Here is a 60,948-nt window from a genome sequence, read left to right as displayed (position 1 = left end):
CCAAGTCCTGTTGATTTTACTTCCGAAATGTATCTGCTTCCTTCCTCCCATTACCACCATGCTGGTACCCATAATCATTCCTCCCTTTGACAACGCAACAGTCTTCACCTGGTATGTTCCCTTCCCCTCTTCCTTCCTCACATCCATTCCCTACACAGAGCCAGAGTGATCTCTCAAAAACCTGAATCTGATCTTAGCATCCATTTATTATGACCATCCAGGGTCATAATATCTCCCTCCTTTGGGGCAAAATCTAAACTCTCTCTAGTCCACCAAACCCTACCAAGCTCGCTTCCTGATTAGCCTTTGGGGCTGTCCCCTTGCTCCCTATGCTACAGCTCCCTCCTCTCAGTCTTTCTTTTGGGTGTGTCACAATGCTTCAGGCAGGGGGTGTTGCCGAGGTGGTTCTAGGTGCAGCACTTCACTCCCCATCATCTCCTGGTCAACTTACTCCTGTCTTCTTCAGGGAAGCTGAAGTTGAGAGAGGTCAGCTCTGGTCCTGTTTTAGATTAGTAGAGTAGGAGGAGTTCAAGGGAGTTTGGTCCTAAATGTTAGATAATTAGGCAAAGAGAATTTTTGTTTCTGCTGGCTTTCTGTGCTTTCCCTCAGACACCCTCAACAATGATCATGAAATGGCATTTAGAATGGTTATTTGCTCATCTCTGTTGGTATTATTTTTATTATTTTCCTATTCCTACTCTAAAAAATCACCACAAATGTAGTGGCTTAAAACAACACAAATTTCTTATGTTATAGCTCTGGAGACTGGAAATCTGAGCTGGATTTCACTGGCCCCAAATCAAGGTGTCATCAGAGCCATGGTCCGTCTGGAGGCTTTCAGGAAGAATCTGTTTTCTTGCCTTTTCCAGCTGCTAAAGGTCACCCGCATTTCTGGGCTTGTGGCCCCTTCTTCCATCTGCATAGCTAGTGGATATGTCTGCTTCCACTTCTGGTTGACTATCACAATTCTGACTCTGGTCTTCCTGCCTTCCTCTTATAAAGACCCTGGAAATAACACTGGGATCGTCTAGATAAACCAGACTAATCTCTATCTCAAGAACCTTAACTGAATCACATTTGCAAAGTCCTTTTTGCTGTGTAAGATAACATTTTATAAATTAAAATCCAGAGATTAGGATGTGGACATCTTTGGAGGTGGGGGTGTTCCTCAGTCTATCACATTTGTCTTCTCTTCACATTTTAAGCTCCACTGAAGATAATAACCATGTCTGTCGTGTCCTCTACTGGACTTTGCCTACCTGGAGTCTTGCACATTTCAGGTACAAAATAATTCATTTATTGTGTGAAGTAAGAGCATTGAAGCTACTTCATGCAAATGGCTTAGATTTTATAATACTTACTTGTCAGTTTCATTTCCAAATTTAAGACAAGAACATCTTTTATTGTTCTGTAGCCACCAAGGAAAGGGGGCCAATTGTATCTGGACCACCTAATCTCAAGTCAAAATTGTTCTAAAAAACCATCAAGGGCGGGGGGTGGGGGTGAATGGGTGACGGGCACTGAGGGGGGCACTTGACGGGATGAGCACTGGGTGTTATTCTGTATGTTGGTAAATTGAACACCAATAAAAAAATAAATTTATTATTAAAAAAATAAAAAATAATAAAAAATAAAAAACCATCACAACCTTGAATCCATTACTCACTATATTTGTTCATAGATTTTTCCTGCATTAAATTCTCTTTGCCTAATTATCTAACATTTAGGACCAAACTCCCTTGAACTCCTCCTACTTTAAAAGTGTTCTCACCTGCCTCATGAATGCTACAATTCACGTGAATCAGCATGCATCGTCCAGGCCAACAGGCTTCTAAAAGATTTATGCTTCTGTAGTATTTCTCCAAGCTAGATTCCTTTAAACTCTGTTCCCAGCCTCTATACACCATTTCATTGGCAATGTCACAAGTGGAAAATTTGATATCAGTATTCTGAGAGCCAAACGATAGCATAAAAAATTTAGAATAATTACAGCTCAGTTATACTAATATTGTTTTAGCTTTCATCATTAATTTTGTTTTTTTTGTTTTGTTTTAGAGAGAGAAAGGGAGGGTAGAAGGAGAGAGCAAGAATCTCAAGCAGGCTCCACGCACAGCATGGAACCAGATGTGGTGCTCAATCCTGAGGGAGTGGAGGACTCAACCCTGACAGGGGGCTCGATTCCACAACCCTGAGATCATGAACTGAGCTGAAATCAAGAGTTGGTTGCTTAACCGACTGAGCCACCCAAGAACTCCTAGCCTCTCACTTTGAGAATCTTCCAGGTCAGGAGGTTGAAAGAAAAGATGGAAGAAGAGTATGCGAAATATGTGTGTATATGTTTAAAGTGGGGACAAACTATAAATGCACATTAAGCCCATTTCAAAATAGAAACCTTCTTAGGTAAGGTGAAATAAGTGAATTCTTCTAATCAACTAAAATAAATAAAAAGTTAAAACCAATTCCTTGATATCATATGGTCAAGAAAGGAAAAAACTGGTTATCTGAATTTTTAAGTTTTACCATCTTTTTAATCCTATGTAGATACAATCTGAATGTGAAAACATTACCCATCTGAAAAATAAGCTAATTCACCATAGAGATTTAGGACACTGCAAACTTAATTCTGCTCATGAACATCTTCTTGTCTTACCTGGTGTGTTTTGAAATCTTGCCATGGCTTGCTTTGCAGGGACCTTTTGAAGGTTCCCTCCCCCACACATGAATACATTGGAGCGATCTAATCTAGTTAAGCCCATTGTCTCCACCTAGCCTTGCCTGGATTTACAGCACGATGCCCGGACATATGAGGCTGTGGAGCATTATTCATTTCTCACAGAGAGGCCAAGTGAGTGGGGATTAGCCTCAACAATGAACACTGCTATTTGCTATTTAGCCAGGAGCAAGGTTCTCATCCAACACAATGCTTGTGCACGTTCAGCTCATTGCTTGTCTGTGCAGATCCCCACATGCAGAGAGGACTTTTACAACCCAAAGTGACAACCATGTGTCCTGCGGCTCTGTTCCCACCAGGGAGAGGAAGGCCACTGCTCAGCTCTCTGCATTTTGTCTCCACCATTGCTGAGAGCAATGTAATGATCTGGGCAAAGGACTTGCATTTGCTTGGTCTTAATATAGACAACTTATGCTGGTTATTAAAGAATGTTCATTAATAAAGAAGCATTTGACTTAGCCTCATGTGGACACAAAGGTATCCATGGATTATGACCAGAACTTCACTGTATAAATACTAGAAAATTCCTTCAAGCAAAGAGAAATCAAGCTGAAGAGAAATATGGCCAAGAGTCATATACAACTAATCTTCTATTTGGGAATATTCAGGCTCATGTTTCTGGACTTCAGTAGGAAGTTTGAATAATAGACTTAAATTTACAAAGGGAAGGAGGATTTCCAATTAGGAGTGCTACAAATATGACAGCATTTCAGATTTTAGGTCTTGTAAAGCCATCCTCTTCTCTTTAGTCCTTGTGTAGTTTAGGTTCCCTCTAGGGCTGGGGAACTCCTTTTGATTCACAGGAAGCCAGTGTTTGCTACAAATATAGAAAACTTTGACTAAAAATTTATTTTGAGTCAAAATATTTCTTATAGCAACAGATGCTGACAGAAAGTAACAGGCACTTTGAATTTAGTTCTTTATTCACCAACAGGTAAATGATGATCACTCCTGTATGAGGAAACCTCCATGTGGGAAGTTCACTTCCCTAGCAACCTCACTCAGGACTAAGGCAAAAAGTAGACCTTCTATTCAATACCTGTATTACTCTCCTAGTACTGCTGTGACAAATTACCACAAACTTAGTGGTTTAAAACAACACAAACGTATCACTTTCCAGTTCTGAAGCTCAGAAGCCCAAAATGGCCTTCACTGGACTAAAATAAAGGTTTCAATAGAATTCTGTTCCTTTTGGAGACTCTATGGGGAAATATGGTCTCTTACTTTTTTCAAATTCTAGAGGTTGCCTTCCAGCCTTGGCTCATGGCCACTTCCAGCAATTTCATCACTGTGACTCCTGTTTCCATCATCATTTTTCCTTCTCTGACTCTCCTGCCTTCTGCTTTCTCTGCTTTCTCTTATAAGGACCCTGGTGATTACACTGGGCCCACCCAGATAATCCAGGATCATCACTACATCTCAAGACACTTACCTTCATATTTGCAAAGTCCCCTTTTTGCCACATAAGGTAATATATGCACAGTTGCTGTAATTAAGACTTGGACATCTCTGGAGGCTGTTACTATGCCTAATATAATACCCTTTTCCATTTTACAACTAGAAGTTTTTGGCCATTTTTATATTTGACTCTTCTTTCTTAACTCATCTCAATAAACCACCTGGCCTTTCTTTTTTTTTTTTTTTTTCCACCTGGCCTTTCTTTTACCCTAAAGTACTATCTGTAACTTCCTACTTCTTTTTAATATTGAGAGCTTCTTGGAAAAGGAGATACTATATTTTACTTTATTGTATTCTTCACAGATCTTAGCACAGTGCCTTGTATAAAATATATGCTCAGAAATGTTTGTGATTTTAAAAAAAGGAAAAGAAAATTGCTGTAGAGAAGTAGACTTTGAAGTTCAATGTGGAGGAGGGACTGGTGAGAGTGAAAACATAATTTCATTCAAATATGGCAGAGGGCCGTGGATTCTAGGGTTATTCAATGTGGGAAAGGACAGTCTTTTCAACAAGTATGGTGGAACAACTGGATATCCACAGGAAAAAATAATCCTTGAACTTTTGCCTCATGTTATACCCAAAAATTAACTTTAAGACTACATAGGAGAAAATCTTAGCCTTGGGATAGGCAAAATTTCATGTTAGACAATACAAAAAAAAAAAAAAAGAACTAATGATGAAAGAAAAAAGTCAGCAACATGGACTTTTTCAAAATTAAAAATTGTTCATCCAAAGACCTCATTGAGTAGTGGGATAGATTAGATGGATTTCTGTTTCTAGTCATGTTTAAATAACGGGAACCAGATTTACCTTCCTTCCTAAAACAACAGAAAAACTAGATAAAATATATGGTGCAATGGTTTTCAAGACTTTGGACATGAGGCAATGAAAGACACTGAGCCCTGAGAGATAGGAAATAAATGCAGTGAGCCCTACACTTGCCCTAGTTTGCTGCATGGAGAGAGTTTCTGGCTGAGGTGCAGAGAGTGGGATCCCTAGCAGAGTAGTGTTCTCCTGGAGTTGGGGAGAGAAGGGAGTCTGTGGTTAGTTTGCAGAGTGCTGCTGGAGTCTTCAGCTGAGTACTGATCGGCACATGTTTGTAAAGACACTATGTTCAGGGAAACAACTATGAAAATATTAGAGAGACTGTACGAAGACCTCACACAAAGCCAGGAATAATTCCTGTTCCCACCAGGCAGAGTAGAAAATCTCAATATTCATGAGGTGTTGGGTAGAGTCCTAAGAAGGTTAAGCTTTGATATTGAGACAAAGGTAACCCTTGAATAAAGGCTGCTCTATTTCCACATAACATAAGCCTAAAAGTAGATTCTGAAAGGGTTGACATGTTTTAAGTAATGCAACTGCATCCCAGAAACTCAAGAATATTTATAAGAATACAAAAATACCTGCACCCAAAAGGTAAAATTTACAATGTCTGACATCCATTCAGAAGTGAACAGAATTAACATTTTTCAATTAGCATTTGGAAGCAGGAAAGTGTGACCCATAATGAGGACAGAATCAATCAATGAAAATTGATCTAAGAATTATAGAGATGTTAGAATTAGTAGAGAAGACATTAAAAGAGTTTTTATGACAGTATTCCATAAGTTCAAGAGACTAGAGGAAAGATTGCACATGAAGACTAGAGACATATAGGATATAAAAAAAGGTCCAAACTGAGTTTCTAAAGATGAAAGCTACAATGTTTGATATAAAAAATACAGCAGATTAAACATTAGAATAAGAAAGATTAGTGAGCTTGAAGACAATAGCAATGGCAGCTATCTAAAATGATAATTGCAAAGAATTTTAAAAATATATTGAAAACTAAAATGAGCAGAACATCAGTAAGACAACTTTAAATACCAAACATATATGTAATTGGAGTCCCCAGAGCAAGGGAGGGATTATTTCTAGTTCTGATCTATCTTGAATAAAGCTGCTATGAATATTCATATATTGTGTGGACATTTGCTTTCTGTTCTTTAGGGTACATTCTCAGAAGAGAAATTACTGGGTCCCAGGGATCATATCTTCAACTTTTTGAAGAAAGCGTCAAACAAATTTTCAAATTTTACAGTCCAGCAATTGTTCCAGCAAGGTATTAAAATTCCAGCTTCTTCACATCTTCACCAATGTTTTGTGTTATCACTTCTTAATTTTAGCCATCCTAGTGGCTGTGTAGTGGTATCTCACTGCTGTTTTAATTTGTATTTCCCCGATGACTCATATTGTTATTCATCTTTTCATAGGCTTCTTGGCCATACATATATATTTCTTTATGAAATAGCTATTGAAATATTTTGCTTACTGTTTTATTGGGTTGATTTCCCTACATATTATCATGTCAGTAGAGATTACTTTGCATTTTCTATAATTTTGTATGAATGACATCATATAGTATTTCCTTTTTTTTTCTGGATTCTTTCACAAGTATAGTTATTTTCAGATGTAGCCACGCAGTTTGTGTACCACTTTTTCTCTTTTTATTGCTAAGTAATAGTCCATTGAATAAATATAGCACAATTTAGGAATTAATCCACATGATGATGAGCCTTTGAGTAGTTTCCAGGTATTGGCTATGAAGAATAAAGCTTCTATAAATATTTGTATAACAGTCTTTGCATATGCATATGGTTTCATTTCTTTTTTATCTGAAATCAAGAACTTTAGCATCCAGCTTAAGATGTAGATAAAGAAGAGCAAAAGAAATGTATAATAAGCAAATGGAAAGAAATAATAAAGATAAGGGCAAAATTCAAGGAAATAGAAAAAGAGTGGATAAAAATTAATGAAGACAAAATCCGTTTTTTGAGAAGATAATAGATAAACTTGTAGCAGACTGATCAAGGAAAGGAGATACCAAAAGAATATATGTATGTATGTATGAAATTATATATCAGATAAAAGACTGTATCCAGAATATATAAAGAACTCTCAAAACTTGATGACAATAATAATTTAAAAAAAAACAGACAAGTAAAACACAGCTAAAAAATTTGAATAGTCTCTTCACCAAAGAAAATATTTGGATGGCGAATAAGAACATGAAAAGATGCTGAACATCATTACTCATGAGAAAGGTGCAGATCAAAACCATAGCGAGATCTAATTACATGCCTATTAGATAATCTGAAGTGAAAAAGATTTCGGGTGTTGGCAAGAATGTGGAGGAACAGGCACTCTCGTGTGCTGTTGGCAGAAAAGTTAAATGGTACAACCACTTTGGAAAACAGTTTGACACTTTCTCAAAAAGCTAAGCATACATCTACTAAATGACCCAACCTCCATCTTAATAAAAAATATTTACCATACACAACTCAAAATCTACAGATTTTAATAACCCAACCAGCGGAGGGAGCTTCAAGTGTGTGGTTTGGTTTCCTTCACAAGAAAGTGTTATTCAGATGTCTAATGCAGATAAAATGTTGTCATCACTGTCTGCATCTATGTGAGCTTTCCTGGTGCTGACTAGACAGCCATGTGCGGCCTCTAAGGGTGGAATATCATTTCATGTATTTCTTCAGTCATAACATTTTTAAAAAATATTTTATTTATTTATTTAGATCACAAGTGAGGGGAAGGGCATAGGGAGAGGGAGAGAGAGAATCCCAAGCAGGCTCCACATCCAATGCAAAACTTGACCTGGGGCTTGATCTCACAACCCTGAGATCATGCCCTGAGCCGAAATCAAGAGACAGACAGTCAACCAACTGAGGCAGCCAGACACTCCAAATCACAATATTTTTCAAAGAGCATCCTTCATTCATTCAACATTTATTAAATACCTAGCCTTATAAGTACCTTTTTTACCTGCTTGCTTGTATAAAGACCTTAGATGAAACTATAAATAAAATAATTCTTATTAACTTGATCACTTTTAAACTCTTGTAGTGTATCATTATTTTGCATATTTATGAAGTATGTATTCTTGATCATCTAAAATCTCTTAATAGCTCATCTGCATTGGGAGTATCTTTCCCCCTTGGCGTGGCTCAGTTATGACCACTAGTTCGAGTTTCCAAATAAAAAAAAATTTTAATTAAATGCATTTTCACTTCGGAGACTTCAAGACAAAATTTCAGCCATCAGGCATCTGATACTTCAAACCTGGAAACAAATTTAGTGCTTCTTTCTTTTGTGTAGTCTCCTGTCTGGACATGCGCAGCAGCTGAGTGTACAGATCAGCAGGTGTGATATGAGAAACACATTGGGTTAAGCCTCTATCATGAGATCAGGGAAAATCAGTTTTCTCTCCAGTAAAAACAGAGCAACTTGTTTTCAAATCTCGCAGCTTCCAGCAAGTCCTGGTGTTTACATTTGGTTCCTGAAGCAGTTCAGCCTCACACTCTCCTGCAGTTGTGACAGTCTGGCTCCACCTCAGCAGCACAAAGACCAAAGGAAAAAGGGACTCGGTAGCTGCTTTTCTTGCACTGGGGAGATAGACATGATTTTCCAATAAGGGGAGATATCTGATCTCTGTACCCCCTTTGTTTCCTCTCTCAAAGTTTTACAGCCTTTTTAATCTGTAAGTAAATTTAAAAAAAAGTTGTACATACATTTTCAAAATGTGCTGCATAATACAACTTCATCCATTTAGGAAGCTGACAGCTGCCCTCTGAGGTATAGCCTGACAGCCTAAAACCCAGGAATCAATCATTTGGATATAGTGGTGCCATGCTACTGCTCCCGGTGTGTATCGCAGCACCCAGGAACCACTTATTTGAGATATGCCATCGTAACTCTGATAGATTAAAGCACCACATCCAAGAAACAATTGTGTATGTGGGGAGAAATGCTCTCATAGATCTGCCGGGTTACAGCCCAGAATCCAGCAGGCAACCGGGCAAGTCTGTGCTGAATCAGAGCTTCCAGAAACCCGGGAAGCAGCAGGATGACAGTTCTGTTCTTCAACAGCCCATTATGAACTAATTAGCATACATGAATTGCAGATTTGAAGCATTAAAGTGATGTACAAATCATTAATTTTTTGTCAAATCCATGTCATCCTTGTGTATGCCTTCCTATTTTAATGTTGCATGACAGTGAAAAGAGGTACAATCCTCTGTATATAAAGAGGAGAGATTTGGTGTAGCTGATATAATGAGATCTATTTAAACACTATGTATTTTTCAGCCTTGAATATATCTGCTTGGAAAAATGCTACACTTGTCCTATTAGGGTTAATTGTGAAAGGATGTTAATGTATTCAAAACCCCAGGGGTAGTTCTACATGTTGTCTGAATGAAACAGGGGATGTAAGACCAACTTCACATTTGAGCTTTCTTTTTTAAAGTCCTCTTTTTGATGAATAAAAAGAGCCATAAAATCTTTCTCACTGATTGTGGAAGGTGTAACTAGAAGGAAAGCTGAGCTTTTTGGTGTGTGAGAGCTCCAATGCAGTAGATCTGTTCTTGTTAACCCAGTTCTGAGCTTAATTTATAAAGATGTATCATGTAACGCAATGGAAAATGGAAAACAACAGCAAAGCCGGTTTTCATACTAGAAAAGGCTTCTACACATTAATTTGTGGTTTTCTGTATTGTTTCTGTGTATTTAATTACTAACGGTATTTGTGCTTAAACAAATGCTTGGTGGTGTTTCATTTGAATTTCTTTTTTCTTATTACAGTGGAGTCACAATGCTTAATTTGTTAGTACCTGCAATAGTTGCCATAGTAACAGACTCTAATGTTATATATAAATATGTATGTCGTATATCTATATGTGTGTGTATTATAAATATGTACTATAGATGATTATGACTTTATTCCAAGAGCACATCTCAGAAGACTTGGCTCTCAAGAAAAACTAATTAAATATGTAGATAGACTTTGTGAACCTAAAGTCTATGGTCCCAACCTTGGGTCTCCAACTTCACTTGGGGAAGAAAGGAAGTTCTGGGGAAGGGAAAGGTTTGCCTGCTATCTTCTCGTAGGTTTTCCTCTGCCCGACAGCAGAGTCATCCGTGCGTGCCTAGGGTCCTACTCTTTTTCTTCTCCCCACTTCCTTTTCCAGCCATGTCTTTTAATCACACAAAATATGCATAAATGAAAACCAAGACCAAATTCTAGGGGCAGCTATTTTTCTGAAGAACCTTATAACAAGAAGATGATGGATCCGTTGAGAACAGAGGAGAGGGTAAGATAATTTTTTCCATCTGTATTAGTGAGAAAGAGGAATTCACAATAAAGATAACCATACACACATGTACCACTTGAATTAGGCATTTCACACACCTCTCCGTAAATATTTAAAGTAGATAGAAGAGTCTTCCTTGTAAAGATAAAAAAAAAAGCTGAAGTTCAGAGAGAGTGAGTAAAATTGCCATGGAGATTAGATTTGCCAAAGCCTCTGTTCTTTGTACAATATCACTTTATTACTCTAAGCCCTTCTTTAGTGCAAAGAAAGGAGCACCTGATCCCCCATGCAGTCAAAGCTGGGGCAAAGACAATGATATGCTTTAGCTGGAGATGACTTTGGTAGTAAAGTAAAAGTAAATGAAACTGAAGGCGAGAATAACATGGTCATCTCTGTCAGTGGGTATTATTTTCAGCTTTATGTAACAACAACAATAATATAAGAGCAGCTTAACTAGTTTATTTTTCATAAATCATCACAAATCCAGAAATAGGCAAGTTTAGGTTGGTATGGAGGCTCTAGAATGTTATCAGGGATCAGCCTCTAAGCAGTTGTTATCTCTCCACTGTGCCATCCTTAGTGTGAGACTATAATCTTCATGCTGATAAGATAGCTGCTGTCCTATTTGACATCATAACTGGATTCCAGGCCAGAAGAAGAATGAATAAAGGGCAAATAATGAGTGAGCTGAGCTTGTCACACTTCCTCCCTCTCTCCTTCCCCCTCTCTCCTTGTAGGGAAAAATCACAATTTCAACATTGGACGCCATATGCTGTGCTTTGACTCATGTAGTTTTCTTGGTATTAACCAGCAAAGCGTCAAGTGACCTCTGGGAACTATGCAAAAATATTGAGTGCTTCAGAGATATGCAGGTCATCCTTGTGCAAGAGACATGCTAATTTCTGTATCATTTCAAATTTAGTATAATTACTGCCAAAGTAAGCACAAGCTTGTATTTTTTCAACAATAAACATAACTTTTCAGGAAACCTTCGCCAAAAGACTGCTATTCTTACATTAGCCAGCCTTGTGCCATATGACCACCCCATAAAGGCAGGGAAGTCTGTAGAAGTGAGCCATTTTAACTGAGTCTGATGTTACCCTTAGTAAAATGGGGGTTCCATGAGTAATGAATGGAGAATCGTTATTGGATAGGCAATTGGCAATGGTCATCTTCTGTGATAGATATTTCCCTGTGACTTCATCAAAAATACACATTGATGTAGAAAAAGAGGCCCTTTGTGTCTGGGAAAAACATTAAGTGCATAGTGTGGTACACAGCTAAGACCAGCTTGGACCTTACTCATTGTCTTGCTATTTCTTAAATCTTCTGTTTCCGTTCTCAGGGATCCTCCTCTGTTTACTCCTTCTTAGCTGCCTTCTTGGTATTTAACCATTGGCTAGTTCTTTCGGTGCCTATCCTAGTATGATGGTGACAGTGCTCACAGTTTGAGTGAAGGAATTTGCAGAAGCTGTGTAGTAGAGCAGTCAAGAGCTAAGGATTCACACAGAACTGAGTTAAGCTCAAGCTTCACTTCTTATAATCTGTGTGACTCTAAGCAAGCCCCTTAACTTCTCCAGGGCTTGGTTTCCTCATCTGATAAGTGAGGCTTTCTGCTCAGTGGGGTAATTGTTTCTCCTTTTCCTTCACCCTCTGCTCATGCTCTCTCTCTCTCTCTCTCTCACTTGCTCTCTCTCTCTCCCTCAAGTAAATAAATCTTAAAATAAATAAAATCTTTTTTTTTTTTTTTAAAGAGTTGGATGCTTAACTGACTGAGCCACCCAAGCATTCCCTACCCTGCCCTGTGTTCTATTCTTATGGGCAAATAGCAAAAGTTGGCAAATAGCAAATACCATGGCCTGTGGTAGAAAGTCTATGGGAAGTATTGATCAAGACTCCAGGGAACTGAAGACCCTGGAGGGAATTGGAGAAATCTTAACTGCTTCTGGGACTTAGGGCAAGGACTAGGCAACTGTCAGATCAAACCATAGAGTCCTGAAGGGAGGGACTGCTAACCCAGAGAGCCCTATGCATGCACTGAATCCCACTGAATCCCTCTGAGTTTATAGCCTGGAGATCTAGGAGTTTATTACCTCCTAATTGCCTATGGTCACCTGGGTGACATTACAAATATCTGGCACAGGGCTAAAGAGAAATCAATGCTGAGTGAAGGGCAATATTGCAAAAGTTATTTTGTGAATAATGAGAACCATCAAAAATTAGAGATGAATGAGGAGTAACTATCTTCCACACATAAAGATGTATATTAAACATTTATTAGGAAATAGGCACAAAACAGCTTATATAACATAACATAGAAGTTTGTAAACTGATTTAGTAGCTATCAGGCCAGCAGTGGACTGAGGGTTGAGTCAATGGCTAGGCACAGGACAAGTTAGGAAACAATATCCCTAATACAGTACAGGGCACAGAGTTTCTAGATTCTTACTCTGTTTATACAGCCAAGGAAAAGTCTCTAGGATATTTTATACAATCCATGTCTCTTTAATATCTCCATTTCCACCACTCTCACCCATTTGTAACAATAATGCTAATTGACACACATTAATTTTACCAATGAAAAGGCATTACTAACAGAAATTATACTAATTAAGGATATTCAGGCGGTGTTTTTAGAAGATTAAGATAGCTGAATTTTGGCTAGAAAGCACCTCTGGAGGCTGGTTGGACTAGTTGATTAGAAGACTAGTTGATGACTCCTAGGGTGTGGATTTGTAATTAGGGCAAATGACCACCATTATGCTGTAGCTGAATCTAACTGACATACACATATACTTCCTATTATGGTATATGTGGGGAGTTTAAATTGCACCCTATTTATTAGCCCATGTAATTAATAAAAGGCAAAATTAGAACTACATTGTTTCTTCTGACACCCAAATTAGAAAGTTTTGCCAGTATAATATCCCAGCTTAGCAATAATCCTACAACTAGTCCAAACTCGTTGCCTTAAGAAATAACCTTCTCTAAATCAGCCTATTAATATCAAAAGGTAGGTTTCCCACTTAAAGTGAAAATAACAAATTTAGTTGCTGACATTAATTTTGGAGCATCATATGAATGGATATGGCAGGATTAAAGAACAGAGCATCAAATTATGAAAGTTTGGTTGTATAAGAGTCACATGCAAAATAATACATAATTGGTTATTAGAAAATTAAGAGAAAACATGATAAATGTTGGATGAGAAGTTCAAAGCAAACCTTGTTTGCTATCATCTCTCCTATACTTTGACCCTGCAATGTTTGTGTTTTGCAAGATCTCTTCCAAGTTTATAACCATTTATATGCATCCTTTTGATAATTTCTTTTGTTATTAGTAAGCACCCACTCCACCCACTCCACATTCCTATATTTTTATATAGGAAAATTGTTTATGGAAAAACAATGAAAGAGTTCCCACATGTGATCACTGGTTGATTGTGCTGTTGTTTACACTTTCAAAGATGCTAAGACAGATTCTCCTGTGGAAATTCATTGGTTGTCTGAAGAAATAGAGGGTCTACCGCTACCATTTCCACGCTTCTTCAGGAAGCTAGGCTCACTGCTCCACTCACATGGAGAAGAAGCCTTCTGCTTCCTACACTTGCTTTATGGCCTTACATAAATGTATTTAGCACACTTTGGCCGCTCTTCTGAAGGAAAATCGTTCTCAAATGTGCTCTTTTGTTTGTTCAGTTGTTGTAGAGGTGAAGGCTAGAGATTGCCAGTACAACAGATTGAGAAGATCTCATTTTATGGGAAAGTGTGGTTCAGTAAGAATGAACGTTGATTGAAGCCAAAATTATGATGAAATTGTTAGACATCTTGAGGGAGTGGTGAGGGATGGATAGAACTAATTTCCACCTAGAGATGCTGGTACTTTTTTTCCTAAAACAATGGTATAGTGATAATTCACACTTTATCTGTGAAAAAGATAATTTTTTAACCTCCTTCATAGAAACGACAACATAAAAGCTCTTACAAAAGGCTTAGTTAGATGCTAAATGTTAAGTCAATTCTTAATGATAATCTGCTGAAGTCTTTATTGCTTGATCTTCTGGGAATTAAAAACCACTGGGCCTTCCCTGAAACTCTCCACTGGGAATAGCATATGGTTCCTATATTCTGTGCAATTAAGCTTCCTGGAAGGGAAGAGGCTGGGAAACTGTAGAATACAGAGTTGATAGACTAAACAAAAAACAAAGACAAAAACAAAAACAACATAGGTAAATGGGTTAAATAGTTAAGTGGTGATCCATCTGAGTATTAGCCCTTCTTCTATTAAACCTGGTATCAAAGGATGAATGCCATGATAAGGAGTTCAAAAGCACCCTAAGCTTGAAACAGCTTTGGAAAAACCAAGCTGGTTTAACTGATATAATTATTGTGGATTCATTGAAGTCTGAACAGCAAAGTATTTAAAGCACTGTCAGGAAACATTAAATCTCCCTTCTGAGACTAGGATTGAAAAAAGGTAGGACAGCTCATTTTTTACATTAAAGCAGGATTGGACCTGATTAGTATTTGAAATATTTCTTTCCCAATTTTGGGCAGCATTAGATTTTGGCTAGTAAAATATAAATGAACATCAATTGTACATGACAACTGCTGATCCAAAACCACTTAAAATTCCCTGAATGTCCCTTTTTCTCTTAGACTGGCTGCCAGAGCCTCATCATCAAAGCCAGCAGAGCTGACTAAAGGCAGCTCTGTGGTGGAGGTCCCGCCTAGGCTGTGAAGATTTAGAAAGATAGCTGTTTGTTTTGTGTGGACATGAATCATTATCAAGGCCATTACAACATTTTAAGCTAGGTCACACTACTGTAAGTCATTCTGCATTTTGCACAGGGGCCAGGGAGCTCGGAGACTTGTTGCTCTTTGTTTCAGTGGAAATCAAATCCACTGTGTCACCACTTCCTCCTGCTACAGGTTGTGACCAAGGGTTTAAGAGAAGCATGTAAGCACTGAGTGTTAAAGCCACAATCATAAAGATTTTACCTTGGAAATATTTTTGCTCATGATTTGGAAACTGGAGGAAGATAAAGATGTTAACTATCCTTCAGTTGTCCTTGGAGGGAAATTTAATCATGGTTAATGCTTGGCCATCATAATGGGTTCATTGAAGCAACTTTCCAGGCCAAAATAAATAGCTCATTATACACAAACTAATTCAAGAGATAAGGTTGATTTGGCTCTTCGGAATTGAGGTCCTTATCTTTCCATTAGTCTAGTTTAAAAATATGGTAACCAGGTTCACCTAAGACTCCAAGCTCTCTCTAACTCCCTCCTCCCCCCATCTGACTTGATTTCAAGATCTTATCTAAAAGATCTATTAGAACAAAGAGCCCACTAATTAAGCAGCTAACCCCAAGACTATGCTGTTAGCCTGGGGGACTTGTTTTATTCCATTAATTTGAGAGCTGCTACTTTATCTCCAGTAGTAATTGGTGCATTCAGTCTATCTCTACCCACTTCTATAGGAGGAAATACCACAATTTACTCTAATTTGAACTCAATTTTATACCGGAGTTTGGACCAGCTAGCCCCACATTTTTCTTTGTTAGTGATCTTGAAGAAGCATCCTTTATAGTGTTTTGGAAGACCGCTCCATCTTTATCTATTACCCATGCAAATGTTCTGTGTTTAGCTAGGGCTGTGGCTGATAGAACCAAAATGCTTAGCAGATTCTGGATTGATTCTGCTCTCCACAGCCCAGTCTGCTCTTTGCTATATGAATTGAGCAGGAAAGGTCACAGTGAATCAATCCTGGCCTGGGTTTGCAAAAATGTGAATAGAAGGTAGTCAGTCATGGTAGCTCCCTTTGTGAGAAGGTTATTAAAGTTCACTGGAAAACAATTTCCCCAATCTCACATTTATAATTGAATACTGCTGTTGTGAGGTTTCAATGAAATGAAGTATGTGAAAGTGCTTTGTAAACTCTGTAAAATAAAAAGTCTGAAAGAAGAGCTGCCCAGCTATTCACTATGGTTCATGCTGAAGAACAGGATTATGGGGGGAATGTCACTGTCTCATTTATATACTACTCTAATGTTTGAATCTCTAATGCTGAAAGCTATAGATATGTACAACTTGTAGAACCAGCAAACTCTATAAGAATCTTCTTTTTAAAGAGTATTTTCCATGGGGAAGAATGTAAAAACAGTCTATCTTTTGCCATTAAAATTCACCATGCCCTGAGTTTCAAATACCTAAAACAGGGGTAATTATCAATAGTTTTTTTTAATGTTACGTATGTAGTCAAGAATAGGAAAAATGAAGCTAGAATTTTCTCAAATCAGAACATAATCTGTAGGTATAATTTGAAGAATGCTTTCCAGGAATGTTGATATATCTTATTTTGCTTTTAGCTGTGGGTAAAACAACACAGCCATGAATATTCTGGGGAAGGTATTTGTGAATGCAACTTGAGGCTGTTACAGGTCACCAAGAAAACTGCCCTGCACATGATTCAGTGTAGATAAGATGAGGACAAATATAGAAACTGAAATCTTATGCACAGTAGGGAGCCTAAGGGGATCCCTTTATGAAGGGGGCAAATAACCCACCTTTTGTCTCTTCTTTCTCTGCTATTCTGTGTTCCTCAGTTTTCTCATTCTGGGCTCCAGATGTCCAGGCCTTCTTTGCACTTCAGAGTTAGAAGGTCCAAGTACCGATTGTTGCTCTGCCATTTATTAGCTCTTTAAGGCTAGGTCTATGCTTGATGCTTATTGAGTCTCCTGTGTTGAATTTAGTGAGGTCTGTGAGGATCAGGTAAGATTCAAAACAAAAGCAACCCAGAATGTGTGTATCCGCAAACAAAGGTAAAATAGAATTTTATTTATTTACTTTCCATACTACCTTGTCCCTGTCAACATCCATGCATCTGAAGTTCCATTGCCTCAGGACCTTGTTTTCTGTAGTTAATCTGATAAACTCTGCTCAAGTGTTAGGAGGTGCTAATGAGTTAACTTAGTACCCTTCTCAGGTAATATATTTACATTTGGAAGGAACTAAAAGGAGCCTTTCCTATTTAGATATGGGAAGGGGAGGAGGTGGGAAATGTGTCTACACTCATTTCCTTCCCCATGTGCCAGACACTCTGATGGGAGCCCCACATTCATCATTTTTTAAAATCCACACAACAAACCTATAAAGTGTGTATGCACGCAAGATTTTATAACAAGCACTGGCTATGTATAAGTGGATCAATTCATTAGGGAAAATTTAAGGTTATAATGTGATCACAGCAGGAACAGGCATCATGATTTGGAACTTGCATCTTAGAAAGAAAACTGTTGCTTGCTGTTCAACTGCATTAGTTAGTGCTTTGTTTATCTTAATAATGGGTAATCACGTTTATAAGAATGTGTATGCAACCCAAGGCTAATGATAGTGCTGGAGGGAATAAGAAAAGGAAAAGACTCTGTCTCTCTTTCTCAGTAAAAAACCAGAAAGAGAAATAATAGAGTAAACCTCCCCACATAGCAGATCTAATGTAGATTCAATGTTTATCAAGAGTTCTCCCATTCGTTTCATCTATCCCTTTCTTTCTATTCTGAAATATATTAAAGCAAATCAATGACTTTGTGTTATTTTAGCCTGACAAAACAATGGTGAAACATGAAATTTTTCTTCAAAGAAGAGAATTTTCCCTCATTGAACATATCTAATTATTCTGCAACACAGTTCATACAGGAAAGTTAGGTTCGATGCCTAATTTTTCCTCTCTAATTGCCAATTATCAGGGTTAAGTATTGTATACTGGTTACTTCCAATGAGGACTAAGGATTTTGTGTGTGTGTGTGCATGTGTGTGTTTCTTTTTTATTTTGCTTTGATTACTTTGGCCAACATTCTTCATGGACTCATGAGTTTTTTGTGTATTCAACATTGTTTGTTTTTTTAAGATTTTTATTTATTTATTCATGAGAGACACAGAGAGAGAGGCAGAGACATAAGCAGAGGGAGAAGCAGGCTCCTCACAGGGAGCCCAATGTGGGACTTGATCCTCAGACCTGGGATCACACCCTGAGCCAAAGGCAGACGCTCAACCACTGAGCCACCCAGGCGTCCCTGTATTCCATGTTGTACAAGATGTGCCCTACTTACATCACTTCAACATTCACCATTCCTAAAAATGAAGACTGCAAGCACCTGCAACTCTTGGCCTGAGAGGTTTTTTTTTTTTTTTTTTAAAGATTTTATTTATTTGAGAGAAAAAAGTGAGAGAGCATGAGTTGAAGGGGAGGGGTGCGACAGGGGCAGAGAGAGAGAGACAGAGGGAGAGGGAGAAGCAGACTCCCTGCTGAGCGGGGAGCCCAACATGGGGCTCAATCCCAGGCCCCTGAGATCATGACCTGAGCTGAAGGCAGAAGCTAAACTGACTGAGCCACCCGGGTACCCCTCAGAAAACCTGAGAGTTTCATCTCATCTAATGTGCAGGGCAAGTGAAAAGTGCCAGAGAATTGACATGCTGGGAATATCTCTCAGTAATATAAAACAAGTCTGAGGTATGTTCCACACTGTTTCCCAGGGGTCTCAGCCGAAATGAGCCCCATTTCCCTCCAGGAAAACCTGCTTATTCACATACTTATGTTGTCTTTTAACTCTTTCCTGTCTTGCTTTCCCACTCTGTGATCCCTCTCCCTTAAAATCATCCCTCATAAACCATATCCTTGTCTCAGCTTCTCTTTCTGGAAGCACGCAACATACAAAAGTTGCTACCAAGAGTAGCTATAAGAAGCAGATACTCAAAATGAGATAGTGATAAAATAAATGGGTTGGCACCCATTACTGAAAAGTGAAACAATGATTATCTCTAGCGTGGCATATCATAGATTTCATTAGATTCACCTAATCATTAGATTTCACCTATAATGGTTTCAGAGGGAGAATGTGTGGAAGAGGATGTACTGACTTATTCAATAGCTCTAATACTTGTAAGATATAGAATATGGGAAATTATAAAGATTGAGAATTAGTTGGTGGTTGTTGACATCCACAGAAAAAAGAAAATAAAAGAGGTCGACAGTCTATCAACTCAGGATGGTAGCTAGCCTCATAGAGAGTGTAGATAGCATAACCTATCAACTTGTTGAATCACTGTGTTGCACATCCGAAACTAATGCAACTTTGTGTGTCAACTACATCTCAACAACAACAAAAATCTGTCAATTTTTGTTGACATGGTTGGCATGGTATGAAAACCAGAATGCCTCAGTGTGGTATTTAGAGACCCTCATCTCCTGTTTTCAGAAGGCTATACGAATAATCAAACCCAAGACTTAAATATAAAACTGGTAAAACTCTTCAATGAGACTGAATTCACAGAGTCAGTATCTCCTACACTAAAATCAAGACCTTGAAACCTAAGATGAGGACTTCTAAGTGGATGTGTTTGTGTGCCGTCAACCCCCAGAATCCTCTGATCCCTAACCAGCAGGGATGATCCTCTCCCCTTGGCTAAAAGACATTCTTCCAATCTTTTCTGCCGATTATACAAAATCCTTACTGAGATGGATGACCTCAAGATATATTTGTCTTCCTCAGATCTCTCCCCCTTCCCAAATTCCTTTATTGGTTCTACAGCTGTGTTGTCCAACTCAATAGCCACTGGAAACATGCAACTATAAATCAGTTAAAATGAAATAAAATCAATAATATTTTTCTTAGTCACACTAGCCATATTTCAAGTTCTCAATAACTATATGGTACTAGTGGCTACCATGTTGGACAGTACAGATAATATATTTCTATCATCAGAGGACGGTCTATTGAGCAAAACTGTCCTAGATCAGGAATTGGCAAATTTTCTTTTAGAGTGAGATAATATGTGCTTTATGGTTTTTAGGCCAAATGGTCTCCATTTCTACTATTCAACCCTGTGACTAGCATGAAAATAGCCATAGACAATATACAAATAAATGAGTATGATTGTGTTCCTTAATTTTACAATAGTTTTATAATAGTGTCGAGCCCATGGGCCCTAGTTTGTCAACTCCCAGTCTTTATTTTTTTTTTTAACCCCCAGTCTTTAATAAAAACTATGGTCAGGTCTTAGTGTGGTGCAAGTAGGAAGCACTGTCCATGCTGTGGAAAGAAAAAGAATTATTCACCAAAGGGCTTATGTATACTAACAAGTTTCAGGACAACATCTCTAGGAATGTAACTTTGAGGTTGCTTAGAGAAGATGAATATAAGGTTTGATGGGGAAGAGTATATTGATATGAGTTCTGGCAAGACTTAACTTCCTGGCAAGGACTTCTGGAGCCAAGCCTAATATACTGCAGGAAAGGCAACTTAACTCTCAAGCCGCCCATTTTTTGGAGGCCTATAGTAAATGAAGTGGAGATGCCAGAACTGTCTTGGCAGAGTATTAAGGAAAGGGTCAAAAGAATCAGAGATAGGACATGTTTGAGTGGATTTATTACACAATATAAAAAGAAAAATACCCAGCTGTCTGTGTTTTTCAGAGGGCCCAGAAGCTATTCCTTAACTAAAGCAATAAGGAATCGGAGAACTAATGGTGGTTATCATTTGTGGGCCAGAGGTGGAATGGAAGGTTGTTACAGACGAGGGCTCCTCAGCATCAATGGGGATGATAAGTTTCTGGCATACTAGAGGCCAGGTGGCAGCTTTTAACCATCAGAAGCAAGGTGAATGCAATTTCCATTATGGGTGTACAGACGGAATGACAACGAGGAGTCCATGACCCACAGGAATCTGTGAAGATGTCTAATAGACCATGGTATTCCTGGGGGATACCAGAAAGAAAGTTGATCAGCTGATGATGGTATTGCTTGACATATACAACCAAAAAAAAAGTCAATAGTGGGAGAGCAGAAAGCTGATGTCAAGCACTGTGCTGCAAAATAATGATTCCTTATACTCTTCTCATACCCAGAGTTAATTGAAGGGGAGTTTATTTCCCTTGGAGGCAATTCGCTGTGATGTCTGAAGAAGTATGTGCAGTAGCTATTTTCCCAATCCATCCCCAGAGGACTTAGGGATCATACACTTAGGGAAAGCAGATCTTTCCAGGACTATTGGGTACTGGATCATAGGGGATACTGATAAACGAAGGGAATCAAAATGCCTATAGAGGTTATAGAAGCCATGTGATAAATGGAGTCCTGTCCCAGGTTCATCTTACAGTCAATACAATGGATCTGCAGATCACCCAACAATTATTTTCTCAGCCATAAATGCATCATTAGAATGGTTTTTACCTAGAAGCTGACCGAATCTTCACATTTATTACTTGATTGTAGACTGTTATAATTGGGGAAGTTGGTGGAAGTGTGATGTTCAAAGATGTCCATACTCCCAGAATCTAGATGTTAGGTTAAATGGAAATGGAAAAGGGTATTTATGGTTGCAGATGGAACTCAGGATGCTAATCAGCTGACCTTGAGCTGGAATGATTATTCTGGATTACCTGGGAGGCCCAGTGTAATCACAAGAGCCTATAAATGGAAGAGGAAGGCAGAAGAGGAAGTCAGAGTCAGAGAGAGATTTGAAAATGCTATGATGATGGTGTTGAAGGTGGAGGAAGGGATCACAAGCCAAAGAATGCAGGGAGCTTCTAGAAGGTGGAAAAATCAAGGAAACAGATTCTCCTCTAGACTTTTTCAGAATGAATATAGTTCCTCCACCACCTCAATTTTATTTCAGTGTGACTTATTTTGGATTTCAGAATTTCAGAACTATAAGATAATAAACTTTTGTTGTTTTAAGCACTAAATTTGTGGTAATTTGTTATAGAAGCAATAGAAAACTAGTATAGGAAGCTGTTAAGTCTGCACCACTATTCTCCATGCCTGCTAGGAATTAAAATTAGAGCAATGACACATTCTGGATATGGCAGAGATGAGTGTGACTCTCAAAGACAAATAGGATGCTAGGCGGTACATCCTATTCTCTTTTGATTCACTGTACAGTCCTTGAAAAATCAAATGGATCATGGCAGAGGATGGTGAGCTACCATAAATTTAAGTAAGTGGAAGCCCCAGTTGCAGCTGCTGTGCTGAATGTGGCACCTTTGCTAAAAAAGATAACGATAGCCTCTGGCATCTGATATGCAGTTATTGATCTGGTGAATGTGTTCTTTTCAATCCCCAACAGGAAGCAAGATCAAGAGACAGTCAAATTCACCTGGGGAATGAGAGAAATACAGAGTAATTCATAGTTATGTCCTAGGATTATGATACCTTCCAAGTCTTGATAGTCTTGATATTCCAAAGTATAAGATGTTGATCCAACATATTAATGATATCATGTTAACCAGTTGAGCAGGAAATGGCAAATACTTGGATTCTTGTAAAATAAATTTGCACAACAGGACAAGACAGAAATCTTATGAAGATTCAAAGACTTCTCACATTGGTAATGTTTTTTAGGGGTCAATTGTCTGAAGTGTAGAAAGACACTCCCTCTACTGTAAAAGACAGGTTATTGTACTTGAACATCCTTCCATGAAGAAAGAGATGCATTTTAAAATTATATCTTTGTTTTAATTTTTTCATATAGAAAAAATATAAATCTTAAGTGTACAACTTAATTATATATATGGTGAGAGGGAGGGAGAGAGAGAGGGAAAGAGGGAGAGAAAGGGGGAGAGAGGGAGAGAAAGAAGGGAATAGAGAGAAGAGAGAGGGAGAGAGAGGGATGAAGAAAGAGGGAGAGAGAGAGGGAGGAAAGAGGGAGAGGAGCAGAGAGGGAGAGAGGGAGAGGGAGAGAGGGAGAGGGGGAGAGGGAGAGAGAGAGGAAGCAAAGGGAGAGAAAGGAGGACAGAGGGAGAGACAGAGGAGGACACACAGAGAGAGAATGAGAGAAAGAGAGCAAAAGAGAGAGAGATCTCAAGTAATCATGGTCCAGATTAAGAAATGGCTCAAATCAACAATATTTCTATTGTCCCAGAATGGTTTTTTTTTTTTTTTGCCATTTCCAGTCAATACTTCCTTCAAAGATAATAATTATTCTGACTTCAATTACTATAGATTAACTTGGTCTCTTTTTCACTGCATGTAAATAGAATCATAGTGTATATATTTTTGTGTTTGGCTTATTCTGCTTAAGAGGATGTTTTTGAAATTTATCTGTGTGGTTTTATGTTTCAGTAACTGGTTCTTTTTTCTTATGGTGTAGTATTCTATTGTATGGATATACCAAAGTAGGTTTATCTATTCTTTTGTTGATGAATGTTTAGGCTGTTTCCACTTCGGGCACCTTATAAATGAAGCTATTATGAGCACTCTTGAATAAGTCTTTTTTTGGACATACACACTAATTTCAGTGATTATATCATTTCTTTTAAAGATTTTATTTATTTATTTTAGAGTGAAAGAGAGTGCACAAGCAGGGGGAAGAGCAGAAAGGGAGGGAGAGGGAGGTGGAAAGAATCTCAAGCAAACTCCCGGTTGAGTGCAGAGCTCCATCTCCCAGCCCTGAGATCATGACCTGAGCCCAAACCAAGAAACCAAAAGTTAGAGGCTTAACCAGCTGAGCCACCCAGATAGCCCTGATTGTACTATTTTATATCCTCACTAACAACGTACAAGAGTTCCAGTTGCTCTACATCCTTGTCTACATTTAGTTTTGTCAATCTTTTAAAATTTTTAGCTCTTCTTGTGTTTGTAGAATACTTGCCTATTGTAGTTTTAATTTCCAGCACCCTAATGATGGTGATGTTGTCTATCTTTTCATATGGTTATTGACCACTTGGATATCTTCTTTTGTTAAGTGCCTAGTAAGTATTTTGTTCACTATTTTATTGGATATTTGTCTTTTTCTTATGGATTTGTAGTTCTTCATATATTTTGTATATGAATCCTCTGTTGAATATATGTATTGCAAATACTTTCTCATAGCCTTGGGCTGTCATTTTTTACTTTCTTAAACACTTCTTTTGATTAGAAGTTTTTAGTTTAGATGAAGTCCAATTATTTTTTTTCCTTGTAGTTAGTGCTTTTTGCATTCTGCCCAAGAAATCTTCCTTCACCCTAAGGTCACAATGCTATTTTCATGTTTTCCTCTAGAAACTTTAGAACTCATGTCCTCCCATTTAGGTATATTATCATTCCAAGTTCATTTATATGTGTAGTGTAAGTCAGCAGTCAAGGCTCACTTTGTCCCAATAGAGATAGGCAGTTACTACAGCAGGACTCATTGAAAAGACGTTCCTTTTTTCATTGAAAAGCATTGGGACCATTACTGAAAATCAAACAATTGAATACATGTGGGTCCATTTCTGAACTTTCTATTCCATTCCATTGAATTATTTACCAGTGTATATCCAAACACCACATTCTCTTAATCACATAGCTGTAAAAGAAATCTTAAAATCTGACAATGTATATACTCCAAATTTCTTCATTTTCAAGATTGTCTTGACTATTTTAAGGCCTTTGCATTTTCTTTTCTTTTCTTTTTTTTTTTTTTAAGATTTTATTTATTTATTCATGAGAGACCCAGAGAGAGAGGTAGAGACACAGGCAGAGGGAGAAGCAGGCTCCATGCAGGGAGCCTGATGCAGGACTCGATCCCGGGACTCCAAGATCATGCCCTGGGCCAAAGGCAGGCGCTAAACCACTGAGCCACCCAGGGATCCCCTCCTTTGCATTTTCATATAAATTTTAAAATCAGCTTGTCCATGTAGATAAGTAAATCTTGCTAGGATTTTGATAACACTGGCTAGGACCTCAAATCCAATGTTGAAAGGAGTAGCAATAATTAAAATCATTGCCTTATTTCCAATTTTATTAGACATATTATTCAAAGTATTTTGCCCTAAAAATTCTGTGTTCTAGTTATTGATTCCTCCTTTCCCTTCCAAACCCCTGGCAATCATTGCTCTTTTTATTGATCCCATGGTTTTTCCTATTCCAAGACACATAGTTGAAATTATATAGTATGTAGTCTTTTCAGGTTGGCTTCTTTCAGTTAATAATATGCATTTAATGTTTCTGCACATGTTTTTATAACTTGAGAGCTCTTTCATTTTTAGTACTGAATAATATTCCATTGTCTGGATATCCCTCAGTCTATGTATCGATTCACATACTGAGAACATCTTGGTGGCATACAGGTTTTGGCAATAATGAATAAATGTGATATAATCATCCATAGATTTTTATAGGTACATAAGCTTTCCAGTAATTTGGGTGAATACCAAGGAATAATTCCTGGATTGTATGGTAAGAGTATGTTTAGTTTTGTAAGAAATCACCAACGTCTTCCAAAGTGCCTGTACCATTTTGCTTTAATATCAGTAATGAATGGGAGTTCCTTGTGCTCTACATCTTCATCAGCATTTGGTACTGTTATTTTTTTAGAGTTTGGCTATTCTAATATGTATATAGTGAGTGGTATTTCACTGTTCTAGCTTTGTGAAGAATGCAAGGTCTTTGTCTAGATTCATTTTTTTTTTTAACATGTACGTGTCCAGTTGCTCTAACCTCATGTATTAAAAAGAAGTCTAGGCACTGGCTGGTAGTTTGGGCTTTTTTGTAGAGCACACTATGTCTCTTGTAATCTCCAGATCCAGTTTTTTGTTTGTTTGTATTGCTTTTTTTTTTTTTTAGCTTGAAGTTCCTCTAGCTGCAAGGTGAAAAGTCTATGTAACTTTTGCCCAAAGAGCTTCTGTCACCTACTGGCCTCTCCTTGCCACCTTAATAGTAATTAACCCTTGAGTTCCTGATACCTAAAAATAAAGCAGCATGAAGATCATTATGCTCAGGGTTCAGGACAGCTGGTAAATACCTGGTAGAAATTTTTGGCATAGATTAAAGGAGAAAATAAGATGGCTTTATGATTAGCAAATTGAAAAATTGAACTCCCCCATATACCTCTGCCATAAAGATAGTGGGGGCTAAGAATAAATAATCAACACAGAAAACAATAAGCAATGGAGAAATATAGGGTCCAAAAAACCATTATCCCTCCTAGATTTTTCCAAAGTTACTTGAGATAACTATTCACAGGGGCTCTCAAAAGGGGTTCACATACTTCCAAGTCATGGTGTGAGCCTCAGGCCCTTCTTATAAAGACATGTAAGGAGCTCCAGATCTCTAGTGAGTAGAGGTAGCACAGCAGAGGGAGTAGGGGTGGGAGATGTGAGGGAAAAGTAGATAGAGAATGGGATCTGCAATTGGACTGCCTGTGTCCAAACACTGGTTCCACTGCTTTCTAGGACTAATCTTTAATTTTTCTGTCCTGAGGCTTCTCATGTAGTCACTGAAGATATAATAGTATATCAGAATATAGTATGGGTTACATGAAATAGCTGGTGTGAAGTGCCCGGCACACAGAGTTCAGTAAATGTCAGATGAGGGTGATGTTATTATTATTTTCCTTCTTATGCCAATATTCCAACCACTGAGTTGGCTCTAAAAATTTTGTTGGGGATTTGGATATACCTACTTTAGATCTCAGGAGTGAATAGCTTATCCTGTCCCAGTTACTAATTCTTCCAACTACGCAAACCATTTCTGACCCATTTGCTCTCAGATCCATCTATATTAAAGGGGGACTAACCTCTGAGGCTGACACTCCAGGATCCCACATCTACTAACTTATGTTTTATTTAGTGAGAGTCACTGGAAAAAGATTGGAGGGTGGGAGAAATGCAAGCCAGGGTATTTCCCACTCCCTATCAGCCTCAGGAGGTGTCTCCAGCAGTTGCTCATTCTCTTTTTTGGCTCCAGTTCCTGTCATGCAAGCCATCATGGTTCCATCTTCCCTTAAGCTTTGGTAAGTCTGCGTCCGTCATCACCCTTCCACTCTAAGGTGCTAATAGTTTCCTATTTTGGTTCTTCTCTGTGTTGTATTACTGTCTCTTGTTTGATTTTTAGTTCTTCCATCACCTGTACAACCAATCACTTCTACTAAATCCCCTCTTTTTTTTTTTTAAAAAAAAGAGTGGTTTCTGTTTCCCAGTTTTGATTCTGACCAATAACCAGCCTCTGCATTCCTATCCCAGTTACCCTACCACTGTCTGTGGGCTGTTTGAAGTTATGGGACATTGCCTATAGCTGTGGATTTAAGAGATGGACACTGGCTGACCCCATTTCCCTCCACCTCTGAATATTCTCAGAAAATTCTCAGGGCCAGGAAGTTCCTCACGTGAAGGCTGTTAGGCTGCAGTATTCCCCTGCCTGAGCTGTGTGGGATGATTCCCCCAACAGTCCCAAACACTGCTGCTCTCTATATGACAGCAAAGAAATGTTTTGGCAGAAGCCAGTCTGGGCATCAAAATGCTAAGGCCCATATGTTCCTGCTAACTTCCTGCCAAAATGTTGTTGTTTGAATTATGAAGAGTATAACTTTTTAATCCAGAACAAAAAGGATCTCTAACCCACAGATACATTTTAAGCTGAAAAATAAGAGCATGAGAGAACACAAATGAGTTAAAAATATAATAAAAATGATCAATGATAGTAATTTAGACTAGAGGGTTAGAAAGGCAAAATCTAGGAAGACAAAATCTAGAGGTTTCTACTGCCTGCCTCATCTTGGACTTGAAAAGTTAGGGGCTCACCCATTCACAGTGATCCCACTAATTTCTAAAACGAAATTGAAAACAGTGAAACATTTCCACACAATTGTATCTTCCTACTTATATTTAACCAGTCTTTGCTCACTTTCTGGTTTCCCTGATGCTCGGATTCTAGACTCTACCTCCAAGTAGATGCTTGCTTCTGCCCCTCTGGCTTTTGGGACTCACCAGTCCTCCTTCCTCTCTTTCTCTCTTTCAGGTTTACCATTCCGCTTTCAGTCTTGCTTGCTACCTTGATTGTAGCCACCTCGTCAGCGTCAGTAAAAAGTTTCCTCCACTCCTCAGGAATTCTCTCAGCTTGGCAGGCCTGAACCACTCAGCAACTTCCTGCCAAAGGAGGAAACCTGGCACTTGTATACAACAAGGAGAAGACTGACAAAATCTAGTACTGAGAGATAAGACATCATGGACTGGAAAAAAAGCAAATTTTCTGATGTATAACCTTTTCGTTCCTTGTCAGAAATCATAATCTGCAGATTTTAAGATACTTTTAAGAGCTAGCAATAATAGAGAGAGAGAGAGAGAGAGAGAGAGAGATTGATAAGGACTTGGGGCTACCTGGCCCAGTGATTCAGAAATTCCAAAGAAAACTATTTTAAACATAGGTTCCATGCTATTTGTGTCCCGTCCACATCCCCAGACCCACTCCAGGAGTCACCTGCAGATAGTTCCCAGATCTGCCAAGGGTGTTTTGTCTCTCTCTACCGGTGGGAATTCTGTGATGGAGGAGCATGCTCATTTGTGCATGAAGTGGGCTGGAAGTGATAGAGAGTAACACCCCAGGAATGAACTTCAATCACTGAGAGATAAACACCCAGGTTCTTCAAGCCTTCATGTGATAGTTATAAAGTATATTCTACAGAATGTCCCAAAAGGCCCCAGGAAACTCCCAGTTGCCCACTGTGGTAATCTTATGATTAACACATACTTTATTGCCTTTACTTCCTTCTGTCTTTAGTTCTCTACCCTCCTCATCATGTTTCTTAAGATAACCTCTCAAATTAAGTGTTTGCACTGAAATCCTTGTCTCAAATACTTCTTTAGGGAGGAACCCAATCCAGAGATAATATCATCCCTTATAGCCAATGGAACCATCCCTTCTATCATATCCATCATTAGTTTTCCAACCTACACTTGAACTGGGGCTCTTGAAAGCAACACCAATAAAGAATGCCAACATCCTAATGAAAAACTGAAATCTTCATGTTAAAGATGCAATCAACAGGCTTCTGAAAGGGAACTTGCATGTCTATCAATGGTCAAAACTACTTCCTGTGAGTATTTTACAAAGAATACTAAGCACTAGATAAGAATATGATATCCCTATATGTAAAACTAGAACAAATTAGAAATACTCTATAGAGGGTTTGGTTTTGTTCTGTTTTTTTAAAGATTTTATTTTACTTATTTATTTGAGAGAGAGACAGAGAGACAGAGATACAGAGAGAGCTTGGGCTGTGTGTGGGGGTGGGGGGCAAAGGGAGAGGAAAATGCAGACCACCCCCCCGCCCGGATCAGGGAGCCTGACTCAGGGTTTGATCCCAGGACCATGGGATCATGACCCTAGTGGAAGGCAGATGCTTAACTGACTAATCCACCCAGGCACTCTGATTGAGTTTTTATAAACTTTTTTTTTAATGAGAAACTATTTTACATCAAGTAGTATGCTAGAAATTTATATGTCATAGTATTAAATCCTCACAGTCACTCTGTTAAAAAAAAAATAAGGTTAAATAAAATTAAGCTCATTTTATAATGAAAACAAAAAATTGATGATAGAGTAACTTGCCCAAACCTTAGATTTATTTTGTGGGTATTTTGGATTTGATATTTTGGAGATATATGTGACAGAAACAGAATGCTCCATCTCCATAATGCTTCCTAGTTTAGCCTTCAGTTAGGTTGGGGCTTTTTAATGGGGTTCTGACCAATAAAGGATGAATTGAAATAATGTAAGCCACTTCTAGACCATTCCTTAAAGTTTTCCAGTGTATTTATCCTGTCCTTTTATTCTCAAGATCCATAGACCTTGGAGGCCAGGTATTCAAGATGAAGGCTGTAAGATGGGAGAGGGCCACCTGCCATATATTACACATTGTGTGAGCTGGAAATAATATTTATTTTATTAAATCACTGAAAGTTGGGAGCTCATCTGCTCTGGTATGTAGGGATTTTTTTTTTAATAGTCATGGAATTCAAGGTACCAGTATGTGGCATTGGATTAGTGGATGGCCACCAGATGGTAAAGAAACATACTGGAGACTGGAAAATCCCTGATTCACATCATGCAGAGGCAAAACATTTGGAAAATAGCCACCTGCAATAATTTGAGATAGACTATGTACTTACTGAGCTGGCTTGTCTAAGGAAAAATTTTAGAAAACGGTGTGTTAATATTGTGTATTGCTGGGGCACCTGGCTGGCTCATTTGGTAGAGCACGTGACTCTTGATCTTGGAGTTGTGAATTTGAGCCCCACATGGGTTGTAGAGATTACTTAAATAAATTCATCTTAAAAATATTGTGTGTCGCTTATTATTAACTGTGTTTGGAAAGATATAAAGAAGAAATCAGCTCAGAAGAGAGCTGACCTCTTTACAAAGAGAAATCAAGACCAGTAATTTGAGGTATTATAGGACTGTAAAAGCCAATTGCTTTTAGATTCCAAAAGGTAAGAGGTGGAGTTTAGAAAAGGTTTTGAGTAGCAAACACCTAATAAAACGTAAAATGACTTAGCACAAATCAGATGAAGGGAGTGACCTTTCCCTCCAAAATTGAAAGGTAGCCACCGTTAAGTCAAAAGAAATAAGGATGAAGGTAAGAACAAGGAAATACAGTAGATTTAAGGAGTGTGTCTAATGGGTAACTTTGAGGGCACCTGGGTACCTCAGTCAGATGTCAGCCTTCGACTCAGGTCATCATCCCAGGGTCCTGGGATGGAGCCCCACTTCAGGTTTCCTGCTCAGCTGGGAGTCTGCCTCCCCCTCAGCCCCCTCCCCTACTTGTACTCTCTCTGTGTACCAAATAAACAAAAACAAACAAACAAAATCTTAAAAAAAATAAAAGGTAACTCTGGATGTATTTATTACCACATGGAGCTGATTGGAGTCAAATAGATCAAAAGTCTACTGTATTTTTGAGGGAATGGTATTCCCCCTAAAACCAATGAGCCCAGAGTATAAAAAGCCTTTGATGGTTTGAGCTGTACTACAACTTTTGGTTCCTAATCTTCCATGAGCACAAGTGTTGAAGGCTACAGTCTAGAGAAGAGATGATTCATTGGCACCCATTTCAAGTGTGACCAAAGAAAATGATAAACAAGAAAAATTCCTCCCAGAGGACAGAACGAGGCCTATTAAAGGAAGCTTCCTCACCCAGGGTAGTGGTCTCCAAAATATGGACGGGAGAATTTCACAACTCCAGATACGTGATTGTTTTGTATCTTTCTTTCCTCCTTTTTCTGAGCAGGAGCTTTTATTGTGATGATTCTGTCTTCATTCCACTATCATACATTAGACAGGACAGATAATTAACCCTTTTAAAGTTCACTGGTCTCTGGGCCAGGGGAAACCACATCCAGATTTGATAAACACTGTTGAGTATCACTCAGAGATTTGGGCTTTAAGCTGACTGCAGTGGATTTAGGGTTGACTCTTGGGGGATTTGGGACAGTGGTAACTAGTTTCTATGTGTGGGAGGAAGGAGCAAGGGGGTATTTGGAAGCATAAAGCAAACTGAAGCAGAACTGTTGGTACTCAGTGTGCTATCCATCAGCCCCTGTGTGTTTCCTTTCCAGTTTCCTTAGTAGGCTGAAGAGCCGTGAATGGGTTCTGGCCATCAGATGTAGGTAGACTCAGTCTACATGATTTTCCAGCTCTCTTTTTCTCTGTCATGGTGATCATGGAGACCTCACGTCCCTGATGGTATGTTGACAAGATGGAAGAGAACTGCCCCCACACACTTTAGACATTGTGTGAACTAGAAACATTGATGAAATCAAACTACTGAGATTTTAGAGTTTATTGTAACTGTATCATAGCTCAGTTTATCCTGACTAATATCCTTTCCTATTCTATGAGAGAATATTACAAATGTGGGGGAATTTTGAGATACTTCTTTAGTCTAGGGAAAAGGATGGTTTTGTAACATTGCCCTAAGCAAATTTGGGATGAAGGCAGGCAGAGTTACTTTTTTTTATGAAATAAAATTTTAGAATTTCATGAGATGACATTTTATATAAACTGAAAATCAAATCCAACGATCTAAGTTTTTCCAAACAAGTTTTGGAGAAAATCTATTTTGAAAAGGGTTGCACTCTGCCATTACTATAAATATTGGTTTGGCCACTATATTTGATCTTTCTTGCCTCCTAAATAGAAGGTTTGTCTTGACACTTAAAGTCTTCTTTCCTCTGAGCTCAAACCCATCAGTTTTCCCAAGAAAAATCTTTGTGGTGTTCTTTCATCTTTTTGGTCAGGAAAAAGATCTGCCCCCCAAGAACCCGTAACATTGTTTTGAGAAAAAAAGAACAATGTAGGGTTCTGTAACTGTAAACATTTTCAAAATCTTTGACAATGCTGTAGACTAACACTCTCATCTAGATTTCTGGACCTTTTATTATTAAATGATGCAAAGCCAGTATACCATAGTAGAATCTAACACTGAGTATCTAGGCATAACAGATATTATATTAGATATTATATTAGTTTCTTTAGCAATGTTTTTGGCATTTCTTGGTTGAAAACTAGAAGGAAAACTAGTCATCAGAATGGAGCCACGGTCCTTGCCCTACAAAGGTATCTGGAACACTGATTGTGTATCCATTGCTGCAATCCATATCACCCACATATTTGGCATTTGGTCTTTGCCAGATGAATAAAGCCTGAATGAAAACTCTAGTTTTGTCTGTGTTAACAAGTTTGTTGATAGAAGCCTCAACATATTCAAAATGGACTCCAAGTCCATTACTTTATAGCCAATGTCACATGGACAAGGAACAACTCCGCTAACCTTTGGAATAATTAATGATTTTCTTATTATGAGATTGAAGTGTAGATCAAAAATTATTTGCTCCAGCTCTCACTGTTGGCTTGACACCTGCTTTCTAATTCCAGGAAGAACAAAAAAAAAAAAAGAAAAATGAGAAGAGGTCCTTGTTTTCCTCAAACTCAGATACTTGTTTTGTAATCCTCCCTGCTTTCTCTATCAGTGCTCTTACCTCTGTATGGATACCACCTATTCTGAAAATTTACCCCATCTTGTATTATCAGAAACAAGTTCCTAATGTAGACCCTATTGGCCACCTACCAAACCTTCTTTCTTCCTTTTGGAACCCTCATTTTTTAAAAAAAGTATATACCCATCCAAAGCACCAGGGTTTATCGAGCTTGCTATCTTTATTGCTGATGCTGTCAGGCACTGCACCCTACACCCACATGAAGCCCTCCACTCTGGTAGTGAAATGGCTATTTTTTCACAGCCCCTCCCTGGAAAAACCATTTGTCAGGCCTCCGGCACCTGCTGGTCCCTACACATGGGATGATTTCCTTCCAGATAGTTCCATCACTTGCTTCCTCATTCTTCTAGGTCTTTGCTGAATTGTCACTTGCTAAGTGAGGTCTTCCCTGACCACCTTATTCAGTTCCTAGCTCCATCCACGGAATCTCTGATTTTAGCATACTATGCATTTTTTCCCCATTTCTTTCTTAATAAAGTCATTTGTGAAGCAAATGACTAAATTGAGCTGATTTTTGTGATTTTATAATCACAGGAGAAGCTCCAAAGTGTTAACACAACTTTGGTGGGTGCTCTGAGAAGTGTAAAGGGCCCAAGAAGGTAAGTCCAGTGCCAGGCCAACCCATTTTGGGTCTAAAGCAAAATGAAAAACCAGTAGTGCCATCCCATCTTTTTTTCAACATTTTGATATTTTGTTTACTGTGGATTTTTTGCATAGCTTTTTAAAAATATGACATTAAGATATTTTTAATCTGCCTACTGAGTTTGTCATGCTCCCTTAAACTTTGTGCCTAAGGCAAGTGCCTCAATGGCCTCCCCCTAGACCTGGCCATGGAAAGGATACACAGGACCCTAGAATTAATCACTGAGTATGTGCTAATTGACAGAGGCCCCAGAAGGTCGACTGTATTTCTCTCCCAGACACCTGATCATACTGCGTGAGAAGAAGGGAGACTCTTTAAATGTAATCTTTTGAGGGGAATTCCAAGCACAACTCAGGAGGAACAGATTTCCTTACTAACAACAGGGATTTGTGGCAGGTCGTTAGTGATGACGATGACTACCATAATGATGATATTTCAAGTGCCAATGTATCTAATGAGGGAATTAGATTATCAAGTCAGAGCCTGAGGCAAAAATGACATTCCATCAAAATTTTCCTTGATACCTTAGAGTTATGCTAGAGACTAAAAACCCACAATTCTGAGCTGACTGCATCTAGTGGTTCTGTCAACATTAGAGCAGATTGGTGTTTCCTCATGTGTGCACCAGATGGGGTAACTGGCTTCCATGTAAAGGACCTGGTGTATAACAAACACATACCTTGAAGACCTCCTCGGGGCAGGATAATGCAGTCATGCAGCAGCTGAGAGTGACCCACAGACTCATAGCTCCCCTCTCAGGCTGGCTCCAGGGCACATACTCCTTTAATGGCAGTGCAGACTAAATCTTTTTTTTTTTTTCTCTCTCTCTTTTCCTTCGTCTGTGTAGGACATATGCTGAGGCGAATTAGCCCAAGTTAAATTGAAGATACAATTCTGCTATCTTGAGTATTTACTATGTGCAAACATTGTGCTAATATCATTCAGTTTCTACAACAGCTGTTTGATGTAGTTTCCCTTATCTATCTTTTGATAGATAAGAACACTGAGGTTCAGAAAGGTCCACTTTCCCTAAGGTCACATAACTACTAAATCTTGGATCTGCAAGTCCAAATAAGAATTCAAAGCCCTTTCTCTTCACCATTCTGTAATATTGTCAACCTATGCTTTCAGGTCTCTTCAGTCTAAGATATCAGAAGAAGTTGACCTTGGCCTCATTTGCTGTCATGCCATGTATCATTTAATCTTACCTTTTTTCTATGTAGCATGATAGAAAGGACACCTGACCTGTAATATGCGTGACTGAAATTCTTCTTTTCGTTCTGCCATTGGCTTCATTTATAGTTTTAGGCAAGTCCCCTCTTTTCTCGAAGATTGAATTAAGTCAATTGTAAAATGAAGGTCTTATCCATGATTATTTTTCATAGCACGTGTTGAGCTTGAGCCTTCCGTGGTTCCATTTCATAATCTAATGTGGGCACATTAGATTATGAAATAATCAAATAGTTATTATATTATTATAATCTAACAATTAGATTAGCTGCCACAAAACACCTAATTGGAAAAGACTTAGAGCAACATTTTATTAAATAGTTACTGCTTTAAAACATTGCTCTAAAGCCAAGGTAAGAGTTAAAAGTGAGATAGGAAATAATTATAGAAGACAAAAAATTTCAGTGAAAATATTCAGTAAAGATATTCCTTGTGGGCCTATGTGCTCTAAAAGCTGGGAAGAAAATATATAAATAGATTGTTACAATAGAGGACAATAATGGAAGTATTTGTAAGGTATTGAAGTAGTTTGGAGAAAAAAGGTATTAGCTCTCTCCTGGGGTAGAGAAGGCCGAGAGAAGACCTTTCAAAGTAGAATGTGGAAGTGATTTTGAAGTTGAATAGGACTTTTCTAAACCAAGGGAGTAGGGAGTTAGGATGGAGTAAGGAGAGGTAGATATGAGGTTATTCCAAATGGAAGGAACCACCTATGTGTGGAGGTATACATCTGGGGAAGGAGACATTAGTAGTTTTGTGTCTCTGGATTATAAAACATGAAGCTGAATGAATTGGAAGATGAGAGTGAAGATGAAAATAGAGTGCTGATCCTGTGTGCCTGCTATAAGAATGTTTTTTATCTCTTTATCTAGACAATGAGGGGGCTGCTACTGAACTAGCAGAGTACAGGAGAATAATAAGGTTATACTTCCTCCTCCCAGTTTTCTTGGGACTATGTCAGATAAGGATAGTTCATGGGACAACACCAACCACACTCAAAATTGTCTCTTTCTCACAGGCATCAACAGAGGCCATGGGCCAGATACCTCCACTCCCTCATACCTCAGCAGGAGTCCTGCTCCCCACTATTCTCTGGAAAGCTACAGTTGGCAGATGACTAGAACCTCATGGCACAGGACCTGACTGTCCCATTTCCACTTCTCTCAGAGAGCCCACAGGGTCCTTATGAAAAGAACATTGGTTCCTGAGAAAGGTCGGTTGATTCTGTCCTTTCTTGGGGGGCATAGCCTAATAGGTATGATCTAGTTGGTTGCAAGAACAAATCAACTCAATCTAACTTAATAAATAAAAATAAACATTCAAAATACATCGTTTAAAGATGCCATGGTGCCTCAGGGAATTTAAGGATAGTTAGGCTTCAGGAAGGACTCTAACCCAGAACTGGAGACTTTAGACTCCATGGCAATGCTGTCTCTGTTAATCAAGTCTTTTATGTCTTTCTTCATGTCTTCTCTATTACTTTTTCTTTCTCTACAAGCTGACTTTCTTGGCTATCCAGTCCATGTGGAACACTTTAGTTCCCGACTCTTTATCTTCTAGATCCAGCCATATTGAAGGACTGCCTAAGTGCCAATTACAAATTCCTACAAGAGAGGATTTGATTGGGTTTTCTTGGCTCAGGTGTTACTGTAGGCCCAATTTGCTGTCCCCAGGGCAGGTGTCACCCTCCTAGCATGGCTGACAGCGTTCCATACCTGTGACTTCAAAACTCAGATGTGGAGTGTGGGAGGACTGTCCCAAAGCTAGGAAAATTAGTTGAGAGCTGGGCAGATACCCTGAAAGTATATTCTACAAATATGAACCCAATCACACTGACTGCATACATACACAAGCACACACCACAAACACTCACGAACAGCATCCAAATGTCTCCAGTATTTAAGAACTAGTCAAACAAAATTCTAATTACTGGGATCCCTGGGTGGCGCAGCAGTTTAGTGCCTGCCTGTGGCCCAGGGTGTGATCCTGCAGACCCGGGATCGAATCCCACGTCGGGCTCCTGGTGCATGGAGCCTGCTTCTCCCTCTGCCTAAGTCTCTGCCTCTCTCTCTCTGTGTGTGTGTGTGACTATCATAAATAAATTTTTAAAAAAAGTTAAAAAAAATTCTAATTACTCACACTTCTTTAATCAGGAAAAAATGCATTATTTTAAGTAAAATTTTATTATGGCCTTTTTACTTCCCTCAGGGATGGAGTTGAATTCCATGACCCACAGGTTTCTTCTAATATTCCAATTCTTTGACTAAAGTCATGGGGGACCGTCAGGCACAAGGAATGTGAATTTCCATGTATCTGGCACTTCCCAGCAGGAACTTAACTAAGTTCAGTAGACACATTTCCACTGCTAACCCTTACACAAGAAGATCTTACTTAAATTAACACTAAGCTGCTCATTCACTAGTTATCCTAGATCCAGAAAATATTTGCTTGCTTGCAAAAACCAAACCCACCCTGAAATGACAAAAAATTTTATGCATTGACAGTATTCAATTAAAAAATGCTCTAGGCTTTAGTAGTAAGTCCTACTGGGTGAAAACAAGACAGAAACCACTATTGAAAACTACAAGTTAAAATGACAAAAATTCAGTCTCTCAAGGTGATTCCTTTTATTTTTTTTTAATTTAATTTTTTAAGGTGATTCCTTTTAAAGTATCAATATGTAAAAGTCTGGGCCACATACATACTTTGACATATGTGTTAAAAAATGAAAAAGTTGGGCAGCCCCAGTGGCCCAGTGGTTTAGCTCTGCCTTCAGCCCAGGGTGTGATTCTGGAGACCCGGGATCGAGTCCCACGTCGGTCTCCCTGCCTGGAGCCTGCTTCTCTCTCTCTCTCTCTCTCTCTCTCTCTCTCCCTGTCATGAATATATAAATAAAATCTTTAAAAAAAATAAATAAAAAATGAAAAAGTCAATATCATTCCTTTATTATTTGTACACTTCAAATACTTAGGCATTAACTAGATAGAGAAGGAACCATTTGAGGGTTCAAACATTTGCCAGTGTCACCCTTCTTACAGTCTTAAGTAATCTCATTCTTCAGTCGCCCTCGTGCTTTCCAAAGCTAAAAGAAGACAAGGGGTTAATATATACAAAGATCCCAAGGTATATATGAATTCCCAAGCAAACTGAAAAGAAGGAGAATAGACACTGTGCATTAATGCCATTTCAACCTCGTGCATAATTTAGGGCTCTCTGCAAGCCGATTTAGTTTAGATCAGTGGTCCTTTACATGACTAAATTCACATATCCCTATCTTATAAAGCTACTTTTTAATTTTTTGCCAGAAAGTACTCTGCAGGTGATTTCTAGTCAGAGTTCTTTGCATCGATACTAATGGACAAGTCATCTAAAATTCTTCTGATTTCCTTTAGTCTAACAAGCCATTTCTTCCCATCGCATATTTAGAAGCCCTCAAGCACGGGGGACAAAGCATTATGTTTAAATGGACAAAACAAAATCTTCATCCTATATTTATTTCCATTAGTAAGAAAAAATATGCAAATCTGTAGGATTGCAGCTGAGGGATACACAGGCAGTTGATGAAAAGACATTCATTTGAAATACAATTTCTCTGCAGTTGTTGGACCCTCCTCCCCATCCTCTTCCCTAACTGTCTGGACTAGGTGGGGGAGAGGTTACTGAGCTATGAATGTATTTCCCATATTGGATCCGAGGCAGGAGTTGAGCTAATGTACTGTGTATTCAAATGAGACTCTTTAAAGCAGAGCTGAATTGAAGGCAGATGCAAATCACGGTGGCAGGAGCACTTCCTGCTGCCCTTTGTCCCCTCTGCCTGTGTCCTTAAGCACACAGTCAAGGACTCCCAGCCGAGATGCTTAGCCTTCTGAGAAAGTAAACAATCTTGTCCTCCCCCACTTAATACAGACACGGTCATGATGATGTGCCCTGCCTGCTGAACATGTGGTGGCTAGAACGTCCTCGTCGGACACGGGCTCTGGTTGGGGGATGGTTCCTGCAGGACTGACCAGACACAGAAAAGAAAGCAGACCCTGCTGGGGAAGAGAGAAGCCCTGGAAAGAAAGGAAAGAAAGATGGTAAAGAAGAGACATCTGAAATTCATTAGAGATCAAGGAAAAAAGAAAAGAAAAGAAAATGGAAAGAACGAAGACTCCTTTAAAAACGAATATAATGTTGCTTGGTATCCGTAACTACCCATAGCTGGTTTCTCTGCACCTTGCCACCAGCTCTAGGACTGGAAGGCAAGGCCCCCACCGCAGTGATAGGGACCCTTTCCCGCTTGGGATGCTCTGAGAGAAGAATCAAACAACATACTTTGCCCTGCCCTCCTCCTCTCCACAAAAGGTTGGAATATTTTTATTTTGGTGATATTTTGGGCTTCACTGTGGTTCCCAACAGGAAATTGCTGGGTCCTCTGAGCTCACTCTTCACTGATGCCTTCACTCCTGAAAAAATTCCTGCTTAGCAAGGCTGTCCCATCGTGTGTGGTATTCCCATTTGACAAGGAAGAGACGAACCCATGCGCAGTCACCAGAAGCCACACACAAGCATTCAGAGTGAAGCCAAATGAAAGTTTCTGATTCCAAATGCTCCCTTGGTCCCTCGTCTTTCTGCCCCCCTCCTCCTCTCATGTCCTCTCTCACAAAGGTCAAAGATTCACTGGCAAAGTGATGCATGGCATTGAGAGAAAATTATCCGGGTCATTTGGCTGGAAATGGAGCCCCAAACAGCCATTTCAGGGAGAGTGGGGACTGTCTCTGTGAACTCTATTAGTAATTGAACTTATGTAAGAATAAAAGAACATGTGCTATCCTTAAAAAATTCCTGAATAGATTGCAGCGGGCTAAATTAAATATATGAACTAATTATCTAGTGTATGTGAATTAAAAATTTGGAAAGTTTCACAAAGCATATTGATTTTTTAAAAAACAACTTTTCCTCTCACTCACTGAACATCAGCACCAATGGTAGGATCCCATCATATTCTTTTTAGTTTTCACAGTTCTATTTATTATTCATAAGAAAGCTTCCTATTTCATAATTCTGACATGAGAAACATCCTCCTCTGGGTGGACATGAAAAGCAAAATTGTGGAAGGGTGAACCCCTCATGGCTTCAACCGTTGCGTTCAATTTGTTGCGATGCGGCACGAACATCACAAGCATGCAACGTAACGTGGGCTCACTGGGCATGAGTGTAGAGTCAGTATACACTGAACGTGCCAGATACATGATCATCATGGGATTTAGTCCACGGCAAGCAAGATTCCAGTTTCTTATCCAGTGATGAGTTTTGGTCATGGTATCAGGCCCACCTCAGAAAGGGAGACTGCCGTCATATGGCATAGGGCCTTGGAAGGCACACAGAGTTGGCCCTCGCTTCCTTATTTTGCCATTGCTGATGGCTGCTGACGATATGCCCTTCTGTGGGCAGAACTGGATGTCACTGAAAAAGAAGTCACATCCTATGACTTGTGGTGAGTTAGAGGGTGGCATTTTTTTATGTCTGTAGAGGAAGTTATCCACCCTCCTCCATGCCTAATAGCATCGAGGCCACTTCAATTATTGCATCCAATGGGAAACCAGAAGAGCAAAATATCCACCAACACCCCGTGGCAGAGAGACCCCCAGAAATCAAAAGAATGTGTATTTTGAGTAAGAATGGAGGACAAGAGGGAAGGCAGTACGTTTTGAAAGACAAGTCTCTGACCGCCAATGGCAGGCAGCAGATGCACGTCATCACCTTCAGACCACCAGGGGTGGGTACCTCCCGGTGTCAGTAATGGGCCAGAATCATCACCAGCCTGCTCAGCCAGAGGTAAGTGATACCTGTCAGGCAGCACCAGGTCTTTGTTTTTGGAACCCTAGAGTAAATGGGGGGAGAGACAGGTGGGATTGCACATGCAGCACATCGGGGTGAAACAGATCTGTGGGCTGCCTTTACCCAAACGAGGCTTCCTGCCAAGCCAGAAGATGTACCAGTTGCCCATGGGGTTTACATACATGGAAGGGAAATGGCACTGGGTTCAAGAACACGGGTCTGAATGATTTTGTTATGCTCCGTGTGTCTCCAGACAATGCACTTTTCCCCATTTTTTTCAATTAATCACCTCTTCCCAGAGTCTTTCTTGGGTGAGCAAAGAATGCAACACGATATTTTGTAGGGCTGCCAGGAAATCACAGGTCAGGTATAGAAATAATGTTGAAAAATAATTAATTAGCTGACAGGCTTCAGCAGACTCTCTTTGGGAAATGTCTCCTGCAAAACTACGAAAGGATCAGACGCAAGGAAAGAGGAAGAGAGAAAGGAAAGAACACGTGAAGAAATAGGGTGCAGATTGACAAAAGGAAGAAAAAAAATTATCAGATTGCTTTTATTTACCATTTCAAAAGCATTTTGTTTTATTTTGTTTTAATTTTTATTTATTTATTCATGAGAGACACACAGAGCGAGAGAGAGGCAGAGACACAGGCAGAGGGAGAAGCAGGCTCCATGCAGGGAGCCAGATGTGGGACTTGATCCTGGGTCTTCAGGATCAGGCCCTGGGCTGAAGGCAGGTGCTAAACTGCTGAGCCACACTCAAGGATCCCCTCAAAAGCATTTTAAATAACATGTTCCTTCAACCTACCCCGCAATGGTCCTGCTCCGTCAGCATCATCAAGCTGGTTTTTCCTCCCCCAGTGAATAAACAGCAAACGGTTTCTTCAGGACTAAATTGTATTTACTGCATACACAATTAACCAGAGTGCTTAAGTGTCGTTAGAGCTGTTTTCCTTCACAATCTGCTTGGGTGGGGGAACTTGGGAATATACAAATGATCAAAACTCAGCAAAATTGTCTCTATCATCTACTCAAGAAATCCAATCTGCTTCCAAGATATCAAAGATGTCCTTACCCCTCCATGAATGATGAAATTCAAAAGCCAAGGAGCTGATTATTTAACTGAATAAGACTTTTCCTTTCATTTTGGAGTCTACTCTATCTTGTGATCTTCAAGGATGAAGGATGTAAGGATGTATATGTTGGTGTGTGATCTTTCCGTGGCTCCTCCCGTTTATATTCCTTGAAGGTGGCTGTGTGGTTAGGGAGTGGAGTGAGGTCTGGGGGACTTGGCTTCTATAGTCTTCCACTTAATTTTAATTCCTAAACAAGGAAATAGCAGTTATGGAGGTATCTTGTGGCACGTCTGCCATGTGACTTCGGGCCTGTGCAGAAGACAGGATATTTAGCAAAGTCGTTGCTGACAAAAATCTGAAAAATGAGAAGATGATCACTCACGATGGATATGGATTTTATAACTGGCTGCATATCTGGTGGGATAGAATGAGAATAATTGAGGGTGGGATAGGGGTCAAAGGATTTCACATCTGGAAAGAACAGAGATCCAAGGTTAAGTTTAAAGAGTAACTCTAAGTGACTCTCAGATACAAGAAATCAAATATTTAAAGAGGACATCATAATTTAGCTCTGGTATAGGGTCCTAGATTTAGGTTCAAGTAACAGTAATAATAGCAACACTAACAGCATTTAGTACGACCCACATGCTATAGGAAGTGCTTTAAGCATATTTAAATTACCTCATCCCCACAATAACCCTATGAAGGAAGTAGTAGAGTTATTCCCATTTTACAAATGAGGTAACTGTGGCCCAAAGGGTTTAAGTTGACTTTTATAGCCAGTGAGCAGTAGAGACAGACTTGAACCCAGGTGGGCTGGTTCCAGAGCCCATTACTCAACTGCCACATGGAACAGACCCAGATACTCGTATCAAGGGGATTTTCCCCATATCTTCAATTACGTTTAGTGCTTCTCATTTGCTGAGTTGAGAAGATAGTCGTGACACATTCACTGCCAAATTCTGAATATTCGATGACGGGAACATGTTCTCAAATAAAACGTTAAAGGATGACTTTTTTTTCTTAATCCTCAGTGGAACTTCTAGTTCTCTGGGCACCAACTCCCAAGTCTCTTGTCATTCAAAGGAGGCTTAAAGTGATCGCAAGCGTGCACATTTCAGACTGCTCTCAGAGAAAATACAGCCTGTAAAGGACACGCCTAATACCCAGTTCTCCTTCTTTAAAGCAGTTATCACAATTGCAGTGAATTAATGATTTGTTTTGTAATTTGTTCGATGTTTACCTCTGTCTCTGAGCTTCCCACTGTATTTCTGGTCCACAGCCTGGTGCCTTGCACACCTGCGCAAGAGAGATTTGTTGAGGGACACCTGGGTGGCCTGGGGGTTGAGCATCTGCCTTTTGGCTCAGGTCATGATCCCGGGGTCCTGGGATTGAGTCTCACATCAGGCTCCCCAAAGGGAGCCTGCTTCTCCCTCTGCCTGTGTCTGCCTTTCTGTGTGTATCTCTCATGAATGAATAAATAAAATCTTTAAGAAAAAGAGAGATTTGTTGAACAAATGAGTGAATAAATGGATGAATGACCACAGCTTGACAGCATCTTCCTATGTTCACCAAAGTCCATTTTTATTCTCTCTAGGAGTTATTACCCCATGGTAATGGGGGCACCGTATGGAATTTTTACCCGGTACTCTTACTTGGCAATTCATCAAGGAATTGTCCTGTTCACCAGTAGATTCACATGCTTGCTTTGTTTAAGAGGGATTTCTGTGTATTACACAAGGGATTTTTTTCCTAAGGATGTGATTATTCCTGGCTTGATCCTGCTGCTGTGATATGGCCACGTTTGGCACAGAGCTCACGTGGCATGGGATTAGGCTGTCCTCATTGTGTGAAGTGACTTGGACACGTTGCTGTGCTTATTAGCGTGGGGTATTGTGGATCACTTTACAAAGGCAACAGCTGCAGCCATTACTCCAAAAGTGATGTCATCATTTGGTATGTGCGACACCTCTGCACGATGCACGCAACAAAAACATTTATTCTTCTCATCTGTCAATATATTTGTGCCTCTCATCTCTCTCTTTTTTCCTCTCTCTCTCTTTTTTGCATCTTTTCACAAGGGACAGAATGCATCTCATTTCCCAAACAATTGGCTTCTCCACAGAAATGTTCTTAAGGCAGCTGCTTTCTTACAGCACATTTTGAATGATTATATATAAAATATATATATGTTGCTTGATAAGAAACAGCCTTTTTGAAAAGCAGGGCCAGTTGCAAAGCATATAATGATATTCAATTAACCAAATATGCTCTATACCTCGGTGCTGTGGGCTAGTACACACATTCTGTTTGACTCTTGAGGAAGCCAAGACTTTCATGGGATTATCCAGTCTAAAAGATATTAAATCCTTAAAACAGGCTAGAGGAGGGCACTCCTCATAACGCATTCATTCCACCCTCACCCCCAAATGATACAGGATCTGAGATGGTGTGAGATAATCCCCCCAATTAGGTTCCAGAGGAAACCGAGCTGAAATGGCTTATCTGAAGTCACATAGTTAATCAACAGTCGAGCAGGATTAAGCTTGGGGTTGCTGGATCACAGCCATGTGCATATTATACTTCCTTCAAGCCATTAGTATATGAGTCAACTTGACAATCATTGGTGTGACCAGGGTTGAAACATTAGGCTTAGGTGCCCCAAGTCAGGCATGACATGAGTATATGGCAAAGGCACAACTGGTGCATGGCAGGAAGTTTTCCTGACAACTCCATTTCTTCCCTGAGAAGTGTGAGGCTCTGGCCTTGTGGGCTGTGTGCCTCCCTCTATTTACACAGCCAGAAAGTATTCACGGCTTACCTTGAACCTGGCTAGCACGCCTTTCCTGATAGGACTCCTTCCAGCTGCCAGAGTGTGGGCAACTGTAGGTAGGACCAGCCATGCTGTTAAAAGCTGGAGGATCTAACGAATACCTAGGAGAAGGAGGCCATGGTTCAGAAAGGCCAGCTAAAGCAGTGTGGGGGGATGGGGGGTGAAGGAAGATGAAACACAAACAAACAAAACAGTATTTACTGGATCGCCTGGGTGGCTCAGTCAGTTAAGCATCTGAGTCTTGATTTCAGCTCAGGTCATGAGCTCAGGGTTTGACATGGAGCCCTGCATGAGGCTCTGTGCTCGGCAGAGTCTACTTGTTATTCTCTCCCTTTGCCCCTCTCCCCACTTGCTCTCTCTCTCTCTCAAATAAATAAATAAATCTTTAAAAAAAAACCTCCAAAAAACCCCAAAGTATTTACTTAGTTTCAACAATGTGTTCTTATTATCATTTTACTACCAAGACAGTGAGGGTTTGAGAGGTTGCATGACATGCCCATTTTCTGGTAAAAACAATAGGACTTTGAAGCTCAGTTCATCTAATTCCAGTGTTCTTGACCAGGGTTATCACTTAGGACTGTGTCATTTGTGTCCTGGTGCAGAGGTGCCAGGCAGAGGGAGTGAATGGGAGATGAGATCCAGCTAGGACCCCCTTTGCCACTGTAACCATCTGGAGCCAGAGGCACCTTTTGCTAGCAGCAGCCCCTCCATGACTTCCATTCTACTCTATTGTCCCCATGGACTGAGTTTCTGAAGAGTGGGGAAGAGTGATCCAAAAGCTTAGAGTGACAAGGCTGGCCCCAGATAGATAAAAGGACACACTGATAGTCTGGGAGGTTTTAACTTGCTGCCTCTATTATTGCTTATTTTCTATTGGATGTGGGCTTCCCAGGATTTGCTAGTGGGTTGATCATAGTGGGAGAAGACCCAAATCTTTCAGGTAAATCCTGGTCCTAATGGAAACAAGATCACACATGACTGAAGGTCCTGGAAAATGTTTTTGCTGAGTTCTATTTGTCCTTTGATTTTAACTCAAAAGCATTAGGTGATGTTTGGGGCTGAAAGAAGTAGGCAGAGAGGCCTCAACCTAAATTGGTAGATGCAGCCAAGTAAGACCATCTGGACTTCCAGTTCTGAATAGAAGCAGCACACTACATTTGAAAAAGAAATGGAGCCTTCGCCCCAGGGTGACCAGGTTAAGTCATCTTTAAAAAATGAGAAGAGAATGATTTGTATGCAAGGTCTAAACCCGACTCCAGAGATACTTTGAGAATATGACAATTCCAGCCAGACTGGCTTAAACAATAGGGAAATTTATTATCTCATGCAAAAGGAAGTTCAGAAAGAGGGAAGGCTTCAGGGTGTATTGATTCCACAGCTCAAAGTATCTTCAGACCTAGGTTCTTTTGGTTTTCTCTTTGCTATCAGTGGTATCAGCATTATCCTAAAGCTGGTTCTCCACGTGGTCACATGATGGATGCCAGCAGCAACTGTTACAGCATACTTTTGTGTTTATTTCTAGTTGGATGAGATAGATTGAATTTTATTTCCAGAAACCCCAAGCAAACTTCTCTTTGCATCTTGCTGGCTTAAATTGACTTAGCTCTGCCCATCTCTGAACCAAACCTTGGCAAGAGGGATGGAACCACCTGGTTTGGCTTAGACTAATTATCTAGGGTAGAATGAATGTTGGAAAGTCTTCCAGTTCTCCTCCAAAATGTCACTGTACCCTGAAATCCCCCATTTACAAGTATATCAGCCAGGCTTCAATCAGAGGAAAAAAATCTGCTGTGAGTGGCACAGAATAAAGGATTTATTATAGAGATTAGACCTAATTCAGTTGTGGGTGCTGGTGAAGCAGTCTGTGTGGGCTGCTTCCTCTGTGTCTAGTGTTGAACCCAAAGTCACTATAGGTCAGATAAATTAGCAACTGGGAAGAAAAGCTGGTGCCCTTCAACATAAGACCCAGGGAAGCCAGCAAAGATGTGTCAGATGCTAGAGGGGCTGCAGGCCAGGGTCCCACCCATGCCAGCGCGGTGAGCCAGCAGACCAGCAACAATGCACATGGGTGATCACAGAGCCTGGTGCTCTGCACCAACTGCAGAACATAACTAAACATCTGAGGCTTCAATCTACCTCCCAAATCTTATACAAAATGTCGCTTGTAATCAATGCTAACCTGCAACCATGCAACAGAGGGAATTCTGGAGGGAATTTGCTCTAGTTTGGTAGCACAAAACAACCACAACCACAATAAGAATAATCTAGTGCAGTGATTTTCAATCAGGGGTTATTTTGCCTCCCAGGGGACATTTGACGATGTCTGGAGACATTTTTTGGTTGTCACAACTGGGAGGAAGCTACTGGCATCTAGTGGGTAAAAGCCAGAGATGCTGCTAAATATCCTACAATGCACAGGGCAGCCCCATCACAGCAAAGAATTATCTGATCCAAAATGTCAGTAGTGCCCGAGTTGAAAAACCCTGATTTGGGGTGACCACCAATTGCAAACAAGTTACGATCAAATTCTCTCCATTTCAAGCTCATAGAGCAGGAAAAAGGCACTGCTTAGGCTTATATAGCAGTGGACATTACTGGCATATGCCTGCCTTTGAGAATAAAGCAAAAGCTCAGGACATTTGGCACCTGTCACACATAGCTATTATTAGAAGGCCTTTACTTAAAAAAAGTAACAGATTTTTATCTCCAACTTGGTTGCAAAACCCATGAAGAATGTGAGTCATCACTGATACCTCTTTGAGCCCTTCTTCTCCTCTATACTGACTTGTATCTAAGCTGGTATCTATCATTTCTTGACTGATTTTGCTAGAGTACAGGAGCTAGCAAACATTTATATACAACCACATTTATGCACGAGAGCTATTTGTAGAGAGAAATTATATACTGTGTCAGCAGATGGGCTCTCAGGCCTCTTGGGACATGGCTTACAGGTAGAACTTGGATACTTTTTTAAGGAGCACTTTTATCATGGTGAAAAAGGGTTGGTGAATGCCAGCATTGGTATTTCCAATTAAATTCTCAGGAAAGTTCTTTCTGATGATGTAATGGCACCATTTGTGTCAGATGTCACTTAACTGACGGGATGGAAGTTGTTGGAAAGAAATCTTAGCCAAGGAGCGTAGTGTGTCTCCTCAAAGCTTCCATTTTCTATTAGATTGCTGGTACTTCCAGGGAATTCCATGTAACAGTTTCTATCAGCCCAGGAGGCAATAGGAAATAGAAAAAATAGGAGGAGACACTGGTTGAAGACAAGCTGCTTTAGATATGATGCTATAACTCATTGGCACTTGCATAATGTAGGAGGAAATTATGAACTAAATTGTCACCAATCCTCACCAGACCACCACTGTTGCTGGTTTCATCCTAAGGATGTGGGGTTCTGGCTAGCGTCAGGGAGTGTGAGGAAGAAAACCAATAAGAAAACTCTAATATATCCTCTGCCTTCCCAACCGCAGGTGAAATGTGGAAATCTATTCTAGAACTTTATAATACTAAGAAAATGTAAATATATATGCATAATATAAAGGATGCGTGTGGAATAAACAGGTGAATGAGGCATTGATTAACTGTGTCTATGTGAGCTGTATTTTTTTTTAGTGAGGTATAATTGACATACAACATTATCTTAGTTGTAGCTATACAACATGATTCAATATTTGTATATATTGAAAGATGATCACCACAAAAGTCCTTAACATCCAACACTGTATATATTGAGAGAGAATAAAAACTGTGTTTTCTCAACTTATTTTACAATGAAACTCTTGCCTCGAAGAATTCCTACTACATATTTTAAAATGTGGTTTGGGAAATGCTGTACCCTGTTGCTTCCTTTGATTTAAAGTAATTCCCCTTAAGGTTTCTGGGCTAATAATGCTTTAATGATCTTTTCTGATTATAAAGATAATGCACATTCACGTAAAAAATGAAAAAGAGGGAAAGAGATGAAGAGCAATGCTAAAATCAGTAATAATATTTCCACCCAGAAATAACCACTATAATATTTTGGTATATGTCCTTTCTCTTCTGTTCTCTTTTCTCTCATACTCTTCATCCCCATAAAACTAAATAAATATTTAGCCCAAAACTGGAATAATATTTTACATACTGTTTTATAACTTGCTTCATTGAACCATACACGGTAAAAGGTTTTTTGTGTCAATAGGTAGCAGTCTATTTTTCCATTATTAATGATTAGATAACACGTAATTAATAAAATGAACAATACTTGATTGGACTAATTTCCTATAATTTAAATTTAGGTTTCTCTAAAAAAATGTAATCTCCACTGAATACTCTCTTTCTCCCCACTGCACCCTCCTAATATACAAATCTTTGCATCATTGAACACTTGAATATTTCTTTCCTTAGGAAAAATTTTTATAAGTAGACTGATTGGCTCAAAGGGCATTCATATTTGAAGGCTTTAGATATTCATTTTGGAGCTAATATTTCCTTAGCAATAGTATATGCTTAATTCTGGGGGAGGGGTTGTACATGAATTGCAATCATGAGTTTTATTGGATACAAGTGGCCCTGCTCTGTGCTTTTTTTTTTTTTTTTTTTTTTTGAAGAGCAAACGTGCCTGCTAGCAGTAAATATTAAACAAAACCTCAGTTCTGCAATCTGGCACTCAATTGTTCATTTCTTCAACATAGCAGGGGGAAAAAAGTGGTTTTGATAGTATAACAAACACATTGATCTATTGAAGTACTACCACAGACATATTTAATTTCTGTGAAAATAATTGGGTCTGTAGGAATAATTATAGCTATCAAATTGTTTCTTCCAAAAAAGAAAGGAAAGGGGGTTTAAACCATCAACCATCAGAGTCATAGCTCTTTTGATCCTCGGGAAAAGAAGCATGAAACTTGCCCTCAAATGGGAGGGTGGGCAGGGGGAAAGAAAGGAAAGGGGGAGTCCTTATGGTTCCACCTTCCCCCAGCACACAAAGGATTGGCAGGATCTCAAGCTCCATTTATCTGTCAGCTGCCATAGCTCTTGGCCTCAGATGAGGGGCTAAGGGGGCATAGGTGGGGGTAGTTGCTGAGAGAAGAGGCAGCTTATGGTTCTGTACCTTCTACATTGTAAGGGAAAAAGCCAAGTGGCCCTTCGTTATAGGCCAGTTAAGGCATTTTCACATATTCTCTTACTTAATCACCACAGCTTTAGAGTCAAGCTTGTACTGTTATATCCATTTTATAGAGGAGAAATGAGGAGCAGAAAACTTAGAGGTGGAAGTGGTTTGCTGTTGTTATGTAAGTCGTAAGAGGGCAGGAGATGGAGTTGAAACCCTGACACTGCAACTCCAAGCATATAATTTTCTGGTAATTCACCTTGTCCATATTATTTTTCCTGTTATTCATTAAGGACTCCCATGCACCAAGTACTTTCACAGAAATAATCATATATTTAATCCTCAGAAAAGTCCTCTGAAATAGATTTTATAATCTGTATTAGTTTGCTTTAGCTGCTATAACAAGGTACCACAAGCTGAGTAGCTTAACAACAGAAGTATCTTACAGTTCTGGAGGCTGGAAGTCCTAGATTAAGGATCATGCTCCCTTTGAAGGCTCTAGGGAAAGCACTTCCAGGCCTCTCCCCTATTTGGTACAATCTCCAGGTAGTTTCTTGACTTGTAGCAGCATACCTCCAGTCTTCTCATGGTATTCTCCGTGTGTGTGTGGTGGGGAGGGGGGTGTCTCCAAATTTCTCCTTCTTATAAGGACACCAGTTGGGTTGGACTAAGGGTCTATTCTACTCCAGCATGACCTCTAACTAATTCCATCTGCAACAACCCTATTTCCAAATAAGGTCATATTCTGAGGTACTGGGGGTTAGATCCTCAACATGAATTTCGGTGGGCACACAATTCAACCCATAACACCGTCTCCATTTTTCATGTGACAAAACTGATTGATCTAAGACTGCTGAGCATGGAAATGTTAGGGCCAGGATTTGGAGTCAGCTTTTCTGAATAGGAGCCCACAGCATTTTGCCATTATAATTCTCCTCCTAGCAAATAAATATGGATTAGATCAGAGCCAATGTGACTGAGACATAAACAATTGTCATGCAAATTGTACATTAGAAATGCAAATAAAATGTAATTACGAAGATGATTTAATCCCAGGCCATCCTATGCGATGGACTTAAAAGAGCAAAAGTCACAGGAGACCTTGATTTGGAGAATACAGGGCTTTCAGACCTGCAAGTCTGCTAGTCAGGAAGATTAGGTGATTGGAAGCTGGGAAGAGTATAAACTAGTTGTCTGGCCAACTGATAAGTAAAGAGGAGAAAATGGGAGACAGGGTGCTAGTGGAGTCCAGAGAATGCTCTCATGAGGCTGAGTATCCCAAAGTGGATGATACTCCTGTGAGATTCATGGTCCCCTGGGGTTAGCCAAAAATCAGGCTCAATAAACTTAAGAAAGGCACTGTTACTATTACCGGTGCCTTGTTGGCCTGGGACTGAGGGGTTGTCCAGAATGGGACTTTCAGTGCTAAAGCCCTAGGCAGTCCCAGGCAAAAGGCATGGTTGTCATTAGGGAGTGAAAGCTGAAAGTCTGTTGTGAATCTGATTAATTAGTAAGTGGGGCCTCCTGGTGTAAGTACCACACTAGTGAGTCAATAATTTGCCATGGGAATCCTTCAACTTCTAGTGGAAATAAGAATGTTGTTAGATATCACACCTAATCAGTACAGAGCTGTACCCCCCTAGAAACACACAGTGTACTTTTGTTAGATGACTTTCCCACTAGCTGAGTTGGCTGCATTAGGAAATGGGAGATTCCACTAAAAGTGAAAATCATAGACAGGCTTTGGTCCTTCGTTGGTAACGGCCACTGGAAGCCCTTTCTCTTCCACCCTTGTTTCTCCAGTCCCTGCGCTGGTCCCTCATGAACAAGCAAAGAGATAAGAGAATTTCTTAAATTTTTTGGACTGAAAATTAACTATTACTAAAAGCACAGACTCAGTGGGGTTCCTGGGTGACTCAGTCAGTTAAGCGTCTGACTCTTGATTTCGGCTCAGGTCATGATCTCAGGGTTGTGAGCTAGAGCCCCGTATGGAGCCCCCTCCCCACTGCGAATGGAGCCTGCTTAAGATTCTCTGTCCCCCTTTCCCTCTGCACCTTCCCACCCCATCCCTGCTCTCTCTAAAAAAGAAGAAAGAGAGTAGGAGGAGGAGAAGAGGAAGAAGAAAAACAAAACAAAGCACAGATTCAGAGACAAATTTATTCAGAAGCTCCAGGGAGGAGCCTGGGAAGCTATGTGTACATGTATTTTAAAACATATATAAATATACCCTTAAACAAGCTCCCCAGGTGATTATTAAAAGTGGGCAAGCCTTGGGAACACTTGACAGGGAACCTCACCAGTAGGAGGCCACATGTCCATCCTCTGCAATAGAAAGTGGGAGATCTTCCTTCCCAACTCCACGTTCAGCTACACAGAGGGGAGGAGAACTGGAACATACTAGTTTCTGGTCAATGTGCCTGTGCCTATTTCCAGAGACATGTTTTTTGTTTTCCAAAAGCACACCCAGAAAAGAGGGTGGGTAGGATGTTTTGTTTTGTTTTGTTTTTTTCTATAGTCTGGCTCTGTAGATCTTTCTGACAGGAATGTTTCTGGCAGCCAAAGAGAGCTAGGGAAGGAACTGGGTGGTGTGATGTGGGGTGCTAACATACCCCGAGCACAGGGCAGGTTAGAGAGGCCTCATCCCTCTGCGGCGTGCTCTTGTCTGTGTGGAGGACGAGGAGGGTTCCAGATTGTTAACCAGCAGCAGCTGGTAGCTTTATTGTTTTTTAATTAAATAACCCCCAGCCACATGAGCACACACGAATCCCCCACCTCCTCCTCCTCACGAAACCTCATTAAGCAAGAGGACTATAATTAAACCCGGAATCCACGGTTGACACTCCTACCATCAGTCTATGGCTTCTGCATCCAGCAGTGGGCAAAAAGGCAGCTCTCTCCACATTTTGCGGGCAGAGGGCAAGTAACAGGGAGAGGCCATCTTTATCTGTCACTTAATGGGCAGCTTGGCCCTCCCTTCAGGGCAACCAGATGTGCCTTTTGTCCTTAACCGCCTCCACTGTGGATGGGTGCCCATCAAATAAAGAAAGACATCTGCCCGGGAGGGCCAATTTACCTCAAATAGGTGAGGGACTTTGATTCCAAGAGCAAAGGAATTCTCCTGATGTTACTTAGCTGTGCGTTTGGGCCCAATACGTCAGGACCATCCCGAATGATTGGAAGTGGTAGCCATCAGCACTTTAAACGTCCGCCTATTTCTGTCCTACCAGGGGCATATGGAGGCTGACACAGGAGGCTGTTTTGCCTACCTTGCCCCTCCTTCTTTTCTGCCCCCCTCCCTTGCTTGGCCTCATCCTGTTCTCCAACCCTTCCCGGGGCGTTTCTTTCCTCTCCATCTGCCATTCTTCTGTTTCTGGAGCCCCTTGTACCCAATGTCTAATTTCAGAGCTTATCAGTATGTGGTGGCTCTTCTCATTGATAGGGGGAAACCTGCTCCTTCACAGAGGAGCAGCCTCCTTTAAAAATTCTCCTCCATGGGCAGAGGGGGAGGGAGGAAATGAGCACCGAAAGGCAGAGCTCTTTTCAGATGCAATCTATTCTGAAAAGCCAAATTCCTCTCCCCACCCCCAGCTTGGGCGAAGCCCTAGTAATACCGTTTCCTGTAAAGCCCCCAAACCCAGTGAAAACGAATTTATCATTTACATCATTTCTCTTTGTAGCTCTGACAATTCATATTACCCCAGAACCTGACATCTCCACTTTCCTCCAATTGATAAATAATCTCTTTTTGATTTCTGTAACTGAGAAACATCATAAGCCCAACATACAAAGGAAGATTCATTGGTCGTTTATTTCACATGTGAGCTCCTTGAAAAATTGAGTCTGCGTCACCATTTGGGCATTAATTCCTGACACGCCACTTGTCATATTTTGATTGTTTCCAAGAGAACACCATATTTTAACTCTTTGGGAATAATTTAACTGATCAAATACACGGCATCTGGTTGTTATGGTAACTAAAGTTCTAAAAATAATATAAAGAAAAGACCACCTTTAATTGAAATCACAAGAAGTTGTTATGGTAACTGAAATTTTAAAAAGTAACTAGGTTAAACTACATTTCATTTTATCTAGCACTTTACACAAACAAATTCTGATTAAAATATCAGGTTTAATTTAATCAGTTAATTAATGTCACTAAATGTCATTTATCTTATAACTCTCATTTACATTCACTGCTGAATTATCCAACTTGCTAATTTATAACCATTCTGCCTTCAATTTAACATTCTGGAACCTGGGGCAAAGTATGTCATGAGAGAGTGGAGCTGGGATTGGATATCAACCTAAATTCTGTCTCTGCCTCTTATTAGCTTCCTGAACCATCCATTTCTCTATCTATAAGGTGGGGATGATATTACCAGCTCTGCTTTTGCCATATTATCTGTATGGCTCAAATAAAATTATGTATATGAACATATCCTGATATTCAAAAACCTACAACAGTGGGACACATTATTACACCATATTATTTTGCCCACATTTTGGTTATACAGTTTTTAAAAAAGAAAAGCATATGAAAATAAACTAGAAATGTTTACACTTACAACACCAAATACAGAATTTTAAGTCTAATCAGTTAATTAAGGAATGATATTTATCATTCTCATCTCCCAGGTCAAAACTCTTAAGAATTGGAGGTGTCCAGGGGCGCCTGGGTGGCTTTGTCAGTTGAGTGTCTGCCTTCTGCTCAGGTCGTGATCCCAGAACCCTGAGAACAGAGCCATGCATTGGATTGCCTGCTCAGTGGGGAGGCTGCTTCTCCCTCTGCCCCTCCCCTCTGCTCAAGCATGCCTGTGTGTGTTTGTGTGTGTGTGCACGCGTGCTCTCTCTCTCTCTCTCTCAAATAACTAAATAGAAACTAAAAAAAGAAAAGAAAAGAATTGGAGGTGTCTGGATAGTGATAAGGATGATATTAAACCCTTCATTGATATCCCCTATATTATCTTGCACATAGGAGTGCGTGGAAGGTACTTAATAAATTTGTATTCATTCACAATGTTTTTAGTATTGGACTCCACATGTAATAAGGATCCGTGTTGAATAAACTCTTAGACCATTCAAATAGTCCCTGTTTTGAGAAGGGACACAGACATGGAAACAAATGTTCTCAATCAAACTTTAGTTTCCATGAGAGGAGAGGAATAGATCAAGTTCTGGGAAGGTGAGTCCTGTGAGTGGGCTTAACAAAGACTTGTAAACCTTGCAGAGTGTGTACCAGGCCCGGAAGTGTTTGGGGATAGTGGAGGTCATTCCATTCTTTGGGAGCAGTGTGTGAAGGCTCACACCTGTTCCAGGAGCTAAGCTTGGTGATGTTGAGAGAGAGAGAGAGAGAGAGAGAGAGAGGAGAGAGAGAGACAGCAGGAACTAACTCTGAAAGAAGTAGGGTTCTGAACCATTTTCACCATTCAGCACTATAGAAGCACAGAATTTAGGGTTTGAGACCAGAAAAAAAAATGGATTAGCTTCAAAACTAAAACTGCAAAAGTGAGTTTAATACATGTTTAAATGTCTACAAAATGTAATCTTGGGCCAATTTCATTAATTATCATGTTTACTGCTCCTAAATATTTCATTACATTTAAACAATTTGAAAGTTAAGTTTTTCTGACTTTGCAAGAATTTCCAACTATGCAAAGTAATTGCCGAGAAATCATAGCCAATCTCCAATTAAATTAGCTATCTGTAGCCAAATTATTTCACAAGCAAAATTACATTTTTTTTTTTTTTACCCCCAAAGTAGGTGCCTGTTGAGATATTGGATATGCTGTAGAGTGGAAGTTCCAGGAACAAGAATTCCAAGAGTCTATATGGTTTTTAATAGAACAGGCAGTTCATTCTTTGTGTGACTAAGGGCTTAAAAATAAGAGGAAATGACTAGCAAAGCAAGGATAAAGACATGGGCGGGTATATATGTCAGGACAATGATAGCACATTTAATGAGGAGAAACAAAAAAGATGTAGAAAGACTGGTGAACTGAAATTAAGACCCGAATTCTTTTTTGGCTCTATTACCAGGAGCTCAATTTCACATGTGCTTCAGGGGCATAGGCACCTATTAAGTGTGCCAGCATTTTTCAAAAGTTCTTGCAACTTCTTAAATATGAAAGCTAGTGCCTGAGGTCATGTTGGCTTTCCTTGGTCTTCTGTCCTCCAGCCTTTGCAATGGTTTTACAATTACCCAATCTCTTGCATTAAATCCCTTTCTACTTGAAATACCTGGAGTTGGTTTTGTTTTTCTGAGACCCAATTGATACACTATTATCATTACAGTTATCATTATTGCTAGAATTAATGCATGAATGTAAAACAATCTTATTTTAACTCTTTGCTCTTTTAAGGACAGAACATATATCCCTTAGACTACTACTGATAGCTGTGGATGCTTTTTTAGAAGTAAGAAAAAGAATGAAGAACTTGGAGAATCAAGGGAAAAGGTACTTTCTTGTTTTTTAAGTATGGAAAAGTAGAGAAGAGTTAATGAGATGGGAAACCATAAAAATAAGTAAAATGGTATTTATGATAATGATGTGACTTATTTAATATCTTGCAACAGTTATTTCCAGTCCAATCTGCATTTATATCTCTTGATTTGTACATGTCCCAAATATATAAATGCGCCTCTGAATGAAGAAAAGACTTTGCCTTTTCCTAAAAACTAGAAGCAGGATGTCTATCAGGTGATACTTTAGTTGATGGTTTATAAATGAGGCCTATTAATGTAATGGCTTTTAAAGTTTTGTTTTTAATCATAGAATCCTTAAACCAGAAAAGTTCCCAAGGGTTCTGAGGCTCTACCCTCTGCCTTTACCTAAATGTTCTCAGACTAATGATCATCATTTCCTCCCCTCAGTGACTTGCTTCAAAGTAGTCAATTTTTGTTTTACTTTTATCTTTAAAAAAAAAAAAACCACTTTTTTTCCACTTTTTCCCTATAATTAGCATATACGTTTTTAATTGGCTTCTATTCGCTCTCTCAATTGGATTTTTCTTCTCACTGATATTTAAAGGCTAGTTACCCAATCTTGAGTTGAACTTTTCTCATCAAGCCATTGTCTCGTCTACACCATTTTATAGCTAAGCCTCAAATATCTGGACAAAGGTAGTTAACTTTTATGCTGTCTTTATTACTTTTGTTATAAAAGAGTCCGAATTACTGATATCATATAGTTCTTGAAGCATAACATTACCTCCTTTTGTGATAAGATTACCTATTTGTGTATTGGCACTGGTAGAATGACTATGGTTTTAAAAGTAAGTATCTTGGGATTTCTGCTTTGGGCAATATTGTAGTTACAGGTATCAGACTTGCCCTCCCACACTAAACAATTAGAAAGCAGGCATATTTTTCAGTTATTTTCAGACACTGGCAGCATGGGCCTGTAATTCATTATAGAAGACAAGCAAAGTGAGCCCAAGTATCACACTGGCCTTCTATCTGTAGGCACTTCCTGGACTATGGCTCAGGGAAGGGAAATCCAAGCAGAGCAGAGTGATCTTGCTAAGTTAAAAATGAAGAGATTGGAGTTTGAACAGGCTGTGGCAGTTGGGATTTATAAAACAGAATGCCAGAGAAGAGAAGCAGATATGAAGAGAAACAGCTCCAAAAGTCAACCGCATCTCCACTATAAGTCTAATTCTCTAAACCTCTTTTTTCTATGTTTTAGTGATTGTTCTAAGGTTTATAATATGCATCCCTGACATATTCTGAATATAGGACAAAAATAATATATACAAAGTATAAAATATAATGACCAAATAGGGATTATCCCAGGGTACATGGTTGGTCTAATGTTTGAAAATCTGCTAATGCAATTCACCATTAGCAGAATAAAAGGGGGGAAAGGCAAACTCATAAGAGCTTCTTAATAGAAGTAGAAAAAATGCATTTTGATAAAATTCAATACTACTTCATGGAAGAAAGAAAGCCTTTCAGCAAATTGAGACTAGAAGAGAACTAGCTCAATCTGACAAAAGGCATCTATAAAAAAAAAAAAAAAAAAAAAAAAAAAGGAGCAAGTGTCTTTCTTAGTGATGAAAAACAAAATGTCCCCCCTACATCAGTGGTAAAACAAGGTTGCTATCACTGCTTCTATTTAAGATTATACTGGAAGACTTAGCCAATGTAATTCAATAAGACAATAAAATAAATAAACACAGATTGGAAAAAGAGAAGAAAAACATCTTTATTTACAGATCTTATATATAGAATATCCTTAAGTAGCTGAAAAAAAGGCAACTAGAGCTAATAAGTCATTTTATCAAGGTCATAGTATATAAGGTCAATATTAAGAATAAATCACATTTTCCATATACTAACAACAAACAAGTGAAAAAGGAATTTAAAATGTACAATTAAAAATATCAAAGAACATGAAATATTTGTATATAATTTTAATGAGTTATGTACAAGAATTATACACTGAAAACTATAAAATATTGCTGAGAGAAATTAAAGACATAAATCTAGAAGTATACTGTGGAACAAATAAAACTTGTCCTCAATTCATCTTTACTTCTAACATAATCTCATTAAAAATCCCAACAGGATTTTATGTAACATTGACAAATTGATTCTTAAATATATATTGAGATGCAAAGATCTAGAATAGTCAAAACAATTTTGAAAAAGAGGAGAAAATTGGAGAACTTAAATTACTTGATTTCAAGACTTATTTTAAAGCTACAGTGATCAGGACATAGTGGTATTATTGTAAGAATAAATATACATATAGCTCAAAAAAACAGAATGGAGTGTACGTATATAGACCCACACATGATTTCCAAAAAGATCTCTAAGTAATTCAATGGGAAAAAGAAAGTCTTTTGAATCAGTGATTGAACACTGAAAACTAGATGCTCATAAAGGAAACAAACTTTCATCCCTTCCTCACATCTTGACCCTTTAACTCTAAATGGATTATATTTTTAAACATAAGAGCTAAGCTCATAAACTTTGGAAGACTATAGAGGCAAAATTTTTTGCTATATTGGAGTTGGCAAAGTTTCCTTAAATAGGACAAAAAGCACTAACCATAAAAGAAAGAAGTTGATAAATTTGTCTTTATCAATATTAAAATCCTTTGCTTTTTGTAAAATAGCATTGTCAAAATAGAAGGGCAAGCTACAGACTGGTAGCTAATATCCATAATACATATATCTGACAAAGGACTTGTACTAAATATATAAGGAAAACTTATAAGTCAATAATTAAAAGACAATGCAATAAAAAAGTAAGCAAATGATTTGAACCAACATTTTATAAAAGAAGATATATTAAATGGACAATAAGAAATGAAAAAGAAATCTCTATTAGTCAGATGAGAAATATAAATAAAAAGTACAATATGATGCCACTATAACTCACAAAAATGCCTAATATTGAAAAGGCTGACACATATTTGGCAAAATTGTGAAAGCATCTAAAATTCTCATATAATGCTGCTGGAAATGATGTAAAATGGTGCAGTTATTTTGGAAAACAGGTAAGTAGTGTCTATGCGATTACCATACAACTCAGAAATTCCTTTAGGTACTTACCCGAGGAAAATAAAAACATATATTCATATAAATGTGTAGACTTATAAACTTATAAACATATGTTTATAGTAGCTTTTTAAAAAAAAATACAATAACCAGCACTGGAAAAACACAAATGTCCATCAACAGATGAAAGGATAAACAGATTGTGATATGGCCATACAATGGCATACTACTCAACAAGATAAAGAAATCAATTATTGGCACATACAACAATCTGGACAAATTTCATAAGTGGCATGCTGCAAGAAAGAATCCAGACACAAGACAGTACAAAATATATGATTGCATTTGTATGAAATTTTGGAAACATCAAAAGTAATCTATAGAGATAGAAAAGAAATCAGTGATTGCCTGGGCCAGGGTAGGGGGTGGGACACAAATTTTAGGGGGTGATGAAAACGTTTTGTCTTGATTGTATTGGTTGATAAAGGATGTAATAAATGAATATAATGTTAATATGCATTAAATAATGTCCTTACATGGGTTTATTTTGTTGTATGTAAATTTTATCTCACTAAAGTTGACTTAACAAAAAGGAAATATTCTTATCCTGTTACCTTCCAAATTCATTCCTTTTCTGCTTTAATTTCTGTATGAAATCACTATTTCATATACAGCTAATATACCTATTTGAGGTATGAAACTCCATATCCATTATATATATGTTTCATATGGGTGTGCATTATATATGGACATATCTTTTGGGGGAAAACTTCAAATCATTATTTTCTGGACTGCTGCTTTTCTTACAATTTTTTAAAAGGAAAATATTGATCTTGTCACATACAACTGAATACCTTTTACTAAAATGATAAGACCCTACTTAAAGGTATGAGCCGGAGTGCCTGGGTGGCTGAGTCAGTCAGACTCTTGATTTCAGCTCAGATCATGATGTCAGGATTGTGGGATCAAGCCCTGAGTCAGTGCAGCCTGAAGTCTCTTTAAGATTCTGTCTCCTTCTCCTTCTGGCCCTCCTCCCACCCCCCAATAAGTTCAGAGACTCCAGCAGCTATATTTTTATCACATGACTTTTCTCTTTTAACCATATCTGATCGGCCTGAGTTAGGTCTTTTCAGTTATAGCCTAAAGGACAGGATCACAGATTAGAACCATGACTGCTGAAGTGCCCCACTCCCATAGATTGGAGGAGTTCCTTTAACGGAGATATAGAACTCTTTTGACTTTTAATAGATGGATTTTCTAAAATTTCATACATATCCAGAAAGGAATACCTAAAATTTCTGCTGTTTCATCCCTTGATTGCCCAGAACACACGCATAATTCTAAAGATGCTTTTCCAAATAATTGTAAATACTTTTTAACAAGAAGTAACCCAAGGTAATATCAAGAACAACATATATACAGGACATGTCAATATGTCACCACCTTTGAAAACCATAATCTCCCTGAAATATGCATTTCTTTTGTACTTTTGTTGTCATTCCACCACTCTTCTTCAACTAGCAAGTGAATCAAAAAATTATGTCAACACACTTTGTATACAGTAGTATGGAGAAAAGGAAGAAAAAGGTATAAAGAGCAATGACAACTCCTAATCAAAAGAGGAA

General features: G+C 39.1%; 1 long non-coding RNA gene and 1 pseudogene across 1 annotated transcript; one reads left to right on the top strand and one right to left on the bottom strand.

The window, feature by feature from the left end:
• Window positions 1-360: 360 nt before the first annotated feature.
• Window positions 361-6,319, top strand: LOC112656287 (uncharacterized). The gene is made up of 3 exons (XR_003134250.2): window positions 361-486; window positions 2,056-2,282; window positions 6,182-6,319. It is a non-coding gene; the product is annotated as an uncharacterized LOC112656287 (long non-coding RNA).
• A 4,855-nt stretch (window positions 6,320-11,174) lies between these two features.
• Window positions 11,175-11,274, bottom strand: LOC112656816 (U6 spliceosomal RNA; annotated as a pseudogene).
• Between the last annotated feature and the right edge of the window lie 49,674 nt (window positions 11,275-60,948).

This window comes from Canis lupus, chromosome 37 (assembly GCF_003254725.2).
Source record: "Canis lupus dingo isolate Sandy chromosome 37, ASM325472v2, whole genome shotgun sequence".
NCBI lineage: Eukaryota > Metazoa > Chordata > Mammalia > Carnivora > Canidae > Canis > Canis lupus.
Note: the sequence above shows the minus strand (reverse complement) of the source record. Positions and strands in the feature narration are given on the sequence as shown.